Source organism: Tenrec ecaudatus, chromosome 1, assembly GCF_050624435.1.
Source record: "Tenrec ecaudatus isolate mTenEca1 chromosome 1, mTenEca1.hap1, whole genome shotgun sequence".
Lineage (NCBI taxonomy): Eukaryota > Metazoa > Chordata > Mammalia > Afrosoricida > Tenrecidae > Tenrec > Tenrec ecaudatus.
The window spans coordinates 55,076,055-55,144,101 of record NC_134530.1 but is presented as its reverse complement, the minus strand read 5'-3'; the positions used below and the strand labels follow the sequence as shown (position 1 = coordinate 55,144,101).

Genomic DNA, 68,047 nt, shown 5'->3' with positions numbered 1-68,047 from the left:
CAGGGAACCAGCTGGTTCTTCTGGTCTCAGGGCTGGGGAATCGGTGCTTCCTTGCATCCGTGCATCGTTGTCTCCTCAGAAGCACAGCTAGCACCCACATTTGCGGCAGTCTTCTGTGGCGGGTGCCTGGTGTATGCTCTAAAACAATAGAGATGCCCCTCGTATCCTTCGGAGCACCCACAAGCACGGCCTCTGCTGGCCGTCAAGCTACCGACAATTTCTTCATGACGGTCTAGGCTTAGATTCACTGCCATCGAGTCGATGCTGACTCATAGCCAGCCCATGGGACAGGATCGAACTGCCCCTGTGGGTTTATGAGACTGTCACTCTTTCTGGGAATGACCAAGCCTCACTTTCTCCCGAGGAGGGACTGGTTAGGTGCCTTAAAACTTTTTCCAGGCTCCATCCATTAACCAATTCCAAACACATTCGTATTTCCAGTAGCTGTGAGAGTACCACTCCACTTCCGATACCCAATTCCATCTTAGTTATCTAGGGCTGCTGTAGTGAGCCCTGGTGGCATAGTGGTTACGCATCGCCCTGCGATCCCCATTGTTGGCAGTTCGAAACCACCAGCAGCTCCCCTGGAGAAAGACTGGGCTTTCTGCTCTCAAGAACAGTTGCAGTCTCAGAAACCCACAGGGTGTCCTCTGAGTCAGCACTGACTTGATGGCAGTGAGTGTTCTGCTCTAACAGGAATATCAGAAGAAGGTGGCTTTCGCAAACAGAAATTTACTTTCCCACGGTTTCGGTGGTTAGAAGTTCAACTGCAGAGCACCAGCTCACAGTCAGCTCTGGAGCAAGGTCTCCAGCATCTCTCTTACCCCATCCCTCTTCTCTGCCTTCCAGTTTCATTTCTTTTTATAGTTCAAAAGTGGCCGACTCTCCACCCTATGGCAAGCCTGCCTCACTAACAGAACAAGGACACCCCATTCCCCAATAGGATTACAACCACAACATATTTACAGTACATATTTTTTGGCCGGGGGTGGTGGTGCATAATTCAACCCATAACAGGCAAGGACATTTCCAAGGCCAAGCAGCGCATCAGGGGAGACTCTGAACTTGAACCCAGGGCTGAGACGATTCCTCACTTTCTGGTGACCAGTACTCTTGCTTCCAACGGCAGTGTCAAATCCCACTTCAGTGTCCTGGGAGGTGGAGTTCGGTTTGCCCTCTTTGTGTGAGCTGCTGCAATGCTCTGTAGTGAGAGAGAGCGAGAGTGGCCCTCCTTTGTCATTGAAACCCACCTAAAGAAGATGCCACTATGCCCCCCAGTTCAAGGATGGGGAAGTTGAGGCACAGAGAGGTTAAAGCCCTGGCCAAAGTCACACAGCCCATAGGAAGTGTAGGCAGAAGTCAGTCTCAAGTAGGCTTGCCTATCTTTCCCGGCTTCCAACCAAAAACTGCACTGCCATTGTGTCAATTCGGACTCAGAGTCGACTCTGTATGACAGGGTAGAGCTACCCCGCTGGGTCTCCAAGACGGTGACTCTTTATGGGAGTAGGAAGCCTCGTATTTCTTTTGAGGAGAAGCTAGTGGTTTTAAACTGTTGACCTTGAGGTAAGCAGCCCAACTCGGAACCACTACACCATTAGGGTTCCTAGATTAAGTATGTTCCATTCACAAGGACTCTTCCCAGAACTGCTGCAATTATCTGGGACCCAGCTCCCTGCCCAGCGACACCCAATAGTGGCATCAGTGTTGCTGGCCGGCAGCCTCGGGAAGGAGGAGGGGACAGTTTGGTCAGAGATGGATGTGGCTGTGAGATGCGGGGCAATCATAAAGAAAACCATGACCCCACTGTTGAGCACAATCCTGTCATGGGGTGAGGTGTTCGGATTGCCGCTGAAGGGATTTGCTTAAGAGAACAGCCGGGAAGTAGCAGAGCCAGGATGGAAACCATCTCTGAGCTCTGATTTGATTTCCTGCCTCGATGGCACAAGCTGGGACTCCCACCCTGGACTCCCTCTTCCACTTCCCCACTCCCACAACCCATCACTCCACTCCACCCGCCTTCCTGATTGTCAGCCCAGGCACTTCTGGGAGGAGGTGGGGTTGGGCCACAGCCAAAGCCCGTCTCCACACAGAGGTTCCAGGATTCAAAGAATTTACGATTCCAACAGCTGAGGCGCTTGTCCGCTAGGAAAGAATCCCGAGTTCCTGCGTGTTCCCGCCTCACACGTGTCAGCCCCCGGGAGACTCCCTGACTTACACTCTGTTGAGGGAAGTCCCCCCTCCCCCCACACACACCCAGGAGGCGCCTGACCCCTTTCCTTCCTTCATGCTTCAAATATGCATAACGCTCCCAGTCTCTGTCACAGGCTTGGGGTTAGAGTGGTAGCCGCCCCACCCCCCAGCCGTTCCCGGGCTTACCCTCCAGCAGGGCAGAGACCCTCAAATGAATCGATGGCAAATGATGGGTGAACCCCTTCTCCTAAGCTTCTGTTCAGACCCACTCCCACTGGGAGTTGACCAGTCCCCTAACTCACCCCAGTGGGACGGATAGTGAAGGGAACGCGATAGGGGTTGGGGAGAAGTCCCCCACCCCATCACAAGGCTGGGTGTGGCGTGGCTGGGACGTGACACACTGTCAGAGTCCGCAAGAAATAGTTGGCAGGCTCAGCACTTCAGATGTGTCATGGGGGTAACTTTCACCAGCATCCGTCTGAGCTAGGGAGGACCATATGCTGCCAACAAGGAAACCCAAGACACTTCCTGGAGGTGCGTTCCCTTGCCCACAGTTTAGTAGAGGTGGGCTTTGAACCCTAGTTTCTGCAGGCAGAAGCCCTTACCCTTAGCCACTGTGCTGGGCTTTGGTTTGACTTTTGCAGGTGAGGGAATGCAGGCCCAGAGAGACCCAGGCTTCTTTCACGGTCATAGAGCATACCAGGTAGCCTGAGGTGTTCGGTAGCAAAGGCAGCCCTGGGTAAGGGAAGCTAAACTCCCCAGCCAGTGCCTTGGGAGACCAACTCTTGCCCGGAGAGGCTGGCATCAATCACATGGGCTGGTTGGGCGACTGAGTTTTCTCGCCACTACCAAGTGGGATGGTCTAGCCCAAGCTCAACTCTCACCGCTGTTCCAGGAAGCCTTTGGGATGCCCTGGCGATGTGAGTCACCCCTTACTCCCCTGCTGAGCCTGCTTCAAGGTGTGACCTCTGTGGCCTTCCCTGTGCAGGCCTGGGGGATGGCCGGGAGCCAGGGGAAGATGAAGTTTTAGTCCTGAACCTTGGGGGCTTCCAGTTCTGCTGTGGCATGGGGAGGTCACAGTGAATGGGACCACTATGCCAATGAGCCCCTGAAGTTCACAGCCTCCAAGCCTCAGCCCCCCAGAAACTCCCCAACTTGCCGTGGTCTTACCTGGGAGACATGGACTGCTCTGGGTGACACCAAAATGGCTGCTTTTTGTACAGTGTTTCAGCAGAAATTTGTGAAATCTTAGCATTAGCAAAAACTTCCCTGTGGTCCGCTAGACAACAGAAACATTTTTGGGGGGGTAATGACTCCAGTTTACATGGGTCAATATACCTGTAAGACTAATGCTTAATATACTTTGTGAAGCTTCTAAGGAGCTATGGTCAGAGCTGTCGTTAAGACCCAGTTACGAAGCTGCTCCCCGTCACGTGGTTTTGGCTGCTCTCGCTGCAAGCACCGGCTGCTCTTTGGGTTGCCGCTAGTGCTGTTTCATAGGCATCGATTACGTCAAAATTCTGGGTGTGTTCGCTACAATCTTGTGGCCATTAGTATTGGGAACCTATATATCAATAACTTCTTTGAAAGTGAAGTAGGAGTTAAATGGGGAGACGCAGTGTAACAGATGGGGTTGCGATTCCATGTTCAAAGAGTTGACAAACCAATTTTGCTGTTAGTATTCCTATGATCCAAGAAATGGTACATCTAAGCAGTTTACAACTAAGTCTGTCGACACAGTCCACAGATAAAACTGATAATAAGCCATACCGAGGATGGGCTGCGATCCACCACACTTGACAGTTCACAACCACCAGCAGCTCCACGGGAGAAAGACTGGGCTTTCCCCTCTCTCAACAGCCCAGTCTCGGAAACTCAGAGGGGCCCTCGGTCTGTCCGCACTGACTCAATGGTGGAGAGTCAGGAAGGATTCCCTATGGTCTCCTAAGGGAGGCGGTCCTTGGGGATGGGGGGCCACCATGAATTACCACGCGTGGTAACTGCAGTGGCGTCACTGCTGGCTTGCGCCCCAGGAGGGACTGGCCCCCCTTCCTTCATTTATGCTGCAAACATTTATAAAGTTCTTGTCACCGTCTCTAGGGGTAAAATTGCAAAATGAGCTCCTCCCAGGCTTCCTGGGGGCCACGAAGGTGCAGTAAGGGGAGAGGCCGTTCACTGTCTGTGATGGAGACTCAGGTTGAGTTCTCCTGTCAGCGCACCACACGTGCAGCCACACATGTCTGTCTGTAGGGGCTCGCATGCCACTATGCTGCTGACCAGGGTGCAGAGGAGCTCGCAGATGAAGATGGACTTGGGACGAGCCCTGGGGAGCTACCTCCGAAAACCAGGACGCGAATCCGTGCTTACAACCGTCCTAGCTGCAACCGATCACTGCAGGTCCGGGCAGCGTTTCATGCCGCTGTGCGTGAAGTCACCCCAAATGAGGTGCCAGCACCACGACGGGCGCCTTCTCTGTCCTCACCACCGTCCATCCTTTCCACACCCCTCCGTCCTGGAGGTTGTCCTGGTCCCTGCTTTTCAGGTGAAGAGGTGACAGAGCCGGCAAGAGCTGCAGCCAGGATCGGAGCCCAGGGACAAGTGATCCCAGAGGGCTTCCCAGCATGGGGTCCCTGGACCAAGCACGACCAGCATCCCTTGGGCACTTGTTAGAAGAGCAAGTGCTATTGAACCAGAAACTCAGAGGGCGGGGTCGTCCAGCAATCTGCGGAGAAGCTGATTTCCAGGCGCTTCTGCTGCGGGCTGAAGCACACAAAGCTCGACTGTGTCCTCTGGCATCTGGGGAGTTGTGGGACCCCGTGGCCAGGCCAAGCTGGGTGCAAGACGCAGCTGCACCACGCCCCAGCCCTACGGTCTTCAGTCTTCTCCTTCTCCATCTGTGAAATGGAAGTGATATGCCGGACACCCTGCTGTGGCAGGCACTGTGGAGTCGGTTCCCACTCACAGCGACCCTCCCTATGCACAACGGAACGAAATAACGCCCGTCCTGTGCCATCCTCAAAATTGTGCTTCGAGTTGAGTCCATCGATGCGGCCACGCTGTCAACCCATCTTGTCAAGGTCTTCTTGTGGTTTTTTTTTGCTGCCCTGCTACTCGACCGAGCAAGAGGTCCTTCCCCCGGAGCTAGTCTCTCCAGAAAACCTGTCTAAAGTACATGAGACGAAGGCTCGCCTTCCATCCTAGGCTTGTTAAATGAGATCACGGAACCAATTTGACAGGTGAGACTGAGAACGACTTACGCAGGCCCCTGCTGTGAGTGCTTCTTCCCAGAGAGGGTCCTGTCTCAAAAGGGGCAGTTCAAATCCAGGCTCCATCCTTGGCCACTGTGCGACTTGACCTGCTTGCTTCCCTCCTCTCTCCTGTGTCCCCACCTATACAATGAGCCTGGGGTTCATGGGGTTGTGATGAGACTACAATGAATTTCCAAGTGTGTTAGTCCGGGTAGACTAGAGAAACAAATCCACAGACACTCATATGCATATAAGAAAGAGGTTTATATACAAGAGCAATTGAATATTGAGAAAATACCCCAGCCCAGTCCAGATCAAGCCCATATTAGCCCATATGTCTGATACCAATCTATAAAGTCCTCTTCAGACTCATAAAACACCTGCAATGACGCTGAATGCAGGAAGATTATAGGCCAGTGGGTTGGATTCAGTGGTGTTGTAAGCATCTCGGCACTGGCAGGGTCTCTACGTGGCTGGCTTCTCCGGCTTCAGAGGTCTGGTTGCATCAAGGTAGGTCCATGTGGCTTCTCCAGCTCAGGGCACCAGTGTAGTTCCATGTGTCTTGTCAGCTGCAATGTCTCCCAGGGAGTGAGCCCAGGAGGAAATCCAGGAATTCCCAGAATCATTAGGGGAAGGCCATGCCCACAAAGAGGCCTCATTGGCTATATCCTGATTGACAACCTAGACTCCACCCCTACACTCTTAATCCTCAAATTGACAGCAGATTATGTAACTACCACACCAAGCACAGTGATCGGCTCTTTAGAAGAGCGTAGTAAACGCTAGCAAATTCCTCTGGAGTGGATTCTGACCCACAGGGACCCCATGAGAGTGGACTCGTGCCTGCTCTGTTGGATTTGCAATGGCTGGCGTTTTAGAAGTAGATAGACAGGTCTTCGTCTAAGGCAGCGGTTCTCAACCTGTGGTGCGACCCCTTTGGGGGTTAAACGACCCTTTTACAGGGGTCACCCAATTCATAACAGTAGCAAACTGACAGTTATGAAGCAGTAATGAAAATAATTTTATGGTTGGGGAGTCAACACAACATGAGGAACTGCATTAAAGGGCCGTGGCATTAGGAAGGTGGAGAACCACTGCTCTAAGGCATCTCTGGGGGGGCTCCGACCCCACCCCTTTGGTTAGGGGCCAAGCAAACCAACTCTCTGGACCACTCAGGGTCTCCCCAGTAGCCATCAGCTGGTGTTACTCAGGACAGAGCAAGGCCAGAGACCGCTGTCCCAAGTCTTCCCATGGCCTTTGCGCAACCTGGTCAGAATGGGGGCAAGAGTGGAAAGGAGGTCAAGGTGTGGGCACTTTGAGAAGCTGAGTCTTCGTAACCTCACACTAGCGACATCCGGGGCGGGATGGTTCTGTGCTGTGTGTGGTGGAGGGGAGCTGTCCTGTGCATTGGAACCCCAGGTTTCTCTCACTGGGAGGCCAGCAGCACCCATCCCCAGGACGTGAGAAGCAAAACCGTCTCCAGACATTTGCCAAAGGTCCCCTGGGAGCAAAATCATGTGCCATTAAGAACCACTGAGGAAGAGTCAGCAGTGAGGGGCCTCACCCACCAGGTGAGGTGGCTTCGCGGTAGGGTAGGATGCTCCAGTGTTCCTATGGGGGCAGTAGGACTCAGGTCACACAGGGGTCACACAGGGCTAGGCTTTATGACTTTTGTGTCTGCTACTTCTCCAGAACAGGTGGGCAGAGCCCAGGGGTCCCTGGTGCGTGCTCCTCCCTCCCTCAGGGCCCCTGCCCTGGCCACGGACACACGCACAGGAATGCCCATTAAGGTGTGGGCTCAGCTCTCCAGAATCTTTAGGGCAAATCAAACCAGGTGTCCAGGTCACACGTGCCTAGAAAGCAGAGATGCCCTGTCTGGGCTGGTGCAGCTGGTTGAGGTTGCCAGGGCCGTGGGTGTCTATGTGGGGTTCACCGGGTGCCTGTGAGGAGGTAGGGCGCTGGCAGAGTGGAGCACCAGCCTGCCCACTGGGACCATAAAACTGCCTGCCAGAGGTGAAAGATGGATCTTCCTGCCACAGGGACGCGGGCAGCCGTGGAGACATGGTGGCAAGGTTGATTTAAGGCGTGGAGGGCGGGGTGGGGGAGGCTGGAGACAAGCAGAGAGCTAGAGAGATGGAGGCCCAGGTCCAGGTGCAGAGATAATAACAGATATAGAGACTGAGAGAGATACACAGAGGGTCAGAGACAGGGAGCAGAGAGATGTATACAGAAGTCAGGTGACAAGAACAGGGAGGTGTAGAGATAAAGGGAGCCAGATCACAGAGACAGAAAGATGCAGAAAATGTGAGGAAGAGCTGCCCAGAGACACAGATCCCAAACTAGAGAGACAGAGAGAAGACAGAGGCACAGAGGAGGAGGAGGAGGAGGAGGAGGAGGAGTCGGAGGTGTCGGAGGAGGAGTCGGAGGAGGAGTCGGAGTCGTCGTCACAGAACTATAAAAAGCCAGAGGCCAGAGGCCTAGGTGTGCAAAGACAGAGACAAGAGGCACAGAGATGGTGAGAAAACACAGAGAGGAAGCCAATGGAGACAGGCCAGAGAGGCTTGGGGACACTGAGGCAGGCTGTGGGACTCTGGACCCTGGTCTCACGCTCTCTTCTGTGACCAGCTGCTCTGTGTGTGTGTGCGTGTGTATGTAGCTCTGCATATATGTGCATTCGTGTGTATGTATGTGTGTTGAGCCTGGCGATGTGGTGGGGGCATGTCTATGTCTGGTTGCTTGGATGTGTCTAGCAATGATGTGCATTTATCAATGAATTCCCTAGGGGGTGCCAGAGAGGTACCAGGCTCAGCTCTCACGCAGTGAGTCACCCCACGAAGCTTCTGTGCTTATTGGTGGATAGAGAACTAGCAACAGAAAACGGCTTACTTTTTTTTTTTTTGCCCTACTATGGTTGGCTGGAAATCCATGTGGTGGAGTGGGCTACACATTGGGCCACTAACCTCCAAATCAGCAGTTCAAAACCACCAGCTGCTCTGCCGGAGAAAGATGAGGTTATACAGCCATAAAGAGCCAGTCTCAGAAGCCCACAGGGCAGTGCTCCACTGTCCTGTCGGGTCACTTGAGTGGGCATCGAGTTTGAGTGAGATGTTGGCTGCTGGTCTGCCGTCCTGTGGTGGCTGGTGTGTTACCATGGTGCTGGAGACCGACTAAGAAGACTGAGGAAGCAAAGTAGATCTGCTCTGGACGAGTGCACCCAGGACCCTTTATGGAGACACCGTCCACCCCTAGAAAAGCCATCATGCTTGGCGAAGGAGGGGGTCGGAAAACACCAGGAGAAGCCGCTGTGAGGCGTGTTGCCGACACGGTAATAACCTCAACCGTGGGCTCACTCATGTCCAAGACGCTGGAGATGGCGCAGGCCTGGGCAACGATTCGTGCTGTGGTCATTCATTCTGCTTGAGTTGCAGCCAACTGGTTGGTTAACAGTGGGCAGTGATGACAGCACCAGGCAGAGGGTGATGTGAGAGGGTACACTTAGGACCCTCATGGGTCTTAGGCTTCAAGACGTGGCTAAAGCAGAGTGGGGCGGGAGGGGGTGTGGAGTAACGATCAGGGAAATGTCCTTCCAGGTGGAGGGAAGCCCTCAGGTGCCAACAGCTTGGTGAACTTAAGGCTCACTAAGACAGCCTGCGGGGCTACAGTAATTGGGGCAGGTAGGTGGGCAGGAAGGAGAGAGCAGATCAAGAAGGCCCAGGCCGGGTTGGGGAAGGGTTCTGGATTGTATTCTGTGGGACATGAGAATTTGAGCATTTACGCAGGAAGGTCGAATCAACTGAGAGAGGTTTGGAAAGGGTTGGCTGGCTGCTGGGGCTCCCGGGAGCCAGGGATGAGCCAGGGTGCAACAGGCCAGGCAAAGGTGGCGGTGGCTTGAGACGGTGCCATCAGTGGATGCGAGTGGCTGTGTGGCAAGGGTGGCAGCGATGGACGTTGGCTCCTTGATTTTCATCCCGAGTCAATTGAGATCACCTGTGCCGGGAGGGGAAGACAGGGGGGAAATTGAACCAAGAGGTCTGTTTGGGTCATGAGTGATAAGTCTGTGTATGCTTGTATTTGTGTGTACACATGCCAGGCCCTGGGTGTACCCCTGTGCATTTGGGGGCCCAGGTCTGCTGTAGCAGGTTGTGGCAGTCAGATTGCCTCTGTGTGGTTGCACGGGGCCCCTATCCCTGGCTCTGCACCCTCTCCCAGCCCCGGGTGCTACTTCTGCCAGATGGGGATTCCCCAGTGGCTAGCTGGGGCAGTGAGGTGGGTTAGTCCTTGGGCACTGCCTGGCATCTGGGTGTACTATTCAGCCTCAGGAGGCCTTGGCAGCCCTGCCCGGCAGCGGCAGGCAGGCTTCGGGGCAGCTGGCGGCGATTAGCAGCACTGATTACCTCGTGGCGGTGCCATCTGGGGTGAGGGCATTGAGCCCAGCCCCACGGGATCCCCTACTTGCTGGCGAGCAGTTTTCCGGGACCGCATGCATCTAAATGTGTTAGCGTAGTTGCATGTGTATACAAGGGGGCTTCGGACATTCATGGAAACGTTGAACTGGTAGATAAGGGACTCCTGTGAACGTTTTGAAAGTCCTCTTATACACTCATGCATGTCCGTATGGACACGTGTTAAACATGTGCTTGCTTGAGTGCGTGCTTCTGTGGGGGCCGAACCTCTGTGACCCCTCCTGTCTGTGTGCACCCCTGTGTTTGTGCTGTTGGTCTGCAGCTTCTCCTACATTTGCATGCATGGGTAGCTGTGACTGTGGACACATGTGTGTGTGTGCTTCTATGTCTCTCTGTGTGATGCAAGTATATGAGGTGCTGCATGAATTTTGAGAATTGCAGTTGTCTGTGTTTGGGTATGGCCAGGGACATATGAGGGGTACCCCCCAAAAAAACCAGGACTTTTTTTTCAAAGCTATATCTTAAAATGTTTTTTACAAAGCAGCCTTATCACCTTCAAAGTCCTCTCCATGACACTTGATACATCTGTCAAATCTGCAATTCCATTCTCGGAAACATTTTCCAAACTCATCTGTTGGGATGCCTGACCGCACCTCCCTCATTTTTTTTTTTCTTCACCTCTTCTACATCGTCAACTTGCTGTCCTTTCATGTCCCTCTTCATTTGTGGAAACAAAAAGAAGTCACACAGAGTGAGGTCAGGTGAGTAAGATGCGTGGGGCAAGAGAGGCATGTTGGGGTTTTTTGCCCAAAACTGGCACACTGAGATGGCTGCGTGAGCAGGTGCACTGCTGTGGTGGCAAAACCAGTCCCCTGTCTGCCACAAATCAGGCCTTGACACAATTACACTATCAGTTCAGAACCTCTAAGTAGAGAGCTTGATTAACAGTCTGACCTGGTGGAACAAACTCCAAATGCCCTACTAGACATTTTTGTCTGTTTGGGAAGTTGACGGATGTCCAGACTGAGGTTTGTCCTCAATCAACATATCACCTTTTTTGAAACGAGAAATCCACTTGCACACAGTTTTTCCCATAGCGCTGTCCTCGTAAGCTGTGTTCAACATCACAACAGTTTCTGCAGCATTTTTTTTAAGCAGGAAACAAAATTTCATAGCTGCACGCTTTTCTCTTAAATCAGCCATCACCCAAAATGAGGTTAGAACGAAACTGCTTTTATTATAAAATTCATTGTGACCAGAGAGAACCTACCCAGGTGACGCCACCGGGTGCACTAACTCAGAGTGGGTTGCTTGGTACTCACCTAACAGGGAAAATGCAGATCTGCTCGCCAGCAAGTAGGGAATCCCGTGGGCTGGGCTCAACGCCCTCACCCCAGATGGCATTGTAATGAGTGGAGTTTTTTTCAGGTTTTTTTTAAGTAGGGGGAGGTACCCCCTAGTATTTGTCTTTCTGTGGGTTCATCTGTGCTTCAAACATTTCATGGAAAAATTCCATGGTCTGTTAGTTCCATACAGCTTTGAACCCCCCTGGTACATGTATTCTGTCTGACTGCACGCTTATGGGTGTGCCCACACAAAACCAGAAAGACCAAACTCACTGCCGCCCAGTTGATGCTGACTCATAGTGACCCTATAGGACAGGGCGACTGCCCCCGTGAGTTTCTGAGACTGCAACTCTTTATGGGAGTGGAGCAGCTGGTGGTTTCAAACTGTCGACCTTGCAGATCGCAGCCCAATGGGGAACCACTCTACCACTAGGGCTCCTTGTGCTTCAACAAGTTTGTGGCGATGTCCCATAACTCTAAAATGTCACTTTCCCGCACATTTTGAAAGGCCACAGGATGTGTTGGAGGAGGGAGGGACACTAACACACTTCTATCCTGAGTCTTTCGCAGTGTGCCTAGGTACAAGGCGCCGCTGTTCTGGTGAGCATCCTTAGGATGCTGTGGGAAGACACCTGGACCCCCTCCTTCCTCTCCCTGGCTCTGGCTGCTCCGGGCTAGCCATCCCCTCTGCCTGGGAGAACCCAGGGCTAGAATGAACGTGAGAAGTGCCCACGATGGCACTGTGGTCACCAGGCTGCACTGGGAGCCCGGTTGTGGGTCATCCTAGCATCACACTTGGAGCTGTGTGGTCTTGGTCAAGGTGCAAGGTTCCTGTGCTCCTGTGGGCGAAGCATTCGATTGGCCCCAGGGGATTGTGAGGGTTAAAGGAGCTAGCAGAGGCAGAGTGCTCACGCATACAGAGCCTGCATGGTGTCCTGTTATTTCCCCAGTGCCCGCCACTGGCGTGGCACCTCCTGAGCAGACAGGGCCTGTGCCTCCTCGCCTTATAGACCCAAGGACCCACACAGCCCGCGCTCCATCACTTCCCACTTGCTGAGCTCAGCGCTTCTCAGGCCCTACCACCACATCTGGGCCAGGCTCCCAATTGGGACCACATTGGGGCGCCTCCTTGGCCGCAGTCAGGATTTCCGCTGACTCAGCAAGTAGGGTAGGAAATCCCAGGCTTGCCCTCATGCTGATCAGGGCTAGATGGGACCATGGGACTCCTAGGACACTCTACTACGCCTCTACAGGAATCCCCTTTGGTGCCCCCCACACCCATTCCCCTGCACCCCGGGTGTTGCCGAGAACCTGGGAGACCTATGTGAGCGTCCCCGTTGGCTGTCCCCCAGTCCTGGGCCATGCCAGAAACCTTCCCTTCTCTCCCCTTCCCTTCCCTTCCTGCAGCCCCATCTTCATCCAGCCTCAGTCCCTCTCACTTCTTTGGCTCCTGAACACAAGGCAATCCCCCCAGCACCAGCCTGGAAGCTCCAATCCCAGCCTCCTCCACCCCCCCATGGCAGTAATAATGACCCTACCATTTCCTAGCCCGCGTGTGCCAGACCTGCATTAAATACTTAAAGATGATGGTGTCATTTTCACACACCTTGAAGGAGGGGCCGGGTTTGAGCCTTCGGTTCTTATGGAGAAAGGAGGTATAGGGGATTCAGATCTGTCTACTTGTCTGGGCCAGAGAGGAAGGGGTTAATTTTGTACTCTGCCCACCCCCACCCCTTCCTTAATGCCATCCATCCCTCCCCTCCCTCACCCCCCCCCCTTCCAGTCTTCTCTTGCTGGTGCAGACAGAGGGGCAGACTGACTGGGAATGTTAGGCTGAAGAACTGGAAAAATGTTAGACTGATCACGGAACTTTGGGAGGCAGTCACGTGGCTAGTGCCACGGAACCCGTGGGGGAGGGTCTTCACTCTCCACCCCCAGCCCGTGGAGGCCTGGAGGGTTAGGAGGTGGCACAGGGGACGCCCTTCCAGTTCCAGGCCTGGTTCTTAAAGGGCCTGGTCTCCGTGCCCGCCTGCCCTCCGGAGCCCCTTCCAGGGCAGCTCTGGGCACGCCGGTCCCGCCTTGCTCGCTGGCTCACCTGGCGGGGAAGTGGGAGGGGCGGTCCAGGGAGCATCGCCAGGCCTGGAGCTGGGGGCGGGAGCGCGTCCTGCCGCCTCTGCCTCCGCCACCGCCACCAGAGCCCCCTCTCGGCCCGCCCGCCGGCCCTGCCAGACGGGCCATTCCAGCTGTGTTCCATTAGCGGCCCTGGCAGCCCCCCAGCCCTCTGGAACCGCCCCCTCTCCCCCCACTCGGCGTGGCCCGCAGTCCCAGGCAGGCGTGCGCGCTGGGCAGTACACGCACTCGGCCGGCGGGAGAACTCGGGTCCCCCGGGAAGCCGGGGACCCGCGGCCTGAGAAATCCTGAACCTTGCAGAGCGGGAGGAAGCCAGCGCCTGTTGTTCAGTAAGGTGGGGGATCCCCGGCCACTGGTAAGCGAGTGAAGTGGGCTGCCTCCCGGGCTCTGGGCTGCGGGGTCCCCTTTACCCCTGACCTGCTGTGTCACTTGGGGCCAGTGGCTTTCCCTCTCTGGGCTGCAACCAGCTCCTCCATAGCCAGAGGAGCTCTGACTTGGACTCGGGCTCCCCCACCACCAGATCTCTGTGTGTCTGTGTTGGCTGGTGACTCCTGGCAAACGTCTCTTCTTCTCTCCCGTCACCCCTCCCCCGCGGGTCCTGGTGGGGGCCAGAGACAGGGGTCAGGAGGAACACAGTACATCCATGCTCTCTCTTCCACACGCAGCCACATGCCTCCCCACAGGGGCAGCCCTTCCCGGGGCTAGCTGGGCGAGAGGCTGGGATGGGGTTGGAGAGATGGATGTGCACGCTTCTGGAATGGACATGGGGAGTGTGGGGTCTGGTTCTTCCCCGGAGAGGAGGGGACAGGAGGCCCATCTCTGAATATACTGGAATGTCTTCATTCAGGACCGAGGGAAGGAATGAGGTCAGACTTGCATAAGAACTTCCCCACAGGAAGTCTTACAGGAGGGGTGGACATAGGCTGGCCATGTGCATGTGTGTATGTACAAGCTGATACTGGCATGTGTGTCTTGGTGGGCATGCATTGTTGTGTGTTGGAGCATGCCCACATGCATACGCTGAAATCTCTGCGCCTGTGGGAATCTATGCCTGGGTCTGTGTGCTCCTCGTCTGGGGCATGTGCATGTCTCTGTGTGTCCTGTTGACTTGCCTGTCCCAGGGGGAAGCTGGATGATGTATGACTCTGCTGGCCGCTTGCAGAGCCCGCATTGATTTATCTGGGCCCATCCATCAGGGTTTAATAAAACTAAAAGACGCGCATCCATCAGCAGGAGAGGTTGGCAACGAGGTCCTTCGCCCCAATGACCTGCTCTCCTGCCCACTGGGCCTATGAGAAAGCTTCCTTGGCCCACACACAACCTAGTGACGTCTGCCAGGAGAGTCGCCCAGCCGGCGGCCTCTGACTTTGTGGGTACCTGGCAGGAGGCCGGGGGCTGAGCGGGGTGCAGCTGGCCAGGTACCAGGCTGGTACACACTAGTATAGTGCACAGGTTGTTACACCGCTGACAGGCTTCCAAGGGTCTTGGTAAACAGCCTTGGCCTCAAGCCCCCTCTCTATTCCGACTGCCCTGGCCTCTCTGGATCCTCGAAACCTCTCCACCATCTAGCAACTCTCCCCTGACATAGCCAGGTGCCCTCTGGACCTGCGTCCGGGCCCCTGCCAGCAGTCTGCTCCGACTGGTCTGTGTCTGTGCCGCGTCAGTGGCTAAGTATTTTGAGAATCACTCCTGCCCAAGGCTAGCTTGGGCCACAGAGAGGGACTGACATCTGGCCAGACCTCCTGCCACTCTGTCCCAGGGCCTGCCCACCCCCATCCCCCGGGGCCGGCGGCTTCTTGCCCCTATGTGGAGTTGTACTGTGTGCGCTCAGGAATCTGCCTCCCAGCCTCTGTGGTTTTCAGGTGCTGCAGCTGCGGCTGACCTCTCTGGACCAGGATGTGGGCATATTGGGCTCCCGGCCTATGGCTGTTTGGTCTCTGGGCCACCTGCAGTCATGGGGCACAGACAGGTGAGATGACACAGGGGGGTCAGGCTCTCTGAGGTCCAGGGTTCTGTGCCCTTATATGGCACTGCCTTTGGCTCATGGAGGAGAGTCTGAGGTCTGGGCTCAGGGTGGCCTGGGGCGTTGGAATGCGCAAGCCTTAGCAAGGGTGAGCTAGAGTGTGGGTGTGTTTTTGTCTCTGTGTCTCTGTGTCTGCATCGTTGTGTCTCTCTGAGCATCTCTGTATCCCCGTGTCTCTGCCTGTGAGAGAGCAGGCCTACCCAACCCCCATGCACATCCCAGCCTGAGCGTTAGCAGGACCAGCAGGATGGGAAGACAGGCAGTGAGCCCTTCCTATAGGAGGGAGCTGCGTCCTGAGTGAAGCCCGGGCCCCTCCAATCCTTATCCTGGTGCAGAACCCATTTCCAGCCCACGGGTTCCTCCTCTTCCTCCTCCTCCAAGGCTGGCCCTGCAAATCAGATAGAGGGCCCACCCCAGGGCCCAGCTCTGAATGGGAAAGAGGGCGCAGCTTTCCAGGGCCCTAAGCCAAAGGAAGTTGACCAGGCACCTTGCCCGCCCCTGCTGGGTTCCTTGTAGGTAGCGTGGCAGCACAGTCGTCCGGCCAAACAGGCACAGAATGTCCAAGTCTGGCTGACAGAGGCAAGGACCTGAGGGGCTGAACACTCCCCCAGGGTGCCCGGGATGGCCTGTGGGCTATGTGTGCCTCATGGGTGTGCACATATGGGTGTCTGCATGCGTGTGTGTGTGCATGCCTTGCTCTTCGCTCCCTCGCCAGGTCCCCTGGGGGCCTAGGGCAGAGAATTTCAACATCTGTAAAGAATCTGGGCTCGCGGCCAGTGGGTGAGTCACCCGTGGCTGCTGCCGGCGCTGAAGACAGTGATGGTCTTTCTGGCCAGATCTGGAGGAGGGGGGCTCCAGTGGGGTCACTGGGCCCAGGGATCCAGGGCTCTTTCTTCCTGCCAGACAGGCCAGGGACTCCAGCTTGTGGGCACTGCCTTCTCCATCTTTCAGGCTACCCAACCATTCCTGCAGGGCTTTAGAGGCCTGAACTCGCCCATCCTCTCCTTCAGGAGAAACCCAGTCTGGAGCCCCAAGGCCCTGAGGTTTCTTCGAGCTTGTGGTCCCCTCGGGCTCACAGTCTCTTCTTGTTGCTTCATAAGATAACTATCCAGTTGAAAAGCCATTCTGTTGACTCAGACTTGTGTCTGCTTGGGATGCGGGACATTGAGCCCCACCCACCCCTGAGCACACGCTCAACAACTGCGCACAGCATTCCTGGGGGCATGGGCATCTACAACTCCTGTATGTGCACGCATGCACATGTAACTGTAAATTATAAACCACACATGGCCTGGGTGCGTCTGGCCCCTGAAGTGCCTCCCTGCCCCCCCCCAACCCGGGTGTGTGTTCACGGCAGAAGTACACGGATATAACTGCCCTGAGGAATGAGCCCTCAGACTGCTCCGAGCAGTGTCCTTCTCTCTCTTGCTTCCCTGGATTCGGACAAGGACTTTGGGGCACAAGGGCTCCAGGAGCCCTGCCCGGCTCTGCAGCAGACTCACCTGGTGGCCATGGGTCAGGCCTCAGTCTGTGGGCCTCAGTCTCCCCGTCCATATGATGGAGCCCCCCCCCCACCGCCACCCTGCCGCCTCAGTTGCCAGGGTCAGAAGGCAAGTGATAATGGCAGCCCCCAGACGGGCCTCTGCTGAAGGTCCAGAATGAGGACCCTCAGCACGTGCCTCAGGCGGCCTGAGAGCCTGGCTCTGCAGCTCCCTCGGCCTGAGCCCCCTGCTGCCCACCTGCCAATTCTCTTCCAGGTAAGCAGTGCCCACCTTCACAGCAAGAAGGGCTCAAACTGGAACACAGCAGTGACTTGTCATCCAATGTGACCGGTGAGTGCTCGCCTCATGCCGCTGTCCCCTCTCCTTCCTCTCTTTGGAGTGGCTTGTGTGCCTCACCTGCCCCACTGTCCTCCCTCCCCGGCAGGCTTTAACCTCATCCGCCGGCTCAACCTCATGAAGACGTCTGTCATCAAGAAAATCCGCAATCCCAAAGGGCCTCTCATCCTGAGGCTGGGGGCTGCCCCACTGACCCAGCCCACGAGGTAAAGAGCTTGCCAGGATCACTGGGAGTCAGTGGGAGCGTCAGCCACCCTCCCCGGCAACCCAGGAGCCTTCTGTCACACACCACCCTGGCCTCCACTCCCGGGGCATGTCGTAGGGATGGGGGTGGTACAGAGAGGTGCTGGCAGACACAGTACACCCCCCTCCCCTCACCCCCCCGCCGCCACTTTCCCTCTCCTCTCTCTGGCTAGTAGACAGACATGTAGACAGCCTTGAATCCTCTGAGCCTTATCAGAACTCCAGGATGAGGCTGAAACCTGGAGAGAGAGAGAGTGTGTGTGTGTGTGTGTGTGCATGCCCCTATGAGTGAAGTCCAAACTCCCTCAATCCTGGGTGCTCTTGTCCCTGGTAAGCTTTCAAAGCAACCCTCTTTCTCTCCCGCCGCCCTCATCGTCCCATTGTACCTGCTTCACCGACCCCCAGCTCCTTGCCCCCTAGGAGGGGAGCCCATCTTGGGGTTTCTCTTTCCCTTTGTCTCATGAGTGCGGCCCACTGAGCACAGGACTCATCGGAAGCATCATTTCTCTAACCCGCAAGGCCCCTTCCCCGGTTTCCATGAAACAGCCCTTCTGGGGGGTCTTGACCTGTGGCCTGTGGCCCCGACCCAACAGACTGCAGGCTCCCTGCGGCTGCTCCCTCTGTCTTCACCACTGTGTTCTCAGGGCCGAACGCATGCCTGGTGGCCAGTTGGCACTCAGGGCCTGGTGTGGAATGAGGGACCCTGTTTGCATGTGTGTCACCATGTGACCGGAGGACCCCGGTGCACACAGTGGCGCCCCAACAGAGCCTCAGAGTGTCCTCCCTGCCTCCCCCAGGCGAGTGTTCCCTCGGGGCCTTCCGGATGAATTTGCCTTGGTGCTGACCCTGATGCTGAAGAAACACCCCCCCCAGAGCACGTGGTATTTGTTTCAAGTGACTGATGGAGACGGGTACCCACAGGTGAGTTCCCGGGGCCCTACCCTCACCCCTCGCCCCACAGCCTCTCAGGTTCCCAGTCAGCAGCACCTGTGCAGCCCAACCTCTGTCCCAGTCTGTCTGTGCTTGCCCCCGACCGAGTGTCCTTGCAGAAACGGGCCCATCCTTTTGGTATAAGCACGGCCCTGTGACCCCAGCCACCTTTCTGGGTCTGCGTCTTCCTGGAATGAGCTTGGGGTCATGCTGTGATTCTCCATCCTACCCCTTTGCTGATTTCCACACAGATGTCCCTGGAAGTCAACAGTGGCGAGCGGAGCCTGGAGCTCCGGGCCCGGGGCCAGGATGGTGACTTTGTGTCCTGCATCTTCCTGGTGCCCCAGCTCTTTGACCTGCGCTGGCACAAGCTGATGCTGAGTGTGGCTGGCCGCGTGGCCTCTGTGCACGTGGACTGCACCTCAGCCTCCTCCCAGCCCCTGGGGCCCTGGCGACCTGTAAGGCCGACTGGCCATGTGTTTCTGGGCTTGAACGCTGAACAGGGAAAGCCTGTCTCCGTGAGTACCAGGCTGTTCTTGGCCTCTGCTTCTGAGCTTTGAGTGCCCGAGTGAGCTCCCCAGAGCCCATTTCTGCAGAGTGCTCTGTGGCTCCCCATTGCCCTCCATTGCCCTCCCTGTGCCATCTACAGTGATCTGGCATCCCAGGCCCTTGTTGATCTGGTCTGGGCATCCCTCCTTCTCAATCACACGTCTCATCTAGCTCACACCACCCAGCCTTTGCCTGCTGTCACCTCCACTGGAAATGTCCCCCCTTCATTGCCCAGCCTCTCCCTCCCCATTGCCCTGGGTGAAAATGAGCCATATCCCCTTCCCGCCTCCTTTCCCGAACATGCAATTCCGCCCTGCCTTTGGTGACTGCAGGGTTTTGCGTGAGCCGAGCTGTCCCACTAAGCCATCTTGCAGTTGTGAGCTCTGCGGAGCCAGCTCCTGACGCTGTTACAGAGAACCGAGCTCTCCCCACGGGGTTCTCTCTGCTTAACAGCCCGTTTGCCAGGCCTTTACTACCACGAAGCGGCTGGCTGTTTAGTGCCGATCCCAAGCAGCCTCTGGGAGACTTGGGTTTGTCATCGTCTCCCAGGCTGGCGGCTCTGGCCCTGGGCACAGGACCGGGGGATACCTGGAGTGCCTCGCCTTTTTGTGTCCCCGCAGTTTGATCTTCAGCAGGCGCACATCTATTGCGACCCCGAGCTTGTGCTGGAGGAGGGCTGTTGCGAGATCTCATCAGATGGGGTGAGGGGGCGCTGGGTGCTGGGGGTGTGGGGGCGGAAGGGGTGCCTTGCCCTCTGTACTGAGTAGCCACTCCCCCACCCCGGGCAGTGCCCTCCAGAAACTTCCAAGGCTCGCCGGGACACGCAGAGCAATGAGCTCATTGAGATCAACCCCCAGACAGAGGGCAAGGTCTACACGCGCTGCTTCTGCCTGGAGGAGCCGCAGAACAGCCAGGTGGGCCAGCAGGGTCAGCAGCACCGAGGGCCCCTCCTTTGACTGGAGGGCTCTGACTCCAGGATACGAAGGGTACTGGGGGCTTGGCCTATTTGCATTCAGGGAGGCAGGGAGACAGCTTTCTGGATGACCCTGTGCCCGCTTGCCTATGGGCATGGAGAGTCGTGCCCACCTCACTTGGCTGCCACAGACCCATCTGGTGAAGGCAGGAGCTGACTTGCACCCCAAAGTGGTTCCTCCAAGCCGGGGACACCTGGGGTCAGGGGCCAGGCTATCGGCTTCCCGCAGGGTTGCTTACTCACCTGGGCCCAGCCCTGACTAGTGGCTGGGGTCTATGCCCTGCACCGTGGCCAGCTGCCCTGCCCAGGCACAGGCTCTTTAGGGGGTGTCAGGGAATGCTAGTGTCCCGTTAGCCCCATTCATAACGGGCAGCCTCCCTGCCCACCTGGGCACCGTGCCAAGTCTTGGGTACAGGAACACAGGGCCCCATTGATTCATGGCCCTGCTTTCTCCGACATCACGTGGGGGTGAGGGGGCAGAGGAAGAGGTGTAAAGAAAAAGAGGGGCGGGAGCCTGGGGCTGGGGGGGGGGAAGGCCCCAGGAGCCTGAACATCAGAGTCAGGCTGTGAGGGTGCATGGGGTTCCTGCCCACTTCCCGGTGCCCCTTTCTAGCCTGGTCCTCAGAACTTCCCCTCCTCAGGGGTTCTCCTCTGCTCTGTCTGCCCAGGTGGATGCCCAGTTGTCGGGAAGGATCAGCCAGAAGACAGACAGGGGAACAAAGGTAGAGGTGGCGACGGTGGTGGGGGGGGAGCCTTCCCTCTGTCCTCTGGAAGCCCGTGGATAGGGCTCTACACTCACCCACCCTCCTGTACTCCAGGCAGAGCTTAGATATGTAGGAGTCAGCTGAGAAAGAAGGGTGAGCGAGCACAGGTCGGCTAGCAGCCTGGCACGAGCTAGGCCGCCACAGAGAGTGGCTCTAGGCACGGTGTTTGATGCGGTGCTTGCCCTGCTGAAGTTCTTGCCCCTTCCCCATGCACTTCCTCCCCCAGGCACATCGGAGGACAGCAGCTGATGAGGTAGGCCCCCATCCTGTAAGAGGTGCTGGCAAGAGCATTTCCGACAGGCTCTGGGTTACAGAAGCCTGGCCTTGGGGTGGTCCAATGATGACACAGCTCCCAGCCTGCCATGGGAAGTCCGGTGCCAGGCCCTGCCCATATCCCACCTTTCCTGGGAGTGGGGCGGGAGGGATTAGCTCTGGCCACTACCATAGAATTGACCGCAAGAGATGCCAGGCGTCACTGCAGAACCCTGGCTTAAGGACCTCGTGGGGAAGGGCCCTGGGCCTGGGCTGGTGGGAGTCGGTGGGCGAGGAGCCCCGTCTTCAGGTCCCATCCAGAACACACGTGATGTTCTGCAGGTTTGAGGGGGCAGAGGGTGGGGAGGATTCTCGGGGGGCTCAGAATTGTTCATTTCGCTTTGCGCTTTCCTTTCAGTGCCCACCTTGTGGTGCCCGGGAAAGCAACGTGAGTGAATAGAGGGTGTGCAGGGTGACTGGGTGGGGCACCAACTTCTGGGCAGGTCAGGCTGGGGGAGGGCGTGGTGCAGGTTGGGTGAAAGCTTCAGGATGGAGGACAAGAGGGTCTTTGTCCCTTCCTATACCCCCGGCTCCCCACCCCCAGGGCCCAGTCCCACCAAGCCAGGCTTTCAGGAAGAGAGGCCTCCCACACTGGGACGCAGGGTGGAGAGGGAGTTGGGTGGTGGCGAGCGAGGTCAGGACTTGGTTGCTGACCCAGCTTCCTGCCTGCACACAGATGCAGGCCTGCTCTGCTCTGTTTTAGGGGCTTAGAGAGGGAGGAGCGCTGGCTCAGGGTTCCACAGATCACACTGACCCCCGAACTACATGCTCCCTCCAGGCCTGAGCATGCTCCCCTGCCCCCAGCCCACCAGCTGGCCCTGGTCCAGCCTCCCTCTGGGGTCCACAATGACCAGGGAAGAGGGGCTCGCTGGAAGCCCAGCTGGTACCCAACTGTGCCTCTTCCGTGGGCAGCATGAGTCACCGCTTTCCCACAGTTGACGTTCTGAGTCAACATGCCACGTTGGCCCACACAAGGCACACCCCCAGCTCCCCTCAGCGCCAAGTCCCCCTGGCCATGGGGGGCCTGAGGAGGTCCCCCTCTGCTGCTTGACCCTCTTTCCATCTGCTTCTCCTCCAATCTGGTCAGGCTGATGGCCCACAGATGCACGGTGGTTACCACAGCAACCAGATAGCCATCTTTTCCTGGTAGCTGGGAGCCAGCCTAGCCAGGGTAAGGGGACAGGGGAAGCCCTGCCGCTTGGGGAAGGAGGGCCAGCGTGCAGGCTGGCCCTGGAGGCAGAGCAGGGTGGACGCGGAGCTGTTGATCAGCCACCGTGCAGTGTGACCCTGCCTTGGTGGCTTGTCTCCATCTGGTTCTTTCCTTTGCCTCCTTAGGTCACCCTTGGTCCCTCTGGCCCCAAGGTGAGTCCCAGGCAGAGAGCAGGACACCCCTGCCCTATTTGATGACCCCAGAACTCCTGGGGTCTGCAGAACCAAGGCTGTGTGTTTGTGTCTTTGTTCCCCCAGTCTGTGGCTGTGTGGTCGTGGGCAGAGAGCAGAGGGGTTTGTGGGCACAAAGATGCTTCGAGCTAGCTGCCTTGTTCTGGGCCTGACTGTGAGCAGGCTCTGAGCCTTCCTGAACTTCCTGTGGAGGGAGTACAAGCAGCCCCGGTGGCGCAGTGGGTTATGTGTTGGACTACTCACTGCGAGGTCTGTAGTTCAAAATCGCCAGCCACTCCTTGAGAGAAAGATGGTACGTTCTACTCCCGTAAAGAGTCACAGTCTCAAACCCGCAGACAGTGAAGACCGACTAGGAGTCAGAACTGATTCGATGGCAGTGAGTTTGGTAGTTTTTGTAGTGAGCCTGTCCTTTTGCTGCAGGGAGACTGGGGTCCAGCCGGGGTAGTGTGTGTGCATGTGTGTGTGTGTGTGACAGGGTGTGTCAGAGTGGTTGAGTGTGAGCCCTCTGTGTCCCTCTCTGAGCCGCTGTGTGCCTGAACACCTCTGCACTGTGGAGCCTCGGGGCCTGGGGAGGGAGCTGAGTCCCTGGGGGAGGCTGCGCTTATGGGTGTGTTCTGCACTCAGCACTGACTCTGGACCAGGCATCCCGTTGCATCCTCCCCGCATCCCCTGGCACTCTGTGCTGGAGGGATCCCCATCTCACTGATGAGGAAACTGAGGCTCAGAGAGGGCACTGAGCTGCCCCAAGCCACACAGCAGCATTTGGTGGTGGCGGGACAAGTGCGGGCTGGCTGCCACTCGTTGCTGTGGGTTTCTGTGGGTACACATGTGTGTCCACGCACATGTGGCCTGCGCCCCAGGAGAGGTGGCATGTGGCGGTGTGCTTTTGGGTTGGGGAAGAGACCACATATTTTCCAAATATAGCCGTTGGTGGGGTGGGGGGAGTGTTGGAACGCATATGGCATCTGTATGCTTGTGCATGGTGGGAGGGGGGTGGGCCTGGGCACTGCCCATGTGTGTACAGATTCACAAACCCATGTGTGGTGCGGTGGGTGGAGGAGAGGGGGCGCGCAGGGCCGGGGAGCTTCTTGCAGCTTCCTGATGGAAGCTCTGGTCTCACCCACAGGGAGGGAAAGGTGAGCGAGGCCTGCCCGGCCCTTCAGGCTTCAAGGGAGAGAAGGGAGCTCGGGTAAGTGTGCCAGTCATGCTGGCTGCTGGCTGCAGGGCCCTTGCCAGCACGCATGGGGGTGGCATGGGGTGGAAGCCTGCATCCTGGCCCAGGTACAAGTGGGAGGTCAGGATCTTGCTGGGGGTGGCATGTCCAGGTCTCTGCTTTCCAGGGGTCCCAGGGACTGGGGATGAGGGAGCTCAAAGTCCCTGGTTAACTTGCAGCTGTTAATGGAAAGGTGGGAGGTGGGAGTCAGCCCAGAGACACCTTGGAGGACAGGCCTGGAGAGGTACATCTGAACAGTTAGCAAGTGTGGACCCCTGGGGCACAGACTCCACAGCACCTGGTGGTGACCCCTGAGGTCCACCCCTTCCCTGATCCCGTCCTTGCACATCCTCAGGGCAGTGACTGTGTGAGGATCTCCCCCGACGCCCCGCTGCAGGTAAGAGCTGGAGCAAGGCCTGCTTCCCGCCAGGGGTGGGGGATGGGGGCGGTGGGGTGGGCCCCTCTCAACACCTCTCTCCCTGCTCAGTGCGCAGAAGGACCCAAGGGAGAGAAGGGGGAGTCGGGAGCCTTGGTGAGTGTGGGGCCTGGGGGGGGGCTAGGGGTGGCAGTGTCCCAGCCCAGCTTCATCTTCGTCTCTCACCCCTTCTTCCATGTGCCTCCTGCATCTCAGGGACCCTCAGGACTGCCGGGCTCAGTTGGTCAGAAGGTAGTGGGCCTGGGTTTGGTGGGGTGGGTACTGGGCTGGTCTGGGGCCCCACTCATGGGAGAGCTGGTTCCTATGTCCTGAGACTAGAGGCGGGACCAGTGAACTCAAAGTTGATAGCACCCTGGCCCGTCCCAATGCCCACCCAGACCGTGGGATCCCTGGGTGAGAAATCTGGCCTGGTTGGGAAGTTCTTCCGATTGTCTGCCATTCATTCTCAAAGAGCCAGAGACCAGTGGTCTGGAAGGCAGCTGCACCTCCCTCCGTGTACTTCCCTCAGCCCCATCCCTCTGCTTCTTTCTTCCCCAGGGCGAGAAAGGCTCGAAGGGAGACGGAGGCATCAAGGGCTTGCCGGGGAGGCCAGGCCGAGACGTACGGTGCTGGGGACCCTGACCCTCTAACCCCCAACAGGGCACTTGGGATTGTTAACTGCTGGAGTGTAACCCCAGGGGTCTAGCCTCCCCTGTTCCCCCAGACAGGAGAACTGAGGCCCAGGGATGGAGGGGTTGGGTACTGGGCCCAGGAGGCGCAACAAGGAACCCAGGCCTCCTGCCGCCCAGCCAGCAGACCTCTCTCCCTGCCTTGCAGCCCTGGGGAGGCTTTGGAGAGGGGCAGTGAGGGGGCATGTAACTCTCCTGGCAGTGGCTGATGCCTTACCTTTCTGCTCTCCCACAGGGTCGGCCGGGAGAGATCTGCGTCATTGGACCCAAAGGACAGAAGGTGAGTTGGGGTGTCTGTGGAGCGGACGGTGTGTGTGTGTGTGTGTGTGTGTGTGTGTGTGTGTATGCGCGCGCTTGTCTGAGCCAGCAGTTCTCTCATGCCCCCTTATGTCTCTGCCAGGGAGACCCGGGCTTTGTTGGACCAGAGGGACTGGCAGGGGAACCTGGACCCCCTGGTCTCCCTGGGCCTCCTGGGGTAGGACTGCCTGGAACCCCGGTGAGTACCCCGTGCCCTCAGAGACCCCCTCTGCCACCCTGGCCTGTGGGTAGGGGAGATTAGGCACCGTCTTGGGGGTCCTGGTTGAGGGGCGGGTTAGGGTAGAAGATCCAGAAAGCATCATCACTGTGGTGAGAGGCCCCTGACCCTGTTTCTGCCTTCAGGGGGATCCAGGTGGCCCGCCGGGCTCAAAGGGAGACAAGGTAAGCATGGACAGGGACCTGGGCCCATGGGGCAGCTGGCAGCCAGGGTATTTGGGGCACAGAGCCAGGCACTTCCTAATGGGGGTTGGACTCTGCTCACCATCCTTCGTGGTGGCCTGTGCCCCCAACCTAGGACTTGTTGAGGGAGGAGCCTGGGCCTGGGCCCAGGCTTGGAGACCAGCCAGCCCACCCAAGTCTAGCAATGACCAGAAGATCATACCCGGAGGGTTCGGTTTCCTTCCAGGGCCTTGGGCCTTAAGCACAAGCCCCAAGAATATCTGTCAGTCTGTTGGTCTGCAAACTGCAGTTCCCCCTAGCCATCATCCAGCCTGCTGCTCCAGGAAAGGGCCCGCAAAGCCTCGAACTCTCTCTTCCTTTGCTGCCAGAGGGCTTGGGTTAGACACAGAGAAGGACAGGCTCAGGAAGGGAGCATTTGTTGACCAAATGGGTCCAACAGAGTTGGAGAGCTCATGGCTCACTCCCTGCTGGGGAGGGGGAGGGCTGCTGGGGAAGAGGGAGTGGGCTGGGGCCACTCGGGCCACGCACCCTTAACCTTTCCTCCCACCACAGGGCACCTCTGGGACGCCAGGAAAGGAGGGTCCTGATGGGAAGCCTGTGAGTGGGACCAATCTCAGGACATAGGGGTTGGAAGGGGGGGGGGTCAGTGCCGACTGTGCCCAGGTTGTTGGCAATGCCACAGCCTATGAAGGGAAGAGGGACTGGGACCTTGGCCTTCTCTTGACATAGCAGGCCCCTGTCCCAGCACTAACACCCACTGCTGCTTCTTCCACAGGGGAGACCTGGTGTGCCTGGGCTGAAGGGAGAGAAGGTGAGTGCCAGGTCTGGCTGGAGGAGGCATGGGAGCCCCTTCTTAAGCGTCAAGGGAGTTGGGCCCATGGGGACTGGGCCATCTGCAGGGCAGCAGCCTGCCTCCCTTTTGCCCAAGCCCAGCTTCATGACTGTATGGTTGCTAGAGAGAGAGCCCGCTTCCAACCCTGCCACCTGGGCAGATGATGAAGGCAGGCAGCTCAGTTAGGAGCTCTGGTCTCATAGTGGTTACGTGTTGGCCTGCTCACCGCAAGGACAACCGTTCGAACCTGCCAGCTGCTTGGCGGGAACAAGACAGGGCTCTCTACTCCCGTGAAGTGTTAGCCTTTGAAACCCACAGGGGCAGTTCAACCCTGGGCTTTGTGGCCGCTCTGAGGCCGCCTGACTCGATGGCACTGGGTGGATGAGCCAAGTTTCCTTGTCTGTACCATGGGCACAGGTCCTTCCTCTGGTTTGTGAAGATGTAGTTAGTGATGTACAGGGAAGTCGAGCAGAAAGCCCGCCCCTACCCCCATTATTCTTGCTGTTCACGTCGATGTCGGGGCTGGGGCGCTGGTCGACCTGTGTCTAGAGCTTGGGTGGGCATGAAGCTCCTGCCTTTTCTGGGGCCCAGCCTTGCTCTGTCCACTTTCGGCTAGGGTGACCCCTGTGAAGTGTGCCCAACGCTGCCTGAAGGGTTCCAGAACTTCGTGGGACTTCCTGGAAAGCCAGGGCCCAAAGGGGAACCCGGAGATCCTGCACCAGCCAGGGTGAGTACACGCGGTGACCATGGGGCGGACTGCCACCACATAATGGTGTCATCAGAGTTGGGCAGAAAGACTGGGTACCTCTTGACCATAGAGAGATTGTGAGCAGAGGGACCGAGTTCCTACCAGGATGAGGGAGGGGAACTGGGGTAGGGGCTGCCCCAGGTTTCCTTGCAACACACCAGCGCTCTTAAGGAGGCTCGAGGATGCCTTTTAGGCACGCTGGGTTGGGACCAGGCCTCATGGTGAGTAAGCCTGGACCCTCCGCCAGGAGTGGTATTGTTGGGGGTTGAGGAAAGCGGGTGGAGTTGCGCCAGGGTGGCCTGGCCTCCCACCCCCACTTCCTCACAGACCCTCTCTTTTAGGAGCAGGCTCTGGGAGCAGTTGGACTAAAAGGTGATCGGGTATGTATGGGGACCATCTATTGATAAGGCTCAATCCTGGCCCTCTCTTCCTGACCTGATTCTCCTGTCACTGGCCTGCTGGCCTGGGACCCCTGGGTATTTGGAAGGGATGGTATTGCTCTCCTCATATGTGGCCAAGAAGTTTGGGCCACCCCAACACACCCAGGCCCAGCCACAAACTTTTTCTCCCTGCAGGGGGACCCTGGCCTCCAAGGCATCAAAGGAGAGAAGGTAAGGGAGCCCCAGTCCCCTCTGTGCCCCTCCAGCCCCAGGGTGCCTTGTTGATCCCTTCTCTTCCCTGCCAGGGGGAGTCCTGCTTGTCCTGCAGCCTAGATGTGGCGGCCCAGCATCTCAGCGCCTCAACGACCTCTGCCCTGCCTGGGCTTCCGGTGAGTGGCCCAGGCCACCCCAGCTCTCAGGCGCCACTTCCTCGGCAGGGGCCAGAGGGAAAGCAGGAAGCAGGCGCCAGGCCTGCAGGCTGGCCCCTCCTTCCAGCCCTGCTCTGCTCTTCTTGACCAGATGCTCCTGGCTAGAGCCTGGGAGCACACAGCTGGTTAACAGCATGATGGGATTCATCCTTCTGAGCTTGCTTTGTTTTTTTGGGTGCCCTCTGGGAGCCACAGGGGGATGTTGGAGGGAGGGAGGGAGAGTTGGGCGGAGACTGCTTTGACTCTGACTTGGTTGTTTTTTAGGGGAAAATTGGGGCTCCAGGGCCAACAGGACTGAAAGGAGAGAAGGTGAGATGGGGCCGGGTCAGGGACTCCAGGGTGGCGAGGGGGGCTGGGCATTGGGAAGGAGGGACTCATAGAGGAGAGATCCAACAGGGAAATCGCAGGGAGGTCCACTCCACTTCCCAGAGCTTATTCCCAGAGGGCACCCTCCCCCCTCCTTTCTCCAAGAGGATTCTTTAATGGCGCCCTGTGGGTTGCTTGGTAACCTAAAGCCATCAGTCCCATTCAAGGACCTCTTACTCCAAGATCAGGAGGAGGCTGTCCCTGTAAAGGTCAGCGTCTGGGAAACCCAGTGCAGGGTTGCTGGGCGTGGGGACCAATCAGATGGTCATGGGTTTGGTCTCTTGTCATACCACGCACAGGACCCCTGCTGACACGGGGGTCAAAGTGCTCAGCTGCTGACTTAAGGTCAGCGCTTCAACCCTGCCAGCCGCTCCGGGAGAGAACGATATGGCAGTTTGCTTTCACGGAGATGGACAGCCCTGGGATCCCTCTGGGCATTTCCCCTCTGTTCTGCTGGACTCGACAGCTCTGGGCCACAGTGTGTGCAGGGTGCTGGGTGCTGTCCCAAGCACGTGTGCCTCTATTAACTTGCAAGACCCTTTCAAACCTTATAGAGTAGGCTTGACACGCCACCCGTTTTATAATGGAGGGCCCTGGGTCCTCAAGAGGACAAATAAGTTGTCCCAAGTCACACAGGTATTCGGACGCAGAGCTGGGGTTTGAACCCAGGATGTCTGGCTCTAGGGTTTGTGATCGAGTCTATCACTGAGTGAGTGGCTGGGCCACTCAGCTGCAGTGCCCTTGTAAGCATCTGTGTGGATGATTGCGTTGGCGACAAATGACAGCCCTGAACTTGCTCAATGAGTGTGATTCAAATGAGGGGCTCTGTGGGTGGGCGGCGCCCAGAGGCCAGAAATACTGCAATGCATGTGCAGACACCACTTCGACTTCTGATAAACACATCACGCCTCAGGCCCCCAAGGGAGCTTTGGCTCCCTCCCCTATTTCTTCTGGAGGACTTTTCCATCTCAGTAAACAGCATATCCTCCAACCCAGCCCCTGCCCACCCCCTTGATTCTTCTCTTCCACCCAGCCCATCAGCAAGCTCTGCCCGCTGTGCCCACAAACCCCTCCTGCCACTTTTCTGGATCTGCCCGATCACACTGCCTGGCTGTAGGCCTGCCCTGTGGAGGCTCCTGTACTTTATTTCCCTCGGACATCCTTCCACGACGATGCTCTACCTATGGAGACCCCTGATTTCGTCGGCCCCTCCTGACCTTTCCAAATTCGTCACCCGCTCTTCTCGCGGCTGCATCCTTTCGCGTAGCCACACTGCTCCTTGTTCCATTCTGGGAGATGTCAAGCCCCCTTGACCTTGTCCTTGGGACTTTTCTCCCTGAGCCTGCTGCCCTTGGGTTGGTTCTAACGGAGCGCTTGCTCCGTAAGCTGTGTGGGAAGCGATTGCCAGGACTTGATCCCCACGGGATCCTGGCTGGACGCAAGCCGCCAACCTTTGAGTTAGCAGCCAAGCATGTTGACTTTGCATCCCCTCCACCCTCCTGACCATTGCATGGATCCCGACCCAGAGTGGCCTTTAGGACAGAGTGGAACTGCTCCAAAGTGTTCCCAAGACCCTAAGTCCTTACGGAAGCAGACCTTTCCGGAAAGGCCGTTTCATCTTTCCCCTGGCTTAGCTCACTGCACCCCAGGGTTTGGCAGCCCAGGGGCCTCTCTTTCCATGCCCACCCTCCTCCTATTCTTTCTTTGTCTGAGCTCAGTCTCATCTTCCTGCTAATCATTCCGGTTCACATTCCGCGGCCCACTCTGTCTCAAACGGCCTCGCTCACGGCGTCTCCTGCTCCTTGTTTGTGTCCTTGGGAGCGCTCACTGCCACCTAAAGCTGTTGGTATTTCAGAGCTTTGGCTTCCTGCAGAAGCGTACGAAGGCCATGTGAGCGTTTGTCCCCATGACTCGTCTCCATGCCCAGCTCCTCCTCTGGGGTCTAGGGGCCCTCGTGGCATAGTGGTTACGTGGTGGGCTGTTAGCCCAGGATCCGAGGTTCAAAACCACCAGCTGCTCTGCAGGAGAAAGACGAGGCTTTCTACTCCCATAAAGATGAGTCTTTCTGCTCCCCTTTCAGTCTTGGAAACCCACAGGGGCCAGTTCTCCCTGTCCTGTAGGGTCGCTGTAAGTCAGCTTCGACTTGATGGCAGTGAGTTTGGGTTGGTTTGGATTCTGGTGTTGAGTGGGTGGAGGGCATCCAATGAACAATTGCTGGATGAATGAGTGATATTTATGGGCCGGGGCTAGGATTCTGGGAACAGACCCATGACCACCAGCCCCCGGGTTCCACAGACTGGAAACGTTTCCCTGTCTGGACCTCCGTTTCCTTAGCCAGGAAGGGAGGGTGTGGAGGTCTAGAGCAAAGCTACATGAGCCCTGTGGGTCACTGAACATGAGGGTCAACAGTGACAGCTTAGGAGCAGGCAGCAGCCAGCAGTTCATTCCAAACCGGACACCTCACAGAGCCGAGGCGTTTCTGTGGCGCTTGCTTGTGCTGCCGCTGTCGTGGATGAGATGGGGCCATCAGAGTGTAAGAAGGCCCCCTCTGGAGGGCCCCAAGGACTGCTTTGTCGTTCTGGACCTGGGGTGCTCTGGCACCTGCATTCCATCTCTGTTTTGACCTTGTGTCCTCTGCTTGCTCTCAGGGCAGTGTCGGACACGCAGGGCCAGCTGGCAGTCCGGTGAGTGTGCTTGGAGGGCAGTGGCTCAGGGTAGAAGGACAAGGAGGGTGGGGGTGCCCAGTGCCAGGGAGTGGGTGGGCCAGGGCTGCGCTCAGCACTGCCTGGAAGGTGTTGGGGTGTCAGCATGGCGTCTTCTCATGCAGGGCCTGCCAGGGTTGGTGGGAGCGACAGGCACCAAAGGAGAGAAGGTGAGTCTGGGAGGCTGTCCACTGGGCAGCCAGGGTGAGTCCATCTCACTGCACCTCCCACCCCCTGAGGTCCCCGCTGTCTGGAAGGTACTTGGCGTGGAAGACCCCCAAGCATTGGCCTCCACCTGTGTCCCTCACCCACTCTCCCTACTCTCTCACGGGATGCCCCCCAGACACACCCAGGTGCCTCCGATTGTAAACCTGGTGCTGGCGCGCCCCTCACCTCGGCCCATTGTTCCGCAGGGGGAGCCTTGTGGGACATGTGCAGCCTTGTCCAAGCCCCCGAATGGAGATGACCACATGGTGGGCCTGCCTGGTCCGCCCGGAGAGAAGGGGGAGCCTGGACCTCCAGGCCTCGGCCTGCCAGGAAAATCGGTGAGTCTGCATTTCTAGAATTGGGGAGCATGAGGTCTTACCTGGGTTTCAGGAAAGTGGAGTGTGGAGGGGTCAATGCCCTGGGACACAGCCTGGTGAAGTGGACACAAAGAACATACACCTGGGGGCAGGCAGTCCTGGGCAGCTTCTAGCTCTGCCTTTGACCAGCTCCCTTCCTGGACCCTCTGTGTCTTATACAAGGTGTTGTTATAAAACTTCCCAAAGACAGGTGTGAAGCACTTGGCAGCACAGAGGCACTCCGGAGCTCTAGTTAGCACTGTGGTTCTTGTCATTATCACTTTAATAGCAATGAACATGGTGGTGCTGACGGCTTAGTGTTGGACTGCTGACCACAAGGCTGCTGGTTCAAACCCACCAGCTGCTCTGAGGGAGAAAGAGGAGGCTGTCTGTTCCTTCCCAGCTTCAGAAACCTTACATGGTGTGGAAGAGGATCGAGGAATGCCCTTCATCAGGATAATGAGAATGCATTTAAAGTGAACCAGGGACACATAGAAACCGTAGACGTATGAATGGATTCTGGGCTCCCACTCAATGGTGACCCTAGTCTCAGAGCAATTGGTTCTTAGGACGTGGCCCTGCTTAGTCACTTGCTCCCACGAGGTGGCCACTGAAGAAGTGGATGCTGTAGGAGGGTGTGGTGAGGAAGGCAGACGGTGCCCGGTGGCTGTCAGAAAGAGTGGTGCGGGGGAGGGGGGGGTCTAGAGGCTTGTCTTAAAATGGGCAGCCATCGAAGCGAGGCATCAGCTGGATCCACATGGATACACAAGAACTGTAAATAATAGAATCCACACCAGCAGGAGGGACGGGTCTGAGAGCTCAGCGCCTGAACAACTGGGTTGTAGAAGGTTATGGATGGAGGTGAGAGGCCAGCCCCATTCGCTGGGTGCCCCGTGCAGATGGAGCCTCTGTCTATGGATCAGGGGTGACCAGACAGGGCACGCTGTGCGTCGCTGGCTGCAGGTGTGGCTGGGTGAAGCTGGGGCCCCCTGTCCTGCTTTCCCTCTGGATCCAACGGATAGCCCTTCCAACTTTCAGTCTTGACTGTGTTGTCTCAATGGAGGTCCTCTCTGTTTTCCATTGGCCGTCATTGGTGGCCCGTTTGTTTGCGGCTTGCTGTTTTCGGCCTATGAAACCCACGAATAGAGACTGCAACTGGAGTCTCTTCAAAGGGAAGTGGCGGGGGAGGCGGGCGGAACGGAGAGCTCACCGCGCGCTCCAGGAAGAAGCAGCGGCCCCTGGGGATGGTAGCACAGCCCTCATGAGTAGGCCTGAACTGTTGAATACGTGTTGATACGTGAGTTGTATGTTGGTGAAACTGCTACAAATAAAACGAATTCATTTTAAAAAACCAACTAACCCTACAGAGAGGGTCGGTCCTGGTGAGTCGGAATCACCCGTAGCCCACCCGGCACTGCTTCCCTGGCTCTGCGCAGAGCTCCTTGTCTGTTTACCGGTCCCTACCGGACCCCCACCTGCTGGGTCTGGCCCAGCACCTGGGTCGCAGAACGCTCACCGCAGCCCTTTCTCCCCAGGGCAAGGCTGGAGATCGAGGGGTGAAGGGACAGAAGGTGAGAGAGTCTGGGTGGGGGGCCCTGGGTGGGCTGTCCCAGCCCCCTCCTCTCAGTGCCCCCCACCACTTTCTCCTGCTAGTCCAGGACCCTCTCCCTTCCCAGCCCAGCCCTGTGGCCTAGAGAAGGCCTGTGCATCCTGCAGGGCATCCCCTGACCCCTACTCCTCACAGGGTGACGCCGGGAATCCTGGTGACCCCGGAACACCAGGCACCGAGGGGCAGCCGGGACTGTCTGGAGAACCTGGGGTCCGGGGGCCCCCAGGGCTGAAGGGAGAAAAGGTGAGCTAGGGCAGGGATGGCGTGCTGCATGAGCCCAAAGGAATAAGATCAGGTGGGGGCACTCAGTCCGGGGAGCGGGGCCGCGAGCTTGCAGGCATGACGGGGGCACTGAGCATCCAAGTGAGGTGGGAGCAGCAGGGGCAGAGCTCTCAGAGGGCACGAGGACCCCCTCTCTGCTGCCTCCTGCTGGCCCAGCAGCCCCCTCAGTTCACATGGTGGACCCATCTCTGACCAGGGCGATGGCTGCACTGCCTGCCCTGACCTCCCAGGGGCAGTGACTGGCACCTCCGGACGACCTGGACAGCCAGGCCCCAGAGGAGAGCCGGGCCCTGAAGGTGTGGGCAGACCTGGCAAACCGGTGAGTTGGGCTACCTGGTACCTGGTTCTTGCCCCTCCTGGGCCGTGCCTCCACCTCCCCTCCCACTGTGGGGACTCCCCAGGACACCTTGTGCTTTTCAGGGCCAGCCTGGTCTTCCTGGAGTTCAAGGGCCCCCAGGACTGAAGGGGATGCAGGTGGGTATGACTCGGGGCCTGCTGGAAGGGATGTAGGCTGGAGTGATGGGGCAGTGGGCCAGGAGTGGGAAATGGAGATGGAGAAGGAGCCCCGGGGCCTTCAGGTCAGCTGGGGAGGTTGGGGAGGTAGAGGGGTGGAGCTAGGGGTGTAGGGGCTGCGGAGAGGAAGGAGGGAGGGAGCATTGACTCAGGGTTTTCCTTCTGCCACTTCAGGGAGAGCCAGGGACTCCGGGAATGGGGGCCCAGGGGCCCCAGGTGAGTGCCCCCGCCCCCTTCATACACTTCCATTAGCCAGCTGCTCACTGACATCTGCTCTGAAGACTGAAGTCTCTGGGCACAGCTCAGGGCAGGGTTGCTTGTGCCTGGAGCGGGATTTCCCTGGGAAGTTATCTTGCGTTTGGGGTTGGCAGATGCCCCACTCCCACCCCAAGACCAGATCAGCCAAGCCTGCTTGCCCACCCTGCCCTTTCTGACTTGCAGGGTGAGCCTGGCGCCCAGGGACTACCTGGCATTCGGGTACGTCTGGAGGTGGGTTGGGGGGCGAGAGGGGCTGTTCTAGGGTAAGGAATAGCTAACCATGCTTCCATCTGCAGGGGCCACAGGGACCACCTGGCCCCACTGGAGAAAAGGGTGCCAAGGTAAGCCTCTGCCCCCTTGGGCACTGGACATGCCGGGCCTCAGTAGGCCTGTGGTGGGCGCAGGGGCCATGGGCACTGGGTGGTATCCACTCAGCTGGTCTGTGTCGCCTACTTGCTGGGTCCTCGCTCGCTTCCAATGTATGTTTTTCATCCACAGGGCCCTCCAGGGCTGAAAGGAGCCACCGGACCTGCAGGGCCTCCTGGTGCCAGTGCCCCTGGGCCTGCGGTAAGGGCCGTCTCTGTGTTCCCTGCCTCTGGGGGGTGAGACAAGGCTCCCCCAAGCCCCTTGCTGGGAAGGGAGCACAGGGTGGGGAGCGGCCTCTGCCCAGCCTCCGCTCAGAAGACTGGGGGAGCAATAGTGATGGCCACCAGTGTCCTGAGCAGCGGCTGTGTCCAGCCCTCTGCTGCACTCAGGATGCCCAGCAGCTCAGCCCTGCGGGCAATGCAGTCTGGCCCCAGTTTATCGGCGAGGGCAGTGATGCCCGGTCAGGAGGGTAGCCTGGCTGTTAACCACCTTCCCATCTCCGTCCTTGATGCCACCGGGGATGGTCTAGACCAGTGCCTCGTCAGACCTGGCTGTGTGGAGAGGGAGACTCCACACTGAGCTGCCCAACAAGGTGCCACTGGACACTGGGCTGTGGAGCACTGCGCTTCACCCCGCTGTCCTCGCTCCGCGTGTGAGCAGCCGTGTGTGGCTAATGGCCGCCATGCTGGACGGCCCCATCCTGCTCCATCAAGTCCGCCCTCGTGAGCCTCAGCGACCTCGTCCGTGCTACCTTCTCTACCCAACGACTCTCGACTCTCGTCAATGGCTCAGGAGGGATGAATGGCTCAGATTAAGTCAGTACGCATGCGTCTCCTCATTGTGATTGTGAGACACCAAAGAGTTGCTTCGAGGTGATAATAATTCTAACTCAAATGAAAGAAACTCTACCTTCCAGCCAGCCTGTGCCTGCTGAGTCATGAACTGCTTTTCTTGAACTGCTTTTGGGGAGATTGACAATTGTCCCTCACAGAGAAATTCCAGTTGGAGGGAATGATGAGGGGGGCCCCGTGGTGCAGCGTGGGCAGGGACTTACCCAAGCCCACATGGCCAGTCTGTCTTGTCAACAGGACTAGGGTGCCAGGGTCCCTACTGATGCGAGGGGCCCCAAAGTGAAGGAAGACGTGGTCTGAGCCCCACCTCTCCCCCTCCAGTAAGAAAGTAGAGGGTCTTGCAGGCTGGTGGCCTTCGGGACTCTGTCCATGCTGTCAGGCTGGCCCTCGGGACCCTTGGAGGTTCTGGGCCTTTGCTCTGCCTGCTCCCCTCCAGAAATGCTCCCCAGGCCGCTTTCCTCAAGCAGAACCCCATCCGCAGGCCTTCCATCCCAGTGTCACCCTCAGCTGTCGTGAGGCCTTAGGCGGGTGATGCTTCAGTGTCTCTGTTCCTGGCCAGTAGAAGAGGGACTGGCGTGTAATCAATGGGGATGACTCTCGTGGGGGAAAGTGTGTGTGCTGAGGGCCTGGGGAGGTACAGAGGGAAGGACAGACCTGGGCCCAGCGGGGTTCCTGGACCTTCTATGGCATGTCTCCAAGCCTCCGTTTCCTCACCTGGAAAATAGCAGGATACTGCTCGGCAGAGCTGGACGTGGAGCCGGCTCCAGTGTCTGCACCCAGCAGGGCCGAAGGAATGCCCACTTGTCTTCCTTTCACTCCCCTGCCCCCCGTCTCCTCCTCTGGGGTGTGGGCATGAGGACTCCAGTTCCCTGGGGCACAGGCACCGTGCCTGTTTGTCCTGTTGCTCTTCTCGGAAGGCGGGCCAGCTGCTGCTGTCCATCCTTGCCCACTAACCTCATGTTCTCTCCCTTCAGGGCCGTGACGGGCAGAGTGGGCATCCAGGAGCCAGAGGACTGCCAGTGAGTACCAGCGTCTCTGGGCAGCCGGAAGGCACAGTTGTCCCCGTCTCCACACCACACCCCACTCACCCCACTGTGTTTCCTCCTTACAGGGTGAAAAGGGATCTCGGGGAGAGAAGGTGAGTCTCCAGGACGTGGGACTAAAACTCTGGGGAACTTGGCAGTCCCTGCAGCCACCCCCGGGCACCTAGGGCAAGGGGCACGTGCACACACCACAGCAGCGCTCTGAACTGAGCATAGGCACTGAGGAGTCATCCTGGACTCCTAACACGCACTGGCACCTTGGTTCCAGGGGCCAGGGTCCCCAGTGTCCCCCACTTTGCATAGTGGCTTTAGAGACCCAGAGATGCCTCTGTGCAGACAGCTGCTTGAAAGGGGATGAGCGAGACAGCTGAGTTGGGAAGGTCGGTGCTGCCCTGGCAGAGAGGCGAAGGCAGCGAGAAGAGGGTGTGGAAGCCAGGCTGGGCCCAGGGCAGAGGGCCTGCAGCCTGGTGGCACTGGGAGCTCCGGGACACGAGTGCCGGTGCGCAGCCACGGGGGGAGGGGGGGGGCTGCCATGGGAAGCTGGCAGGGCGGTGCTGTCTGTTGCCAAGTGCACACTGCACACGTGCCAGGAGCTCTGGAAGCAGCCATCCTGTCATCCCCCCCAGTGGTCTGTGTGTTTGGTATTATTAGCCCCGTTTTACAGGAGCCCTGGTGACACACTGGGTTACACGCTGGGCTGCTAGTCTCAAGGTCAGCAGTTCGAAACCAGCAGCTGCTTCTCAGGAGAAAGGTGGGGCTGGCTATGCCCGTAAAGGGCTCTAGTCTCAGAACCCACAGGGGCAATGCTGCTTTGTCCTGTAGTCTCATGGTGTGTCGACGTCGCCTCCCGGGCAGTGATTGAGAGCCCTGTTTTACAGAGGAGGAGGCTGAGGTTGCGAGGGGCTGACCAGATTGCCTCTCACTCCAGCTGTTGTCTTTTCAGGGGGAAGCCGGGGAGTGCTCCTGCCCCTCTCGGGGAGACCCGGTCTTCTCAGGCATGCCGGTGAGTGGTACTGAGAGCCCCACCCCCAGTAGGGGGAGAGGCCCAGCTTCTTGTTGTGTGCCCACCGTGCCCAGGGCCCCGCTGGGCTCTGTGCTGTAGCCAGCTGCCTCCCCACGCCGCCCGCCCTGCGCTTGGTGTGGACGTTGCCTATAACCTCTCCCCTTCTTTTGCGACCCCCACTCCCACCCAGGGTGCTCCGGGACTTTGGATGGGCAGCTCGTGGCAGCCGGGCCCGCAGGTGTGTGTCGCTTGTCCCTCTGTCTCTCCTCTGTGTCTGCCAGCGTCCCACGGCTTGCCCGGCCCACTCAGCTGCCCTTCAAGGGGCAGATCGCCCTTCTGGGTCTGATTTTCCCCTTTCTCCCTCAGGGCCCCCCTGGCGTTCCCGGACCACCAGGCCCTCCTGGAATGCCTGGCCTGCAGGTAAGGGAGTCGAGGAGGCTGGGAGTCGAGAAGGCGCTCCCACTGGGCTTTCAGGTGCTGCTCTTATGCCCTGGCCACTGCCCCGTGCCGCCGTCCACTCCCTGGGCACCTGGGCCCCGGTGTGGCCTGGAGGCCTTCTGATCTCTCTGAGGTGGTCTGTGCACATTCCCAGCACCTCTTCAAAGAAGCTCTGACCTGTGCTGGCAGAGGCACCCCACTGACAGGATCATGCTCAGGCTGCGACCAGCTGTCAGGAGCCCCAAATCTGGGTCAGACAACACACGTTTGTGTGCTCTTCTCCAGGCCTGGCTGCAGGTGCCGGGGACACAGCCGTGGGCCAGCAACCCCTGCTCTCTGTGCGCGGGTGGCCCAGGAGGCAAGCCCAGCCGTTGAGAAGGTCACGCACCGTGCATGCGTTAGGGAGCCGTCAGTGCTAGGTTGAGTAAAGCAGGGACTAGGGATTAGAGATTGAGGGGTGCAAGAAAGAGGAGGTTTGAGGACAAGAAGGTGCCATTTGAATCAAGCCTTGCAGGTGCTGAGGAATGAGCCTGTGGCTATCTGTAGGGAAGACGTTCCCGCAGGGACAGAGGCCCAGGGAGGGGGTGTGCCCGAGACTGGCAAGGAGGCCAGCGACAGAGCGGGCAGAGGAGTGGGCATTGAGATCCTCGTGGCAGGGTGACCAGAGCCCGGTGACTTGAACCTGAGTCCCGGCCGGGCCGTGCGGGGGACCCGTGCCTGATGTTGGACCATTGCTTCCCATCTCTCTGCCCACCTGTGTGCATCCCTCGGTGGAGATAAGGGCTGTATCACTTCACAGGGGTGGTGTGTGTATGAAATGAGTTTATCCATGCCAGCGTACAGAGCTCTTCCTGGGAGACAGCCGAGGGCTTAGAAGGCATTAGCTATCATCACTACTACAAGCTGTTTCTGGTTATAAGCATCAGGCTTCCGAGTAGTACTTGCTCCTTAAACTTAGGCCAGTTTGTCCTCCTTTGATGCTGAATGGACCTGGACTCTCAACCACGCTGTCATCTCCATCTCGCCCCCTTGCTGGGCATGCAGCTTTTGAATCAGTGAAAAGGTGTCATGCCTAAAACCCACCACCATCGAGTTGATTCCAATTCATAGCAGCCCCGGAGGAGAGAGCAGGACCGTCCCCTTCGGGTTCCTGAGGTGGTAAACCTTTGTGGGAGCAGACAGCCTCATCTTTCTCTCATGGAGCAGCTGGTGGATTTGACCTGCCGACCTCGTGGCCTAGTTCTCTAGCCACCAGGGCTCCTTTCAGGTGCGAAAATTCTAAAAACCAAACTTACTGGCATCAACTCAATTCCGACTCTTCCTGACCCTATAGAGCAGAGTAGAACTGCCCACGTGGGCAGCTCTTTATGGCAATAGAGTGCCCCATCTTCCTCTGAAGGACCGGCTGGTGATTTTGAACCGCTGACCCTGCAGTTAGCAGCCCACCTTGGAAACACTATGCCACTGGGACTCCTCTTGCACTAAAGGAACCCACAATGAGAACTCTATGCACCTATTCCAACATATCTACACTTCAACTTAAAGGCACTCTGAGGAGAGGATCTTATTCGTAACATGGGGACTGCCTGTACCTGTCTAAGTCTGTTATACACCCAGCCTTCCATGATTGAACCTTAGTACATCAACCTCAATGGGAAGGTCATGCTGTCCCTAGGTCAGAATTGGGCCAACTGAGGCGCTGAGAGTTGAAGTATCTTGTCCCAGGTCGTGTGGCTAGGATGCTTGGCGCTGGATGGTGGGTCCCCCAGTAAGGGCACTGCCCACTGCCTTCCACTGCCTTCTAGGTCACAGTCATCCCTGAGGTCCTAGGCCCCACAGAGAGTAACTCTGAGTGTTGGGTTCCCAGCCTGGGGGAGGGGGAAGGAACCAGGGCAGAATCACAGGAAGGCATTTTATACCCAGCCCTCCTTGACCCCAAAGGTTCCACACATCCACCTATGTCTGCCACAGACCCTGCATGCCCATCGGGTGACACCTGATCTAGGTGCCACCGTTGCTGACGGGAGACAGACCACACTTCCCTATCCCGTACTCCGGACATTGCCATCCACGTCATCCTCAGCCATTTTTCAGACGAGGAGATGGAGGCACGCCGGCTAAGAACCCAGCCCGAAGTAGATAGCTAGTAGGCAGTTACGCTTGGGTTTAAAGTCAGGGGGTTTGGCTCCAACTACTACAAAGTCTGAGGCTCGGACTCTCCCAGGGGCTGCTGGACAGCAAGGTTAGCGGTTGGAATTCACCTAGGGGTGCCGAGGGAGAAAAGGCCATGCGAGCAGCCAAGAGGACTCTCTGAAACACCCAGGGGTCACCGTGAATCGTACAGAAATAGCCGATAATCGTGAATGTGCTCACAGTGGTTTTCTGGAGCCGGGGCTGCGCTGCACACGGGAACTTGTAGGACAGAGGTCTTGCAGGGCTGGGCAGAGTGGGTGGCGGCTGCCTCCAGGTCTGACTCAGGCCTGAGGCCATCTGGCCTGAACTCAGGGACCTGGTGGTGGCTGCGGCGGTGTCTACTGAGAGCTGAGACTGGGACTTGGCAGAGCAGGGGGAGCATTTGCTGAACTGCTGCTGCTGCTCCGCGTGGTGTCCTCTTGGTGGGCACTAGGGGATTAAAAATTCCCTGCCTTGGTGGAGTATTTAGTATGCAAATGCCATTATGAATCTCCCTGGGGAAGAGTCTGTGAGGCAAACACCCAGCCAGCATGTCCCAGGCGCCAGGCTCTGTACTAAGCTCTTTCCCATCCTCATCAACTTTAAGCAGGCCACTGTTTGGCAGATCAGGAAACGGAGGCACAGTTTTGCTTTTTACTTAAAAAACACACGCACAAAAATCCCAGTAGTCGTCAAACGTTCACCATGACTACCAGTTCCTGTCGAGACAATCCCCACGTGCGGGTGCCAGAGTAGAACTGTGTCCATGGGGACTCCAGTGCAGGGACCTTGTGGGAATAGTTCACCAGGCCTTTCTTCCAAGGCACCTGGAACTTTCCGACTTGGGTGGACTGGAACTTTCCGACTTGTGGCTGGCCGCCAAGTGTGGTGAACTCTGTACCAGCCGCCTGCCCCCAGACCGTCTATTGGTGGTCGGGCTTTGCACCTTGATGGGCCTGCTTCCCGAGGTCCCTTCTGCTTCCCGAGGGCATGGATGTTCTAGAAGTGGTGGTTGAGAGAGGGGTGGGAGTCACCCTGCTTGACCCTGAGTCTGAGCTCCATGCTCTGCTCTGCCTGTGACTGTTGGCAAGTTATTGGCCCTCGCCGAGTTCTTTTTTTCTCATTTTGAGATGGAGCTAAGAGCTCCTCACTCGCCAAGATAGCTGTGAATGAGTCAGTGAGGACACGCAGGGATGAGGCTGCGTGCGCATGCGTGCGCACACAGAGAAACGGCCACACAGCAGGGAAGAGCGGGCTCCGTCCCAGAGCAAGTAAGGTGGTAGCGCTGCCCAGTGGTTGTGACTCTGGGGTGGGGGTGGGGGGGCAACACTAGCCTGGAGGCGGTGCAGTGTGCAATGGCGGGGTGAAGGCATTTGACATGTGGTGAGAGTGGCCTCAAAGAGACACTGAGCCAGGCAGGGAGCACAGGCTGTCGGAGAAGCGGCACCTGTGGACTTGCTCGACGGAGCCTTGCCACAGCCAGGCGTTGGTTAAAAAACAAAACCCAAAAAAACCCAACAACCCACTGCTTGCAAAGCACGATCAAGCCAGGTATGCCCGTATATGGAAGACTCTCTGCTCCGGTTCCCCTGACTTGTGCAGGGGCTGGAATGCCTTGTTGGGTTGGTTTAGGGATCACCCCCTGGGCCTCCTGGACTTTCCCATAAAAAGGATCCAGAGGCTTTCTTTCGGGCTAAGGTCGGGCATCAGCAGGGTGCATGGTGGCCAATGGGATAGAGAGCTGAGTCCACTTACTTGCGTCTCTCCTTGGCTGCAGGGAATGCCTGGAAACAATGGTTTGCCGGGACAGCCGGGGCTGGCAGAACTGGTAGGTACCAGCCAGGCCTCCAGTGCCCATCCTGACCACCTTTCCCAGGGCTGTGCTTGCCTGGGGGGGCCTCCGCTGAGAGAAGTGGGGATCGCAGACGCTTCCCCTGGCTCCCTGCACCCAGAGGTCTCCCCCTGCCCATCCACACCCCGCCTGAGCCCATGCACCTCTCTCTCAGGAGGCCTTGCACAGAGATGCTCAGGTCAGAGATCCAGGGAGAACGAGCCAGCGGGAGGCGGAGGAGGCGGTTCTTGTTAGAAATGCTTGGCCATGTGGTGCCTACAGAGAGCTCCCTGGCACCAGCATCTAGCTGGGAGGGCTATAACTGGCCACACTCAGTACCTGCGGAGTAGTTGAACACCCCTTCGCGGAGGGCGGGTGTAGAAGGTAGGGGGTGGGGATGTGTTCAGCAAAATCCAACCCAGAAAATGGCTCATGGCAGCTGGAGGTGAGGCCCAAACAGGTCAAGCCTGCAGCGAGTCCCAGCAGGGCCCAGCAGCTTTCACAGGAGGGAGGTCAGGATGCAGGCACCCCAGGGAGGACTGGGGCTGAGCAGGGAGGTTAGATAAAGAGACAGAGCAAGGCCTAGAAGGTTTCAGCCCACCTCTGGTCAGTCCAGAACGAATCTAGGGAGAAGGGATTTGGGAAGCAATTTCAATGGTGTGGGAAAGTGAGAGAGAGCCCTGGCCGGGGCCTACGCACAGACAGCGTCAGGACCAGATGAGAGGGGGGCAGCCTGGTCTGGGCTCCCAAGCTGACCAAGGGCCGCATAACCCTTTCGCACTCCCCTTCCTCACTCACTGACTTCTGGCGAGGAGAGCCCAGTGACCCGGCCTTCAGATACCGTCATGTCCCTGCAGCTCAGCCTCCTCCGGGTCCTCCTCCCCAGCCTCCGCCATTGTCCTAGATACTCCTGCCCTGGCGGCCCTCTTCTGGCACTGGGCTAGTCAGTGCTGGGGACATCCTGCCCTCCTGATGGGTCCCGGGCTAGGCAGGTGATTTCTGGAAGTGGCAGATGTCTCCAGAAGCAACCCGAGACTTGGGTTACAGGATGGGTCACAATGGGTGTGACAGCGGAGCCCCAGTTCTCCCTGAGGATTCCCCCACGCCCCGCCTCTGGGCAGGTGCAGAAGTGACGTTTCTCCCCGCAGCATTTTACCTGCTGGCTTCTAACCCAAGTACTCCGCATGGGGCCATCCAGAACTCCAGACAGCCCAGGCGGCTCCACCCTCGGCCCTGCCCAGGGGCCTGGCTGTGTGGAGAGAGTTGGGCTCTGGCCTCTCACCGGCCACACTTTGGTCCGGGCTCCCACTCACCCCAGACCAGCCCGTCCTCTCCAGTGCGTGTTCAGGGTGGCCTGCACTGGCTGGGAGAATGGACACGGGCCTGCTTCAGTGCCTGGCACGTGGTGCCAAAGGCATAACAGCCACTGTCACTGTGCTTTGCTGGTGAACTGTGAAGGGTCTGGTGGTGGTTCCCGTCGTGGGTCCACCGACACCCTGCTAGTCAGGGTAGACGCCACATGCTCCCAGCCCCCCAGCTCTCTGGATGTAGGCCAGTGTCTACCAGTTGGGCCCATCGTTTGATCAAACTCAGAGGGGTCTGTGACCCCAAGAAGGTTAAGACCCAGGGTAGAAGGATTCTGGTCCAGCTGCCCAGCAAGGCAGAGCAGCGGTGGGAGGGCAGGTCCCCTCCCAGGGAGCGTCTACAAAGTGCTTGGCCCTCTGGCAGGCAGTGGTTTCCTTTGTCCCTTGGGCAGAGAAGCTGGCTTTTGGAGCCAGCCTTTCCAGGCCAGCTCCTCGTTGCTTGTCCTCGCAGTGGGTGCAGGTTGCAGGAACAGCCGGGACAGATGGTCCCTCTGCAGGCCCCTCCACCCACCACCGCCTCCCACACGCCTGTCTGGGAAAGTGGCTTTGGCTGGGCTGGGCCCAAGCTGCTTCTTGGAGGAAGCTCAAAGCTAGTGGTTGGGACTGGGTCCCCGGAGGGTGGAGCGAGGTTGCTGCAGGACTGGAGTGTGGAGACAGCTGGACACGCTGCCCTGGCTCTGGAGTCACTCATGTCCCCCCAGCCGGTCCATCCTCACCTTCTCTGACCATGCCTCACAGCCCGCCCCTTTCTGACAGCAGGGCATCTGCGGGAACTGCGCCCAGGGACAGACTGGCCACTCGGTGTCCATCCTGGAGAAAGGGGAGAAGGGGGACCAGGGCACCCCTGGAGTGCCCGGCCTAGACAACTGTGCCCGGGTAGGGGCTGCGTTGGGCTAGCTTTGCTGTGGGGGAGGGGGGCTCCCTGGCTCCCACCCCTGACAACCCTTTCATTGACACCATTACCCCCATCCCCAGTGCTTCATGGAGCGGGAGCGCCCAAGAGCAGAGGAGGCTCGGGTGAGTGGGCCCCTTGGCACATCTTTGACCTTTGGCCCTGCCCTTCACCCCATGTGGAGGGGCCCTGGCTTCCCCCTCTCACCATCTCCATCCCAACTCCAGGGGGACACCAGCGAGGGAGAGGCAGACTGTGCTGGGAGCCCCGGCCTGCCGGGCCCTGCAGGTCTGCCGGGCCAGAGAGGAGAAGAGGTAAGACCCCAGGCAAGATGCCAGGGGCGGGGGGCCTCCACTTCCTCAGCCCCTGGGTACCTGAAAGCCAGTGCCCTCTGCTGGGAGTGTGTTAGTGGCTGCCAAGGCCTTGCTGGCCCAACCCCTTCCCACCCTTCCCACTGCGACCTCCTCCCTGCTCTGGATACCCAGAATCCTCTTCCCCCGTGGCCTGGCTGCTTCTGCAGCCTGGGACACCCTTCTCTGAGGCTCTTCCCTCGTCACCATTTTGCCCCAATGTCCCCTGCTCAGCGCGGTCTTCCTGATCCTCCTCTGTAACACCTCCCCACCCCCCATCAATACCCAGCCCCTGTTTCCTGCGCTCTCTTGCCACCTACAGAATCTCTGGGGGCAGCCTGTGGGTGTCTGCTGGGAGTGCCCACCATAGGCCAGCCTTCTCCTAGAAGGGCAGCTTCTCGGGCCGCGAGTTCCGATCGATCGGTCCTGCCCGTGGCTGTGCAGGAGAGTGCTCCCTGCGCGCCCACAGGAATGGACGGAAGGCTGCTTCTGCACCCCAGTCCTGCATCGACGTCAGCCACCTCTGCTGGCCGAGGGTGCACAGAGTAGGCGGAAGGCCGAGCCCCTTGACCACATCTCCCCTGGCTTCCTTTGCAGGGTCCACCTGGAATGAGGGGCTCCCCAGGTCCTCCAGGCCCTATTGTGAGTATTTGAGACTCCCTGGCCGGCTCGTGCAGCTCTCAAAGGGGTTGGTGAACCCAGGCTGCCCTGCCTCAGCCCCAGGAAGCTGGGCATGGTCAAGGAGGGAACATCCTGTGGCCCCATGGCATCTGCTCTGCCCTGCCGGCCCTCAGTGGCTCTGCTGAGGGGAGGCTCTCAGGGACTGGTCGTCACTTCCCACTGCTGCCCCAGGACCTGCTGTGTTTGCACAGGGAGTCCAGGCCACCCTGGGCAGCAGGGCAGAGGTACTGTACTCATGAACTCAGCAGCCAGGGAAGCTTGGGGCAGCCTGGCTAGATCTTTTCCTGTGCCAGCGACACCAGGCCTGCTGGGCCTAGGGGCTGAGATGGACACCTGCCCTCCATTGCTCCAGAGGGCTACAAAGGTTTCTGGGGCGGGGCTACAAAGAGCAGCCCAGGAGTGTCAGACCAGGGTGTCTGCCCTGCAGTGCTCCGCGGGCAAGGCTGGGAAGGACCGGAGGAGTTAGACTTGCCTCCCGTGGAGGTGTCAGGGCTGGCTGGTGGAAGCATCTTCCTGCCCTCTGCACTCTGGTCAGACGACAGGCCTGCAGGATGGCACAGAAAGCAGTGGGCTTCCCGCTGCAGCCAAGGTCTCTGGCCACACACCAGCAGCAGAAGCGCTGACTTGAAGCAGGGGGGCCCTCTCTGCTGACCACCTTCCTTCCTGGGCCACGTTGGGGCGTGGAGGTCTTCTGGCCACCCTCGCCATCTCTTTGCCAGCTTCATTGAAAATAGTCCAAGAGCTCCTCTCGCCGTGAACCCCCCCACTCCCACCCGCCAGCCCCAGACCTCCCTGGGTGCTGTACTGGTGAGATGTGACCTGCCTATTTCTCCCCCCCAGGGCCCCCCAGGTTTTCCTGGTGCCGTTGGCTCCCCCGGATTGCCTGTAAGCACCTAGCGCTCCCCTGCCGGCCAGGTCTCTGTGGCTTTTTCGTGTCTCACCTTTCTTGTGCCCTCATCTCCCTCCTTCATGTGTTTCCTTGTCCCCCCATCCCCACCCAGGCACAGTGGCTCACGACACAGGATGTTCGCCCAGCCTCCAACTTCTTCCCATTTCCTCCTCTCTCATCTCCTGCAATCTTTTGTGCTTTCCCCCTCCAGTTTTCCTTTCCCTCCTGCAGGTCCACCATCCCACATCATCCCCCCTAAATCCTCCCAAGCCCCTTTACCTTCTTATTTGAAGTAGATGTCTCTCGGGGGGCCTGGGGGGGCTTTATTCTGTTCTTCTCACCTTGCCCTCCTTTGGTGTTGACAGAAGATTTGCTGAAAGTCATTCTTGGGGCCCTGCCAGGAAACTGGCCCAGAGCCCGGCAGAGATGCCAAGGCTTTAGGGTTTCACGCTGCAGGCTGGCATGGGTCCGGTGCCCTGCCGCTTGGCAAAGCTGGCTTGAGGCACCCGGAGCAGCCCTGCTGACCTTTCCCGTCATCTATGAGGAACCACTCAGCCTCTTCCTCCTCCTCCTCCTCTCCTCTTCCTGGGTTCCAACCCAGTCTGCTCTACAGCTGGCACGGGGTACCAGCCAGCAGGCCTTTGGAGTGTCGTGGGGCCCTACCCCTCTGTGCCTGGTCCCTCTTGGCAGTGCCACTCATTGCTCTGCCTTCGTCATTGTCACCGGTGTAAACTCTCCCCCGTCCTCCCTGTTGGTCCCTCGTGGTGCGCAGAAACTAACCCTCTGTTTGTTGGGTTGTGTCCCCCATGGCCTGGCTCCTCTCCTCCTAGGCTGGTGGAAGGAGGCCAGGGAGCAGGGCCTGTCCTTGTCACCGCTCCATCTGTCCCCACGTCCTCGTTTCCGGTGGGACCGTGTCTGTTTCTGCTTGCTTGGGTGAAGGGGCCGTCTGTCTGTCTAGCCATCTGTCTGTCACCGTGGAGAGGTGTGAGGGCAAGCTTGGTGGGCTCTGTGGTGTCATGAACCAGCGAGGCTGGGGTGAGGAGTGAGGGGCCCTGGTCCTATGGAAATTGGGATCCCCTGCACCCTGCAAAGAGACAGGGACCGTCCCCCCTCATCCTTGGAAGAAGATGTGTTTGGGGTTTTGGGGTGGCGTGACCAGGTAAGTAAGTGTTGGGTATCTGGTGGTACATTTTGGTGGGGAGCATCACTGTGGGGGCACCTGTCCTGACAGTTGATTCTCAGGGGGTGCATCTGTCACCCTCTTAAAGGTGCACTCCAGACAGTAACCAGTATAGAACATGCCAACCCTGCCTGAGATATACACCCTTTGAGAGTCACCCCCTTGGGTGCCATATACCAGCTGGGGAGTAATCTCCTGGGAAGTGTTCCCGTGCTGGGACTTAAACTTCAGCAAGTCACTTTGCTGGGCCCCACCCTGTAGGGTCACCTTGCTGGGGCCTCAGGAGCTGCCAGCAATCTCCACTTTTTCCCCAGACTGGAAACAGGCCAGGGGAAGGAGTCGGGCTGGGCAGGGACTGTCCACCTGCAGCTTCTCATGAGCTTTCTCTCCCAGGGTCTTCAAGGGGAGCGAGGCCTCAGGGGCCTGACAGGAGACAAGGGGGAACTGGTAAGAAGGGGCCTGGGAGACAGGCCTGAAGCCCAGGGGACACGGGTGCAGAGTGGTACATGGGGAGGCTCCCTGGGCCCCCCTCGGCCACTCAGGCCTGATTCTCTCATGATAGGAGGAGCCTGCTCTCCATGGGCCCCATTCTCTGCCACCTGCCCTGCCCCCACCCCCCCTACCACCCCCCCGCAGTGGTCACTCCCTCTCCCCTGCCCTCTGCCTTCTCCTCCACTCAGCCCTGGGGCTACTGGGGTTGTTCACTGCTGAGGAACTTGGGGTCTGGGGACATGGACCAAGCCAGTGACTGTACTGGGGTGGGGGCACCTGCTGCTGGCAGCACCCATATTCTGACATCCTTCTCCTCTATGGTTGTGTTTGTGGGAGCAGACTTAATGGTTGTGTGTGTACAGGGGGCGAGTTGCATGGGGGGGAGGGGCAATACGGGTGGGCAGAGGGACACTGGAGTTGGGGGCAGTGCCCACTTTTCTTGTTTTTCTTTGCAGGGCCCTCCAGGACAGCCCGGGTACCCAGGCGCCATGGGCCCCCCAGGACTGCCCGTGAGTAAGAGCTCCTGGCCCGTTGGAGCCTTGGGGCAGTGGTTGCGATGGGACCTGGCTTGGGCATCCATCAGCAGGCACCCTCCAAGTCCACCTTCCTTTTCCCAAGCACTTCTACCCCATCCTGCAGTCATGGGGTCCCTGTGCTAGCATGGCCTGGCCCCACCACTCCACACTGGGGGCTCGCCCCAGCTCCAGCCCCTGCACACCTAGGACCAGACTCTCCCAGCACCCCAGGAGGCCCAGGTGCAGAGGAAGCAGAACTCGGTTTCCTGGGAGCGACTGGGAGAGTTAGGGAGGTAGTGTGGAGGCACCACCCTTAGGCGAGCCTCCTGGGTGGGGGCGTCATGACGCCCACTGAGGCCACAGTGGCAGCAGGAGGACCCACAGTGCTGTGCTCAGAAGAGCCCATGTTGCCCCACCCAGTCTCTTCCTCGGTGCCATCTGCCTCCATGTGCCAGCTGCAGTCTCCACCCCTGGCATTAGCACCACCCTCTGCCCCCTGGGAAGGGCAGGCCCACTAATGCTGCTCTCTCTCTGCTTGCTTGTCAGGGCATCAAGGGGGAGCGGGGCTACACTGGGCCGGCAGGAGAGAAGGGAGAGTCGGTGAGTGTGCAGATTCTCCTAGCAGCCTGAGAAGGAGAGCTGGATCCCAGCTTCCCTGTGTCCGCCCCCACCCCCACCCCCAACCCCCCAGTTGCTCCAGCTGTGTCTCAAGCAGGCTGGTTGCTGCGGAGGCAGAAGCTGCCAGGAGAATCCCAGCAGGTTCAAGGATTCAGGCTGGCCCCGCTGCCCAGTGGGTGTGGTGGGCGGGAGTCAGCTGCAAAGGCAAGCTGGTGGGCAGGCTGGGCCAGCCTCTCAGCCCAGCTCCACCACGACCTCCACCCCAGGGCAGACCCTCATCTTGAGTCAGCAGCTGGGGGTCTTAGCAGATGAAGTCATCCGAGTTAAGGTGATGTGACTCACCTAAGGCCCCCAGCAGCCACTGAGTCATGGAGCCTGGCCTTGAACCCACGTCCATCAGGTGCCACACATGGGTTTGTCTCCAACCTGAGGCTGCCTCCATCGGGCCCAGCCTCCCCTCCCAGCTGCAGTGGCATTCCGCAATCCCAGGCCTGTGTGTGTTCAGTAACAGATGTTGCACGGGAGGGGGCGCCCGCGGGGTGCCAGGCTCTACTAGGAGGCCCCTCCAAGGGCTCACATCTTAGGGTGGGGGTCTGATGGCAGATGCTGAGGGAGCAGAGTAGCTTAGGGGTGGGCCTTGACCGGGTGCTATTAAATAGAGGGTCGGAAAGGAGCTGGGACACAAGTAGGGAGGGAGAGAGAGCCCCCTGGCTGTGTGTCCCGGGAACTCTCAGGAGGCACCAGGGTGGGGCACTGTAGGAGCAGCCTGAGCCAGGGGTGGTTTGGTAAGGCCTCAGGAGACCAGCCAGGCCTGGGGAGCATGGGCGCTCCAGGCAGAGGGGCAGCACGTGCCAAGGCCCCTGAGCAAGTTCAGAACACAGTGCAGTCTGACCAAATGAAGGCAGAAGGGGAGAGAGGGTGGGGGACATGAAACAGGACAGGGCCATGGCGTCAGAGGACAGAACTCAGCACTAGGGGAGGGTCTGCCCCTCACTCGTTCACAGAGGGACCCCCAGAAGGTTCGTGGACAAAGCCGAGGGAGAGAAGTTGGCAGGATGAGAGGGAGTGTGGAGGGACAAGAGAAGGGAGGCCTGAGCAGACCAGGCCCGGGGTCCTACCCCCCCCAAACCACCCCCCCACTCCCTGGCCTTCACACTCCGCCAGCCTCAGAGACTGATTCTGCTGCTCTGTGTCCCCAGGGCCCCCCAGGATCTGAAGGAGTCCCAGGTCCCCAGGGCCCAGCGGTGAGTGAGGGAGTGGGCAGGGAGATGGGCTCTGGCTCCTGAGAGAAGGCAGACCTGGATGCCAGCCATGGCCTTGTTCTCTGTGGGTGACAGGGTCCCCGAGGAGAGCGAGGACCCCAAGGCAACTCGGGAGAGAAGGGGGACCAGGTGAGTGGGTGGCTGGGGGTGGTGGTGGCAGGAAAGACTGCGCCCTCCATGCTGATGGCATCCTCATGTATGTGGGAGGCGGGGACCAGCCTAAGCCTTTCCATCCCAACCCAGCCCATCCTGGAGCTATGACCCTCCATCTGCATGCATTCAGAGACTCGCCTTCTTGGGCAGAAGGGAAGGCTGGGTTACCCTCCTTGCTAGGCCTCGCGGTCTCAGGGCTGTCTCACTTGGTCACTCTTTCCACCTGGGCAGCCAGGCAGGAGAGAAGCCGGCACAGTACACCGTCCCTTGCTTCTTCCCACAGGGATTTCAAGGCCAGCCAGGCTTTCCAGGCCCGCCGGTGAGTGGGGACACAAGGCAGACTCTGTGTCGTAGTCCTGCTGGGGAGGGGCAGGCCAGGCTGGGTAAGGATGGGCCTGGGGAAAGGAAATACGAAGCCAAGAAGACAGGCTGGGTGGCCAGGTCTCATTCCAGGACCCAGGCCCTAGAGAGCAGGGCCTCCAGCTGGCCAGGGAGCCAGGCCCAGTGCCCCTGAGGAAGTTCCTAAGAAGTCCGCGCACGCTGAATGGGCAGTGTAACGTGACAGGAGTCAGCGGGTGATACCATGGTTAACTGCTGGACAACTAGCCCAAAGGCCAAGGGTTTGAACCCACTCACCCCCTGAGATTCAGAAATATGCCGTAGCTCTCTACTGCTGTAAGGTCATGACATGGGAAGCCTTATAACCAAACGCTTGGAAGGACTGGATGGCTGGGTCTTCAGGCTCAGCACCAAAGGCTCGAGGGCATCGAGGTCAATCGGCATAACATGTCCACAAACACCAAGTTCTGCACCTGGCTTGGGGGTCTTGAAAGCTGGCGAGTGGCCATGTGAGGTGCCACTACCAGTCTCCCCTCACTGGGAGCAGAGGAGAGTGAGGAAAAGCCAGGAGGAGTGGAAACAATCTGTCCAAAGGACTCATGGGCCACGGGAGCCTTAGTGTCGGTGGCCCTGAGACCAGAAGAGCTAGCTGGTGCCAGGCTGCCACCACTGACCAGGCAGAAAGGGATCACATGAGGAGGTCCCAGAAAGGGCAGGAGGGACATGTAGACCCAAACTCAAAATTATACAAGAGACCAGCCTCACTGGTCCCATGGAGACTGTGGTCCTTAGACACTGTTCACCCTGGAAGTGAACTTCACCCATGACCCAGCTTTCAGCTGGACAGGCCTGCACGGTGAGCAGTGACACCAGGAGCCACACGCTCCTTAGCAAAGCCAGCCGCCAATGCAGACCCAAAAACCAAAGTCCCCACCACGGAGCCGGTGCCAACTCATGGCGACGCTCCAGGACAGGGTAGAACTGCCCAAGTGGGTTTCTGAGGCTGCCACTCCGTGCAGGAGTGGAGTCTCTCTCCTGGGGCACCGGCTAGTGGTTTTGAACTGCAAACCTTGCGGTTCCCAGCCCAGCCTGTAACCCTTGTGCCAGATGGCAGGAAGGGATAGGGAGAAAGAAAAGGGTCAATGGAAACAGTAAACACAGGGAGGAAGTGGGGAGCGTCTGTCGCCTTGGGGGGTTAGCAGTCAAGGTCACAAACCAAATGATGTGTATGAATCACTGAATGGAAAACCACTTTGTTCGGTAAACTTCATCCAAAAGCCACAGTGACACAGAAAACCGGAGGAGTACTTGTGTTCTGTACATGTGGCAACTATGAAAGTCAGAATCGACTGGCCAGCAACTAACACCACAAGCCTAAGAAGGAAGAAGGGGGACTGGAGCTCACCACCACCCACTCTTCCACTTTTATTACCACCTGCTCCCTTGTTGATACAGGGTCCCTCTGGATTCCCAGGCAAAGCTGGATCTCCTGGCCCACCGGGCCCCCAGGCGGAGAAGGTAAGCCATACCCCACCCTGCAGGTCCATTGCAAGAGCTAAGCCCTTGCCTCAGGCCCTTGGAGAATAAGGCTGGACCAGCCTGCAGGGCAGCAGCAGCGCTTTAGGACCCCACCCGCTGGGCTCCTTGGTCTGTTGGGATCAGGGAGGGAGCTCTGGGAGGGGGCAGCGGGATGTAGCAAGTGCTGGGAAATGAGAACGCAGTCTGGACAGGCTGGTACAGCAGTTTTGCCTCCTCAAGGGGGAGAGCCAGGAGGGAAGGACTGACCACCCACCTGGGAGCGGTCTGTGTTCCACTGCAGGGGGCATTCTGGTTGTTTGTCTTCGGGACTAACAGTGGTGGAGGAAGCCAGCCTCCCAGGGGGGGCAGGCCCAGGTTTCTCCAAAGGGGCAGAGAAGGCAGGGGTGGCCCCAGATCTGGTGACAAGGTGGGAAGGAGCAGCCGTCCTCCGTCCGTCCGAGGAGCCCCTGGGGCTGGCTGGCTGCATGCGCTTAGGGCAGAGCTCTGCCTTGGTTTAAAGCAGACAGTCTCTGTCCAACCTCTGGGCATCCCAGATGTGGCCGGTGGGGAGAGCTATGAGGACCCCTAGACTGACCCCTGACCGCGGCCCAGAGAGAGGGCCTCTTTCTGCTAAAACACACCCAGCACCGAGCTTCAGGGCTGGCGGAACCCGGGGAAGGCTCCCTTGGTCTCCCTTCCCATTGTTCAGGTGAGGGAACCAGCCTAAGAGGCCAGGGCGGCCCACGGTGGACATCCACTTAGCAACAGAACCAGTCCCAGTCCCAGGAGCCCCGAGGCCCCTCCCTGTCCCCACCCCCCCTGGCCTAAGCCATGGCTTCTGAGCCAGAGGGAGAAAGCTCAGGGGGCTCTCCAGGGGTCCCAGCTCCCGGTGGGGGCTGACATTTCCTGGGACTGTGCTGACCCCTCCCGGCGACGGGTGGCATTGCAGTCCCCCTCCACCCCAGAGCTCTTTTCCTCTGCTGGGTGTCTAGTCTCACTTCACCTCTTCCCCTCCTTCAACTACTCCCCAGTCAGCCCGCTGCGCCAGGGAAGCCACCCTGCCCTCCCCCACCCCACCCCACCTCAGCAGACACACACACACACACACACACACACACACACACACACACACACACACACACACCGGTGAACATGCCAGTTCAAATGTTTGTTCTCATCACTGCCCCACTCTGAACCTTTGGTGGCTCCCCACGCCGATAGTGAAGGCATTCAGGAGTCGTGAGCCTGTCTTCACGTGAAAACCCAGTCTATAAATCAGGTGTAGGCAGAGCTACTTTGGCTAAGGCAGGTGTAGGCATCCTGGAGTCCCACTGTCTGGGCCCTCACCATGGGTCCCCAGCCCTCAGGGCTCCTCCAGGGCCATCCAGGGCTCTGAGAAGACACTGGTCTGCACAACCATCAAGTGTCCCTCGGCGCTCAGGGCCTTCCCAAGGAGGTGCCTACCCCCCTCCCAGTCTCCTCTCCCACCCCACCCTCTCTCTCAGGCCTCCCAGCCTCCCGGGCACTTCAGCCATCTCAGCCATTTCCAGACCTTCATCCTTTCCCCGCGGTTTCCTCTGGGGCTCCCTGCTCTCCTCCTTCACCTGCACAAGCCTTCGGAGGCTAGCATGAGGTGACACGTTGGTCCCTCACCGACTGAGCCCCTTATTTATGCAGAGCATGGGCCAGAACGTGGGCTCTTGGCCCAGAACACGGGCTGTTAGAGTGCCTTGCTGCGGGTGGGCCTGGAGCCCCCGTGGGCTGTGACCACCGGAGAACACCGTCTCTGTCCCCCTTGGGGCCACCAGAGCCCACGCCGTACTTGCTGCGTGTCCATCGAGCACTCTGAGCCAGAGTCCCCATCAGCCCTGAAGAAAGCACCGGCTGAACCGGCCCTGCTCCCCCACAGTCGGAAGCCCAGGAGGGGGACCCTGGGCACATGGAGCTAGGTGGCTGGGAGGGTGTGTGCCACCTACCCAGTTAGGGCAGGTCAGAACTGGGGCTAGCTGTCCTTACCCCCGCTGGTCACCAGCCCTCTCTCCTCTGGTGCAGAGCCTGGCTCCCAGGAGGACCAAGGCCCTGCTAACTATGTTGGGGGGTGGGGGACTGGTTTCCAGGGCAATGAAGGGACTCGAGGCCCATCAGGCATGCCTGGTTCCCCTGGGCCACCAGGACCTCCTGGGATTCAGGTGAGTGTGGGCTTGCATAGCCTGGCGAGCATGAGTCTGTGTGTGAGTGTGCAAGCACACACGTATGTGGGTGTTTGCACTCGGGTGTGCTCGGTAAGGGTGGGCCTGGGTGAGGGGTGGGGAGAGCTGAGGGGTGGGCAGCCTTCTGCTTGCTGTGGGGGCCCTGCACAGGCAGGCAGCCAAATTTGTCCTGCTTGCAGGGCCCTGCCGGCTTGGATGGCCTGGATGGGAAGGACGGCAAGCCTGGCTTGAGGGTGAGGCGCCTTTCCACTTCCTTTCTTCCCCGGGAGCCAGTCCTGAGAAGCCTAATTAAAGGAACTCAAGTTCCCCCTCTGCCAGGGGGTGCCCACACCTCCCTGCCATCTGCTTTCCAGCACACACTCCCTCCCTGCTCCGTGGGCTCTCGGTCCACCCTTAACCTGGTTGGACACGCTAGGCTTCTCCACAGGCTGGGCGATGAAGGGAATCAATTACCCAGAGATGTTGGCAGCCAGAGAATCCCGGCTGGGTGTCGGGGAGAGTCGGGCTGCAGGGACGGGAGGATTTGAGCATGCCCTGGCTCGTGGGGTCTGGCTCTGCTGGGGAATCTGAAAGGCATGGGCCCATAGTGTATGGCAGAACATCAAGTCCAGCCCCTTCTGTACCCAGCATGCACAGCCTGGCCCCATGATAGCCACCCCCCACCCCTGTCCAGAGGGAGCTGGAGAAAGGGGGGAGGGCACACGAGTGTCTGTGTTGGGTACAAGCTGGACCAGAGTCCTGCCTCCATGTCTTGGTCTCTTTCCCTAGGGAGACCCTGGTCCCGCTGGCCCCCCTGGACTCATGGGACCCCCAGTAAGTTGAACAGCAGGAATGGGTTCGGTGGTTCTGAGGGCCGGACATTGCAGGCTGGGCCTGAGAGGGCCGGCCCCTCAGATCCAGGCCCCAGAGGTGGATGTCATGCTATGACTCTGAAGAGGGAGGAGGGTTGAGATGAGGGGGACTGCAAACAAGTGTGACAGCTCCCTACTTTTCCTTCCAGGGCTTCAAGGGGAAGACTGGACACCCTGGCCTCCCGGGACCTAAGGTAAGGAAGGACCGGTGACTTCTGCCAGGCAGGTTGTCCCTGTTCTCCACCAGGCCTGGCTTCAGACAGACTTGACAGCCTCGCCTGGGTGGAGGTGCCACCTGACCCTGGACTGAGATGCCAATCCAATACCCATGCCTCTCAAAGCCAGTGGTGCCCAGGGTCATGGGTGAGGGCTTCTCCATCTACTAGCTTGAGGGCCAGCATCAGGGCTGATGGCCTCAACCCTCCAATGTGGGGTGAATTTGAAACTTGAGAGTGAGTGAACTTGAATTTGGTACCGGGTGAGCCAGGGAAGGTCTGATGGGCTCTAGCTGTGTCTTTGCCTCCTAGGGTGACTGTGGCAAACCAGGGCCCCCCGGCAGTAGTGGCCGGCCTGGAGCAGAGGTAAGAACCTCCTTCCTCGGCCTGCTGGGGCCTCTTACCCAACAGGGCACATCACGAGCCTTCTTCCTCTTCTGAAAGGTCACTCTCCCGAGAGACTGTTGGGCCACCAGCCTAGAAAGGCTGAGCAGGGTTGGCCTTCGGACCCTGGCAGGCTGGAGCCTGCAGGCCATGGCCTGGACTGGCCCCCGCTCATGACCGTGCCCACCTGCTCAGCTTTACTGCCCAGCCCTCCCCTGCTGTAGTGTCACGTGTGACGAGTGAGTCCATCTGTCTCTTATAGGGTGAGCCTGGCTCCATGGGACCCCAGGGAAGACCCGGCCCCCCGGGCCACCTTGTGAGTTAAATGCTTTGCACTGCTCTGGTCTCTGCCTGTGTGGGGTTCAGATCCTGCAAGGGTGGGGGCAGGTTGGTGATGGCCTGAAAGGACAACCAGAGCAACGCCACCCTCAGAGCTCTGTAAGGGGCTCCAGGCTCCCCTTCATCCATATCTTTCCCCCATTTTCTTGGTTTGGATCCACATGGGTGTTTCCTTATCCAACAAAGGGCATTCGGTTCCTCAAGCATTGCTTCAGCACCTGCTCCATGCAAGCCCCTTTCCACCCACTGGGACCACAGCATGAGTAAGGGGCGCAAGGCCCCGTGAGCACACAGAGCTGTCGTGTGGGCACTCTGAATGCAGACAGTGTGACGGGAGGGCGAGGGAGGGGTTGGGGAGCAACGTTAGTGAAGGCCTTGGAGAAGGGGCTTGACTTGAGTGAGGGCGAGGAGGAGCCAGCTGTTGAGGGAGGGGAGCGTGCCCCCACAGAGGAGCAGCAGATACAGAGCCTGCCCCAGGCCGTGGGGAGCTTGGTGCATTTGAGGGACCCCAAGACCAGTATGGTTGGACCCAAGAAGATCAATATGGCTGAATCAAGCCAGGGATGTTGATTCATGGGGGCACTGGGTCAGCGCCCCTCACTCTGTTGCTATGCAGAATTAGATCCTGGCCTTCCCAGAGAGCAGGAAGGAGGGGGGCTGCCTTTAGGAAGGGGGACCCCAGACCCACCTCTTTAGCGCCCTCTGTCCTCTGCCCTCTGTGCTTGGCCTCTGCCTGTGGCTCCCAGTGCATGCCTTCAACAGGTCCCTGGAAGGGGGAGAGAGTAGGAGGGCCCCTGGGTGCTCATGTGCAGTAGCAGGAGGCCAGGGAGGGCTCTGGGGAGACAAGAACTGCCGCGCTTCAGGACTTGTTGCCGCGGTCAGCCCCTCGCTACCTCCCCGGGGACCGTCTTCCTCCCAGGAGCTTCTGACCATCCGACTGACCCGTCTCTCTGTAGGGGCCGCCAGGGCCTCCAGGCCAGCCAGGACCAGCTGGGATCTCAGCAATGGTGAGTGTGTCCCCCTCCAGTCCCTCTGTCCCAGGGGTATGGCCTTGGGTTCCTCTTACAGAGTGAGGAAGGAGGGCTCCCATCTCCCTCTGCCCGGACCCCCAGCCTCTCCTGGCTCCAATGATCTCCCCAGCTGGGCAGCGTGGAAGGCCTTCGGAGAGGGTCCTGCTGCAAGTGCAGATAGTACCAGCTCCCCTGTCGGGCCCCAGGTGCTGAGGGCCTAGGGCCCTGGTACATGGTGGGGTCTCTGCCTCTAGCTATGCGGGGTCTACCCTGCCCCTTCCCTGCCTTCCGCCATCTCCCTTTCTGTCCTCCAGGGCCCCAAAGGAGACAGAGGAGCCACCGGAGAAAGAGGCCTCTCAGGCATTCCAGGCCAGCCTGGCTCACCCGGACACCCGGGCCCCCCGGTAAGACCCCTCACAGCACGGCGCAGCGCCTGCCCAGGGAAGGAGCTCCTTGGCTTTGCCACTTGCAGTTAGTGCTACAGACCTGGACTCGGGGTGGGGTGGGGGCGGGGGCAGAGGCAGAGGCAGTCAGCCTGGCAGGGGGGCAGGACGGAGCAGTGACTTCCCCACTCTCACGGGGAAGAAAAGACCAGCTCTGATGTCAGCCGTGGACCATCCCTATGCACGGTCCCTGCCTCCAAGGTAGACTGCCCCACCCATGCTGGTCCCTCCCGGACAGAGGCGGTGTGGGCCCTCTCCTGCCACAGCCCCTTCCCCAGGGGGCATGTCGACAGCCACCTTGGCAAATCTCAGGAGCCAGAAGCCTGTTGCTTTCTCGGTCTCAGCTTCTCAGAACCCGCTCCTGGGTCTCAGGCGACGCTTAATACCAAGAGCTACGATATATGGTCCACTGATCATGTGAGGGACCCCAGAGAGCTCAGAGCTCAGAGTGTATGTGCCGTTTCATGGACGCAGCAATCCTCTTGACGGGGCCTTGGCTGAGGAAACGGGGGCTCGGGGAGGTGGAAGACGTGCTCAGCAAGTGAGGAAGAGCTCTGACGAGACCCCCACCCTACCCACCCACCCACCCCCAGTCGGCCTGGTTCCTAGCCAATGTGTGTCCTAGCCACGGGGCAATACTCTGCTTTCAGAGGTCCCTGTGGGCCGGGCCACGCCAGGGGGTGTGAGATGGAGATCGCCAGTCTCAGGCCTGGCAGCTTCCTGGGCTGCGTTCACCAGAGCCGACATCTCCCGGGAACAGTAGCAAAGACAGGAGCCCCTGCCTTGCCCTGGGCTGGTGGCCTGGAGCCAGTGGGGCACTCTGACTGGTGTGGCGGTGGAGGCTCAGCCCATCTGCCAGGAGTTCCAGTCTCACCCCTCCTACTCAGTCCGATTCCTGCCAAGGGCCTGGACAGCCCTCCACTCCGCACCCCTCCGCCCCTCCGTGCTGGCAGGCTCAGGAGCCTCCCGAGCCCCAGGTGATGCCCCGTGTCTGCTCACGGAATCCTTTTTCCCAGCAGCCCACCAAAAGGGGCCGCCTCCCCCGCCCTGCAGAGGGAGCCAGCTCAGGGTCACACTGGCTGAGGCCCAAGACCTCACAGGAGAATAGAGCCATCCCGGCTCGCAGTTCATACACGGCCACCCAGCAAACACAACCCACACGCAGAGCCAGGGCGTAAGAGCCAGGCAGTCGCAGCCTGTCCCGCCCTCAGAGAGCTCACAGTCAGGGGCAGCCAGGAGCCATCTGTGGTGATGCTGGCACAGGGGTCGGAGATGGGGCTAGAGCGGGCTGTGGGAGTTTCCGGAGCCCGTGGCCGGAGCGTCGGACGGTAAGGGCCGCAGCTGGCGAGTCCGTGTCAGGCATGGAGCTGGCCAGGTGCAGAGGGGACGGTGAGGCATGGGACCCCCCAGGTGGGCAGGAGTTCCTCCTCACAGCCCCCTCCCCTTGTCTCCACCCCGCAGGGCGAGCCTGGCTCAGATGGTGCAGCTGGAAAAGAGGTGTGTGTGCTGCCCGTCTCTCCTGCTCCCCTGCCCCCTGCTCCCTGCCTTGCTCCGGGCCCCTCTTCCTCCACTGAGCACACACTAGGGACCCTCACTGCTCTGGGGACCAGATGGCAAGGACGGGAAGAAGACTTGTTTTGTTGGTCAAGAGAGACCATCATCATGAGAAGCTCCATACAAGCATTTCCTGGGCGTCAACCCTGACCAGATCTCCCTAGCTTGCCACAGACCCGCCCTCTCATTCTGACTTCTCACCCTCCCCCTGTCTGTGACCAGAAATCCAGCCAAACAAGGCCAGGCCCCCGGGGACGTCCAGCTCCTCTGTTGGAGCGAGGCTGTTGTTCTTTCTCTGTCCCGCTGGACACTCACTACCTAGGGGCCTGAGGCTGTGAAGGTTGACCCAGGGATGCTGCCTGAACTTGACCCATTACCTTTGCTTTCCTCTAGGGACCCCCTGGAAAACAAGGGCTCTACGGGCCTCCGGGTCCCAAGGTGAGTGGGCATTGCCTGCGTTTGAGAGGGGACAGAAATGAGCTGTTTTAACCTAGCTCCTGGTTGTGACTTTATAGCCCTGGAGAGGAGGGGACACAGGAAGGCCCATGGGCAGGACTTGGCACAAGCTTGTCTCTGCAAACTTTTCACGTGATGCTCTTCCTGGGCTTTTAGCCCTGGTTAGGGGAATGGAAATCTCTAGTTCATGCACTTGTCGGTGAATTGATTCATTGATTCATTCATCTCCTGAGTATCACTTGCTCTTGCTTACACCCCAGGCCCTCCGCCCTGGCCCTGGGGAAACAGATGGGGGTCCCTGACCAGTAGGCAGGCACTCACCATTGTCCAGGCCCAGGGATACTAGAATCTGTCCAGTTTGAAAGACAGGCCTTGACAGGCTGCGGAGTGGGCAGGGAGGAGCGCCCCGCTTGGCTCGGGAGCAGGGAGGGGCTGTAAGAAAGAGGAGGGGCTTTATAGCTGGTAGAAGTCCTCACTGGTCTAGAAGTAGGGGTGGGGGGTCGGGGGGGATGGAGCCCAGGCAAGGGAACCGCTTGTATGAGGTCATGGCAGAGTCTAGGAATGATGGTTCTGTAGAGGCGTAAGGACAGGGAGAGGAGGCTGGAGAAGGACAAGTCAAGGCCACCTTAGGAAGGCTCTTGAACTCTGAGCAAGAGATAGGCCTTTCTCCTGAGGGCACGTGGGAGGGAGCCATCGGAGCTTCTGAGCCGGAGCTAAAACCTTAGAGAAGGGCCGCCACATCTTGGGTTCCTCGGGGGAAATGGCAGGAGAGCAGTGGGCGTGGTGGCCCCTCAGGGTGCTGTGGTCCAAGCAGAGGGAGCTGCTGTGGGCTTCGTGGCGGATGGCTGAGCCTTTACGGTGCGGACCTGACAGGACTCGGCCACACTGGGCTGTAATCCCATGTCCTTCTAGGGTGACCTGGGGCCCTCGGGACAGAAGGGCCAAGCAGGAGAGAAGGGGAGAGCTGGCATGCCCGGAGGACCTGGCAAGAGTGGCTCCATGGGCCCTGTTGGGCCACCAGGCCCTGCCGGAGAGAGAGGTCACCCTGGGTCCCCAGGGCCCACAGGAAGCCCTGGAATGCCCGGCATGCCTGGCTCCATGGTAAGGGGGAAGACTGGCAGCCATTGGCACAGTCCACAGGTGATCCTGTGGGTGGGCCATGGGTCAGTCCCTGCTGACATTTGGGGGGAAAGAATATGCTCCCCATTATGGTGGCTCTTAATTGTGTGAGGGAGCAGCATGGGGGTGGGGAGCGGAGGGCTGAGGGAGCCTCCCACAGGAAGATGTACTTGTGTACAAGATCTTTGGGATCGTTTCAGTGGGGGGTGGGGGTGGGGAAGCGGGGTGTTTGTGCCTTGGGTCAAGGCCCTTTGGGAGTCCCCCACTCACCCTTCTTCCCCGTGCACAAGCTTGGAAGGGTAACCCAGCCAGATTCTCTTCTTTCCGCAGGGAGACACAGTGAATTATGATGAAATCAAGAGGTTCATCAGACAAGAGATCATTAAAATGTTTGATGGTAATGGGCAGCCGGCTAAGTGGCAGGGGGTGCCACTTGCCTTTCCCAACGGCTTCCCCACCCTACCGGGACCTCCGTTTCCTTAACGCTCAAGGTCACCCCACAAAACAAACACCTAGAGGACTGGGGTGAGCTGGCACATGCTCACATAGACTTCAGACCTCCCTCGTCCCCCACTCTGTCCAGAGACGCAGTGAGCAGAGGAGACAGACACCTAAATTGCCCACAGGAGGCAGTGTGAAGTGAGACTACACAGAGGCAGGATGGCTGGCGGCTTCTGAAGTCTTTCCCTGTGTTCTCCTTCCACGGCCACGCAGTGCACTTGTGGAGGCCTGTGCTGGGGACCGGCCAGGGCACCAGCCTTCCCCATGAGGCCAGTGGGGAAGCGAGGGAGGGTGTGAGGAGCGCTGCCACAATCAGACCCCAGCGCCAGAGAGCACGCTGAGACGAGGACATGGAGCCCCAGAACCCGTGCCCCGGGGGCCCTCTGCTGGAAGGTCCCTGGGGACCCCCTGCCACCTACTCTTGCTGTCTCTTACAGAGAGGATGGCTTACTACACCTCCCGGATGCAGTTCCCCGTGGAGATGTCAGCGGCTCCCGGAAGACCAGGACCCCCAGGGAAGGACGGGGTCCCTGGCCGGCCCGGTGCCCCGGGGTCACCCGGGCTCCCGGGTCAGATAGGCAGAGAAGGACGGCAAGGCTTGCCTGGAATGAGAGGTACCGCTGCCCTCCGGCCAACGACGGGGCGCACGGAGCTCTGGAGTGAAAGTGGTCTTGGTTTGTGCTTTGTTTTTCTTCCCCGGAGCAGGACTGATACTTGTTTCCTGTGTGGCAGGATTTCCTGGGACGAAAGGTGAGAAGGGAGACGTTGGTGTGGGCATCGCAGGAGAAAGTGGTCTCCCTGGTCCCCCAGGTAGGCAAGAAATTCTGAGTGGCAAGAGCCTCTCTCCCGCTCCCCCAATGTTCTGTCTACAGTGCGGTCCTGCAGAGTCCCAGATAACGACAGGCTAATCCACAACACGTAGTGCAACACTGCTGTGGGCCGGGCACTCTGCTGGGACCCGGGGAGGGGAAGGCAAGCTCCGAAGGCCCGCTCCCTGCCCCCAGATCCTAAGCTGTGTTAGCATGACGCCATGGTCAAAAGCGGGGCAGGATGGGGACCCGGGAATGCAAGTTCGAGTCCTGCTCGGTCTCTTCTGGGCTGGGTCACCTTGAGGTGGTCACTCAGCCCCTCAGAACGACTCTCTGAGGCATGAGCTTGCTCGGTTGAGTGGCTAGAAAGAGGACGGCCAAAGCCCGCGGAAAGCCCACCAGATGTGTGACTTGTCGGAGCCTGTGTCCCTCCTCTGCAGGAGACAATGGTTTCCTTTCTCAGGGGTGTGGTGGAGATTAGGTGGAGGATGCTTACCCCGCTCCCTGGCCGGTGGAAGCCCTCACTGAGAGTAGCCGGTGGTGGGGTTGAGGTCTGCTGAATCCACGTGCGCGAGGCTCGGCAGGGGCTTCCCGGAGGGCACCCTGTAACCTGGGAAAGCGTTGTGCTTGTGCAGCACTCTGGATTCTGACCACCACGGCTTCTGATTTGTGTCTCCTGCTCTTTTCTTTTCTGACACTTCCCTCCGTAGGGCCCCAAGGTCCTCCGGGGTACGGCAAGATGGGGGCAACTGGGCCAATGGGCCAGCAAGGCATCCCCGGCATCCCCGGCCCCCCAGGCGCCACGGGCCAGCCGGGCAAGACTGGCCACTGCAACCCCTCTGACTGCTTTGGGGCCATGCCGATGGAGCAGCAGTACCCCCCCATGAAGAGCATGAAGGGGCCTTTTGGCTGAAACCCACCCCGCCGTGTGAGCTGAAGGACTCCATTGAAAACAAAGGGACCAAGCTTCCGGGACTCTGGGATGGGTTGTGAATGTCTTTATTTTTTAATTGCTGTTAATATTTTTTTAACAATAAAGAGCCCAAAACAACCCCGGACCTGCAGCCCCACTTCCGGTGGGGTTTCTCTGGTGCTGCTCCCTGACTTCCTTCTCCGCTATGTCATTTGGCCCCAGGGTCTCGCAGGGCATTCCCCCCATTGTCGGCTCAGCCAGCGGTGCGGTGGGATGCTGCTCAGATGCGTTGATTCATCCTCCAGTCCTAGGGCCCTGGTGTCCTCTCTGTCACAGCCCACTTCTCTCGAGTTAAAGAAGGGGAACCCCTCACCCCCCTACTCCTGCTACTGACGCAAATGAGCCAAAGGAAGGTTTGGGGACCCCGCTTCCAGCTCAGGAAGGCTCTTCCCTATTTGTGTCTCTAAAGATGCCCTTGTTAGATACCCCACCTACCCTCTTGACTTCTTACGCGTGTGACCCAGAGCCAAGCCAGGTTGCACCTGGGGAAATTTCCACCCAGGGCCGAGGTGGGTTCCTCTGCCTGGACGCTCCTCCGAGCACAGTCTCTCCTTGATGCTCCAGTAATTCTTTGATTAGAGAGGCTGTGCAAATAGGGGGAGAGAGAGGCCCCAGCTGCTGGCGGAGGCAACCAGGGAATGCTTCTCCGGGAAATGAGATGGAACCTCCTGCCTGTACCAACCTAGGGCCTTGTTGTCAGCTCTCCAGAGGTGTTCCAGGCGCTGGCTTTCTGGACTGACTGTAAATGGCGCCCAGGGTTATTTGTTGTTATTCGAACTTGGGTGTTGGTGGTGGGGTGAGGGGTGCTCTCCCAATCTCTCTTGCCCCAGGCCTCCAGAAACCAGTTGGGGGACCTCAGAGGAAAGGGGTTCAGTTATGATGGGATCTAAGTGCCTGGCCCTCCATGGCCCCCAGGAGGGTGGCATCTCCCTGCTATCTCCTCCATCTGTCCAAAGCCCGAGCAGACAAAGCAACAAGGTGGCAAATGGGACAGGACAGCAGCCTTCTGTCTGCAGCCTTCCTCGCTCCTCTCCTGCCGAGCCGCGAGACAGCACCCTGCAGCCAGAAGGGCTTCCAAAGAGACTTTCCTCCCTTCTCCCTCCATCCCCCCACTGGCCCTGGTTTTCTGGAAGGTTTACTGGAGTTGGATACACTTCAAAGGGATCACAGAGCAGGCTCAGAAATGCGCCAGAGCCTCATCTACTTATCCAAGCCGCCTGAAGCCTTCAAACCAGCTGTCAAACCTCTCTAGAGATGGCTTGTCCCACACGTTTCTGAAAACTCCCTGTTGTGGTTGGGCCTCGAATACCATCGGCCGCCTTCTTAGAACCTTTGCCCTCCTTATTTCCCTGCCAGGAGCAAGGTGTGTCCTTGGCAGAGGTGTGCAATCAGCCCGGCTCCCGAGCACACCGGACTGTCTGGCGTGATGATTTTAGCTCGCGGAAGAGTCGCTCTACGGTTCATCCCTCACTGGCAATTCTCAGTTGACCCTGGTCCTCACATGAAACATTAAAAGGCAAAAACATCTTTGCATTGAAGCAGCAGCCAGGCTTTGGATGGTGGATGAGGACAGATGTTAGCGCGCTCCCATTGGAAGGCTAGCTTCTACTTAGGACCTGGGCTGCCGCGTGCTGCTGTGTGGTGCCCCAGGAAGGGCCTGTGATGAGGAGGATGCCGGCTGGCTGGAGTGGAAAGGAAGGGACAGCTGTTGTGTGGAGCAGGCTGGCTCTGAAGGCCAGAGAGGAGCATCGCTTAGCGGAAACCCCCCCCCCCCCAGCCTCGCTGAGGACCACCAGCGAATCAATCCTGCCAGAGTAAAAGATGCTTCCCCCTCCTCTTTCTGAGTTGAATCCATGCTGCTCTGAAGGGATTCTACGGCAGGCTAGGTTTAGGCCTTGATGATTTGAGTACTTGTCTCCCTGGAGTTTGAAATTGCTGTATTTTCTTGGACCATGAAGAACCAGATGGAAAGCTGCATTTTATAGTCTTTTCTGTTGCCATGGTCAGCAAAAAACAATCCGCGGTTCTTGCTCATAAGTTTGGGAGCTGGGGGAGCTGAGAAGGGCAGGAGGAGTGACTGCTTCGACTCCTTTTCGTCTCTCACCCTTGGCGGCCCCCATCTGCCTCCCCTGCTATTCCCCTGGCTTCACTTCTGAGCCGCTCCCAGGCCTTTAGGGCAACACACAAATCATTCCACGGGCAGTCTAACTTGGTGAGTGCAGTTCCTCTTTCGGTTTCGTGCCAGGACCTGTGGGGAGGCTCTGGGGATTTAGAGACAAACTAGATGGAGGTGGTCCTTGCCCCGACAGTACCAATGAGAGAGGACAGTTCATCAAGCTGCTGTTGTTGGTTGGTGCTGTCCAGTTCGTTCCGACTCACAGCTACCCCATGGGCCATGGCATAAAACACTGCTTGGTTCTGTGCCATCCTCACGACTGTTCTTACATTAGAACCCACTGTTGCTGCCGCCATGTGGTCAATCCATCTGGCGGAGGCCCATCCCCTCCTTTGCTGCCCCACTACTTTTCCAGCCATGGGCCTGGAAACTCCAGGGCCTGGTCACTCCTGAGAAGGTGGTCAAAGTACGTTTAACAGGTGACTGCAATCAAATGGCATGGCACAGTCCCAGGTACCAGGGGGGCACACTTCAGATGAATCTAGGCAGAGGTCAGAGGGTATGCCAAGGTCCAGAGATGGGCTGGAGACAGCCCAGGGTGTGTGGTTGGGATTGGAAGCCTGGGCAAGGGAGACATGATGCCAAGCCACTGTTGTGCAAGATGGAGGGAAAAGGCTGCTGCCTGTTTGTGCTGCAGAGCAGAATCCCAAATCAGACGCTTTCTGGAATTTAAATCTCTTTTGTCATAATATTTCCCCTTGTCATCAGAACCCAACGGAACCGACTTAGACGCTCGCATCACATGTGGTGTGTTAACCTCGTTACCAGACCAGCTCTTTTGTCGTCGGCTTGCTCTCCTTAATAATTGCTGCGCGTGGAATGTCTAAACGGACGCTGCCTCTGATCTCACAATAGAGGGGGAGTGTGGCCAAGCCGCCGAGCCTGTGGTTCTCATTGTTCTTTGGAAAGCTGCATCTCACCCTCTGCTCCGCAACGTCCAACTGGCATTTAAATTTGGGAATTGGATCTCATTGGAATCGGAGAGCATTAATTCCATAATAATTAGGTGGGAGTTGGTATTCCTTCTCAGTAAGTAACACTGGCGCTCGGAGCGGTGCCAGCAGGCCGTGGGGAGGATGGGTCTCGGGGAGGCAATCTTTTCCAGTGGATGGGCCTTCCATTACCAAGCTCGGCCTCACCTCTAATGGGTTGACCGTGGGCTCTCAGGAGCTGGGGGAAAGTGCGCTGTGCTCTAAAAAAATAAAAGGCTGGAATCCAAGTGTTGCCATTTGGCAAAAGCTGAAATAATAACAGGAACTTCCCCACCCACCTCTCTGTACCGCAGGTAGCTGAGACGTTGGAAATGAGCGGATTGTTTTTCAGTGTTTAGGAGATCTCTCTCTCCCTTTCAACCAGCCCCATCCAAAATAAACAGAGCCTGGGCTGCTTCTCTGCCTCTGCAGGACCGCATTGGTTTTGGCCGGTCTCCCATCGCCTGAGAGATCACTTGAATGCTTCCGCCCCAAACAGAAAGTTCTCCCCAAAAGATTTTGATAAACAGAGAGAGCTGAAGGGTGAGGGCTGGGATGTGCGGATTAGTGGGTTGGAGGTTTGATCCAGTCCGGCCCTACTATCTAACATCGGCATCGTACCCTCAGTACCTGTAACAAAGCCTGGCAAGTTATGGCAACCAAGTAAGTATATATGTCTGTGGAATAATATCTACATGTCACATGACTCAACATTTACAGGCCAGGCGTCAGTTTTCTCTTTCCTCCCCTATATTCCCTGGACTTTCTGCCTAAATATCAGCATAGGCAAGGAGTTGGCAATCAAATTCTACCAATATTTTTTGGACTGGTTTTGGTTCAGAAGGCTATGAAAGTAATGAAGGCATGTCATATCAACTTCCAAACGGTGACTGGTTCAAAGCGTTTGATTGCTTTTAGGGGCCATTGAGTGTGTTCCTACAGTGACTCTCTGCAGAACAGAGTGAAACACTGCGGCTCCTGCCTCGCCCGCACAATTGTCCGTGAGCCCATTCTTGTAGCCGCTGTGTCAATCCATCTGGCGGAGGGCTTTCCTCTTTTCTGTCCAAAGGAGTTAAGATGAAGTCTCGGCATCCTTGTTCCAAGGAGCACTCAGGCCGTACTTCTTCCAAGACAGTGGGGTTTGCTCTTTTGGCAGTCCACAGTACTTTCAATCTTCTTTGCAGCACCCCATTCAAATGCATGAATTCTCTTTTGGTCTTCCTTATTCAATGTCCAATGTGCACATGCATATGATGCAATGGTGAATACCAGGACTTGGGTCAGGCGCACCTTGGCACTCAAAGTAACATCCTTGCTTTTCAATGTTCCAGAGAGGAATTGTGCAGCACGTTTACCTACTGCCATGTGTCTTTCGAACTCCTGACAGCTGCTTCCATGAGCATTGATTGTGGATCCAAGCAAGACGAAATCCTTGACGTCAACCTTTTCTCCACTGATCATGATGTTACCTATTGGCCCAATTGTGAGGATTTTGATATCCTTTACAATGAGTCGTAATCCACACGGAAGGGTATGGAGCTGGGTTTAAATGATGATGTATGTGTTAGGCCGGGTTGACTAGAGAAAAAAATCCAGAGACACTAATTTATGTGCAAGAACGAGCTTTATATCAAAGTAATTGTATATCAAGAAAACATCCCAGCCCAGTCCAGATTAAGCCCTTAAGTCCGATATTAGCTCATATGACTGATATTAGTCCATAAATTCTTCTTAAGATACATGCAGCAGCACAGGCAATGATGTCAAATGCAGAAAGATCACAGGCCAGTGGGTGAAAAGTAACTGACATGGGTCTCCACATGGCTCCTCCAGCTCTCTGAGTGTGGCTCCTCAACAGGAAAGTGAAGCAGAAAGAGGTGCGGCCCACCGCCAGGTCAAAAGGGAGGAAGTTCCCAGACTTGTCATTGAAAGGCCACGCCCACAAGGAAGCATGTCTGGCTGGAACCTGATTGACAGGTTAGACTCCAGCCCTTCACTCTTAAAATCTTCTAAT

At 58.4% G+C, this 68,047-nt stretch overlaps 1 protein-coding gene across 9 annotated transcripts; it reads left to right on the top strand.

Annotated features, from left to right (window-relative positions):
- Positions 1-12,995: 12,995 nt before the first annotated feature.
- Positions 12,996-62,964, top strand: COL16A1 (collagen type XVI alpha 1 chain). 9 transcript variants are annotated; one of them, XM_075553378.1, is made up of 71 exons: positions 12,996-13,672; positions 15,180-15,286; positions 17,098-17,172; positions 17,267-17,384; positions 18,219-18,342; positions 18,603-18,869; positions 19,521-19,601; positions 19,689-19,814; positions 20,542-20,595; positions 20,864-20,890; positions 21,308-21,337; positions 22,285-22,311; positions 23,477-23,539; positions 23,919-23,960; positions 24,051-24,095; positions 24,195-24,230; positions 24,537-24,599; positions 24,903-24,947; positions 25,068-25,163; positions 25,328-25,366; positions 25,937-25,981; positions 26,160-26,195; positions 26,833-26,943; positions 27,306-27,344; positions 27,540-27,575; positions 27,650-27,733; positions 28,037-28,081; positions 30,787-30,822; positions 30,966-31,010; positions 31,254-31,385; positions 32,939-32,974; positions 33,148-33,255; positions 33,491-33,613; positions 33,715-33,768; positions 33,982-34,023; positions 34,249-34,284; positions 34,362-34,406; positions 34,564-34,632; positions 36,257-36,301; positions 36,394-36,420; positions 37,269-37,328; positions 37,519-37,566; positions 37,695-37,748; positions 41,716-41,766; positions 43,893-44,009; positions 44,109-44,150; positions 44,253-44,339; positions 44,973-45,017; positions 45,897-45,941; positions 47,519-47,572; positions 48,073-48,126; positions 48,679-48,732; positions 49,950-49,994; positions 50,088-50,141; positions 50,449-50,484; positions 51,960-52,022; positions 54,140-54,211; positions 54,412-54,465; positions 55,001-55,045; positions 55,233-55,277; positions 55,611-55,664; positions 55,945-55,998; positions 56,978-57,028; positions 57,346-57,435; positions 58,936-58,971; positions 59,422-59,466; positions 60,397-60,585; positions 60,934-61,000; positions 61,542-61,718; positions 61,837-61,914; positions 62,624-62,964. In XM_075553378.1, the coding sequence occupies exons 2-71, from the start codon at positions 15,214-15,216 to the stop codon at positions 62,824-62,826; spliced, it is 4,794 nt and encodes a 1,597-aa protein (XP_075409493.1). In that variant the 5' UTR covers positions 12,996-13,672; positions 15,180-15,213; the 3' UTR covers positions 62,827-62,964. The 9 variants fall into 9 exon arrangements, with proteins under 9 accessions (XP_075409493.1, XP_075409508.1, XP_075409483.1 ...); XM_075553368.1 differs by having other exon boundaries at positions 12,997-13,646; positions 43,890-44,009; XM_075553365.1 differs by having other exon boundaries at positions 12,997-13,651; positions 43,890-44,009.
- Positions 62,965-68,047: the final 5,083 nt, after the last annotated feature.

What these genes read in the sequence shown, in the direction of transcription:
- COL16A1 (XM_075553368.1), top strand. Translation starts at nt 15,214, where the DNA reads ATGTGGGCATATTGGGCTCCCGGCCTATGGCTGTTTGGTCTCTGGGCC. An exon ending in TGGGCCCCCCAGGACTGCCC is followed by an intron (nt 48,127 to 48,678) that starts GTGAGTAAGAGC and finishes CTTGCTTGTCAG; the next exon opens with GGCATCAAGGGGGAGCGGGG. An exon ending in CAGGCTTTCCAGGCCCGCCG is followed by an intron (nt 50,485 to 51,959) that starts GTGAGTGGGGAC and finishes TTGTTGATACAG; the next exon opens with GGTCCCTCTGGATTCCCAGG.